Below are 72,089 nucleotides of genomic sequence, written 5' to 3'. Positions count from 1 at the left end.
CATTAAATGTGTAGATTGCTCTAGGTAGCATTGACATCTTCACAATATTTGTTCTTCCAATCCATGAGCATGGAATGTTTTTCCATTTCTTCGTGTCTTCCTCAATTTCTTTCATGAGTATTTTATCATTTTCTGAGTACAGATCCTTTGCCACTTTGGTTAGATTTATTCCTAGGTATCTTATGGTTTGGGGTGCAATTGTAAATGGGATCGACTCCTTAATTTCTCTTTCTTCTGTCTTGTTGGTGTATAGGAATGCCACTGATTTCTGTGCATTGATTTTATATCCTGCCACTTTACTGAATTCCTGTATGAGTTCTAGCAGTTTTGGGGTGAAGTCTTTTGGGTTTTCCACGTAAAGTATCATATAATCTGCAAAGAGTGAGAGTTTCACTTCTTCTTTGCTGATTTGGATGCCTTTTATTTCTTTTTGTTGCCTGATTGCTGTGGCTAGGACTTCTAATATTATGTTGAATAACAGTGGTGATAGTGGACATCCCTGCCATGTTCCTGACCTTAGGGGGAAAGCTCTCAGTTTTTCCCCATTGAGAATGATATTTGCTGTAGGTTTTTCATAGATGGCTTTTATGATATTGAGGTATGTACTCTCTATGCCTATACTCTGAAGAGTTTTGATCAAGAAAGGATGCTGTACTTTGTCAAAAGCTTTTTCTGCATCTATTGAGAGGATCATATGGTTCTTGTTCTTTCTTTTATTAATGTATTGTATCACATTGGTTGATTTGTGGATGTTGAGCAAACCTTGCAGCGCAGGGATAAATCCCACGTGGTTATGGTGAATAATCCTTTTAATGTACTGTACTGTACATTATACTGTACAAAATACTGGCTAGTATTTTGGTGAGAATTTTTGCATCCGTGTTCATCAGGGATATTGGTCTCTAATTCTCCTTTTTGATGGGGTCTTTATCTGGTTTGGGGGTCAAGGTAATGGTGGCCTCATAAAATGAGTTTGGAAGTTTTCCTTCCATTTCTATTTTTTGGGACAGTTTCAGAAGAATAGGTACTAATTCTTCTTTAAATGTTTGGTAGAATTCCCCTAGGAAGCCATCTGGCCCTAGGCTTTTGTTTATTGCGAGATTTTTGATTACTGCTTCAATTTCCTTAGTGGTTATAAGTCTGCTCAGGTTTTCTATTTCTTCTTGGTTCAATTTTGGTAGTTTAGACCTCTCTAGAAATGCATCCATTTCTTCCAGATTATCTAATTTGCTGGCACATAGTTGCTCATAATATGTTCTTATAATGGTTTGTATTTCTTTAGTGTTGGTTGTGATCTCTCCCATCTCATTCATGACTTTGTTGATTTGGGTCCTTTCCCTTTTCTTTTTGATAAGTCTGGCCAGCGGTTTATCAAACTTATTAATTCTTTCAAAAAACCAGCTCCTAGTTTCATTGATCTGTTCTACTGTTCTTTTGGTTTCTATTTCATTGATTTCTGCTCTGATCTTTATTATTTCTCTTCTCCTGCTGGGTTTAGGCTTTATTTGTTGTTCTTTCTCCAGCTCCTTTAGGCGTAGGGTTAGGTTGTGTCTTTGAGACCTTTCTTGTTTCTTGAGAAAGGCTTGTATTGCTATATACTTTCCTCTTAGGACTGCTTTTGCTGCATCCCACAGATTTTGAACAGTTGTGTTTTCATTTTCATTGGTTTCCAAGAATTTTTTTAATTCTTCTTTAATTTCCTGGTTGACCCATTCATTCTTTAGTAGGATGCTCTTTAGCCTCCATGTATTTGAGTTCTTTCCAACTTTCCTCTTGTGATTGAGTTCTAGTTTCAAAGCATTGTGGTCTGAAAATAGGCAGGGAATGATCCCACTCTTTTGGTACTGATTGAGACCTGATTTGTGACCTAGGATGTGATCTATTCTGGAGAATGTTCCATGAGCACTAGAGAAGAATGTGTATTCTGTTGCTTTGGGGTGGAATGTGCTGAATATATTTGTGAGGTCCATTTGGTCTGGTGTGTCATTTAAAGTCTTTATTTCCTTGTTGATCTTTTGCTTAGAGGATCTGTCCATTTCAGTGAGGGGGGTGTTAAAGTCCCCCACTATTATTGTATTGTTGTTGATGTGTTTCTTTGCTTTTGTTATTCATTGGCTTATATAATTGGCCGCTCCCATGTTAGGGGCATAGATATTTACAATTGTTAGATCTTTCGTTGGATAGACCCTTTAAGTAGGATATAGTGTCCTTCCTCATCTCTAATTATAGTCTTTGGTTTAAAATCTAATTTGTCTGGTATAAGGATTGCCACCCCAGGTTTCTTTTGGTGTCCATTAGCATGGTAAATGGTTTTCTAGCCCCTCACTTTCAATCTGGGGGTGTCTTTGGGTCTAAAATGAGTCTCTTGCAGACAGCATATCGATGGGTCTTGTTTTTTTATCCAATCTGATAGCCTGTGTCTTTTGATTGGGGCATTTAGCCCATTTACATTCAGGGTAACTATGAAAAGATATGAATTTAGTGCCTTTGTATTGCCTGTAAGGTGACTGTTACTGTATATTGTCGGTGTTCCTTTCTGGTCTATGTTGCTTTTAGGCTCTCTCTTTGCTTAGAAGACCCTTTTTAAGATTTCTTTTAGGGCTGGTTTCGTGTTTGCAAATTCCTTTAGTTTTTGTTTGTCCGGGAAACTTTTTCTCTCCTTCTGTTTTCAATGACAGCCTAGCTGGATATAGTATTCTTGGCTACATATTTTTCTCATTTAATGCTCTGAATATATCATGCCAGTCCTTTCTGGCCTGCCAGATCTCTGTGGATAGGTCTGTTGCCAATCTAATGTTTCTACCATTGTAGGTTACAGATCTCTTCTCCCGAGCTGCTTTCAGGATTTTCTCTTTGTCTCTGAGACTTGTAAGTTTTACTATTAGATGTCAGGGTGTTGACCTATTTTTATTGATCTTGAGGGGGGTTCTCTGTGCCTCCTGGATTTTGATGCCTGTGTCCTTCCCCAAATTAGGGAAGTTCTCTGCTATAATTTGTTCCAATATACCTTCTGCCCCTCTCTCTCTTTCTTCTCCTTCTGGGATCCCAATTAATCTATTTTGTTTCATCTTATGGTATCACTTATCTCCTGAATTCTGCCCTCATGATCAAGTAGTTACCTCTCTTTTCCTCAGCTTCTTTATTTTCCATCATTTGGTCTTCTATATCACTAATTCTCTCTTCTGCTTCATTTATCCTAGCAGTTAGAGCCTCCATTTTTGACTGCATTTCATTATTAGCCCTTTTGATTTCGACTTGGTTAGATTTTAGTTCTTTCATTTCTCCAGAAAGGTTTTCTCTAATATCTTCCATGCTTTTTTCAAGCCCAGCTAGTATCTTTAAAATCGTCATTCTGAACTCTATTTCTGACATCTTACTGATGTCCATATTGAATAGGTCCCTGGCAGTCAGTACTGCCTCTTGTTCTTTTTTTTGAGGTGATTTTTTCCGTCTTGTCATTTTGTCCAGAGGATAATAGATGAATGAGAGAACAAAATGCTTACAGGGTAACAATGACCCCAGAAAAATATACACTAAACAAATCAGAAGAGACCTGAAACCAGGGGAAAAGAAAGGGAAAGAAAGAAAAAAGAAAAAAGAAAAAAAAAAGCTAGAAAAAGGAAAAAAACAGAATATGATCAAATATGATCAGGCTGGTGCATAGATCAGTGGCACACACTAGATTTTGGGCGTGTTTGGTCTGTTCAAAGAAAGTGCCTCCCAAAATTTTAAAGAAAGAAAAACAGGGCGCCTGGGTGGCTCAGATGGTTGAGCGTCTGCCTTCGGCTCAGGTCATGATCCCGGGGTCCTGGGATTGAGTCCCACATCGGGCTCCCTGCTCAGCAGGGAGCCTGCTTCTCCCTCTGCCTCTCTCTCTCTGTCTCCTATGAATAAATAAATCTTTAAAAAAAAAAAAGAAAGAAAAACATATATGTACAAAAATAAGGGTAAATATGATGAAGGGATTAAATATAACTGTAAAGATGAAAATTATAAGAGATTTTATAATAGGAATTCATAATATAAGAAGTTGGTTGAAAAAAGAAAGAAAAGGATTTAAAAAAAAAAGGGAGATTATGTGATCAGGCAGGAGACTAGAACAAAGCCATACGTATACTAGCGATTTAGGGTATATTTTGGTCTGTTAGAAGAAACTGTATCCCAAAATTTTAAAGAGAGAACAACTTATATACATATATACCAAAAATAAGGTTAACTACTAGGAAGGGATAGAATATGACTCTAAAAATGAAAAATAAAAAGATTTTTTTTAAAGGGTGATAAGATGTTGGTTGAAAAAGGGAAAAAAAGAAATTCAAAAAAAAAAAGGTAAAAAAAAATTAACTTTGAAAGACTAAAGAATCATGGTAAAAAAGCCATGGATTCTATGTGCAGTATTCCCCTAGTGCTGGAGTTCTGCCATTCTCACTGATCAGTAAACTTGGTCTTGGCTGGCTGCTCTTGCTGATTTTCTGGGGGAGGGACATGTTGCCATGGTTCCCAAATGTCTTTGCCAGAGGCAGAATTGCCCTGCCCTTGCCCCTCCGGGCTAAGTAATCTGCTCAGGTTTGCTCTCGGGAGCTTTTGTTCCCTGCAAGCTTTCAGTACAGCTTTGGAGGATGAGAGTGAAAATGGCGGCCTCCAAATCTCTGCCCCGGAGGAGTGGAGAACTCGGGGCCCCACTCCTCAGTGCGCCCCCAGAGAAAAGCCGTCAGCCACTCCCGTCTCCCCATCTCCGGCCGCACTCCGTGCTCACCTGGCCTGTGACCGAGCGTTTCTATCTCTGGTACATGACCCCGTGTGGAGTCTCCAAACCCAGCAGACCCCTGCAGTGCGCTCCCATGCCGCTCCTCCTGGGGGAGGAAGGGGAGTCTCCCCGGATCTGCCACTTGTTGGGTCCCTGCTGGAGGAGCAGTGGCCCGACTGTGCCGTGGATCATGGTTTATGGCAACTCCGAGCTGAGAGCCTGTGCTTTGGCTCCATCTCTGCAGCCGGCTTCCCCGCTCCGATACCTGGGAGCTCTGCAGCACTCAGGCACCCCCCCCATCTTTCTGTGACCCTGAGGGTCCTGAGACCACACTGTCCCGCGAGGGTTCCACCCCCCGCTTAGCCACTGGAGCAATGTCCCTCAGCGGAGTCGACTTCTATGATTTTGTGCTCCACTGCTCTATCACTTGCCAGTAGCAGCTGATGTAGGCCTCCTCCCCGCGCAGTCTATCTTCCCAAATACCGCCTCAGATTCACTTCTCCACATGTCCTACCTTCCAGAAAGTAGTCGCTTTTCTGTTCAGAGAGTTGCTGCTATTCTTTTCTTCAATCTCCTGTTGAGTTTGTAGGTGTTCAGAATGGTTTGATCCTTATCCAGCTGAATTCCTGGGACCAGATGAAATTTAGGTCTCCTACTCCTCTGCCATCTTGCTCCTCCCTCTCATTGATCTTTATTTTAATTCTGGTAGGCATTTTATCCTCATTTTCTAAAAATCTAGTTCATGGGGAGGGGGTGGCAGAATGAGCAGAATAGCAGAAGGGAATTAAAAGGTACAAATTTCTAGTTATAAGATAAATAAGATAATATACAGCATAGGGAATGTAGTTAATAATATTGTAACAAGTTTGTGTGGTGACAGATCACCATGGTGCTCACTTCTTAATGTATATAAATGTTAAATCACTATGTTGTACACCTGAACTTAATCTAATATTGTATGTCAACTACACTTCAATAGAAATAATATTTTAATTATAATAAAGGGGTCAGACTGGGTTGGTACACCCCACACTTACAAAAATCTAATTCATATTCTCAGCAAGATCTAAAAGATACTGTCTTAGCTCAGGCTGCTAGAATAAAATACCACAGACTGAATGACTTAAAAAACAGACATTTGTTTCAGTTCTAGAGGCTGGGAAGTCCATGATCAAGGTGCCAATAGATTCGGATCCTGAAGAGAGCTCTTTCCTGGCTTGTGGGCTACCACCTTCTCATTACATCCTTATATGGTAGAGAGAAAAGCTCTGTGACCCTTCCTCCTCCTATAAAAGCACAAATCCCATCATGGGGGCTCTGATCTTATGACCTCATCTAAACTTAATTACCTCCCAAAGGCCCACCTCCTAATAAGATCACAGTGGGGGCTAGAGCTTCAACATACGAATTTTGGGAGGGACACAAACATTCAGTAAATAACAGATATCAAATCAACAAGTAGAAATATGCTACCTTAAAACAAGATCAATATAAAAATAAAGCGTTTAGGGAAATAACATTTTTCAGAAGTTGTCCTACACCTGATCGCTACATTTCCACAATTACAAAACTTACACACACCACACACATACAACACAAAGAATGGACACTACCAAAAATCAGATTATTGATTTGGACATATCAGTTGTCTTTGTTACTGAGAAATAGAAGTGAACTTAAAGATTATTTGGTTCAGAAACCTCACTTTAAAAAAGGAGTAAATTAGCAATGAGAGCTAAAGGCCTGTACCCAAGACGACTTCAACATATTATTTTGAACACATTTCTTAACCTCTTTAATTTTTAGTGTCTTTATCTGCAAAATTTCCTGGGATTGTTATGAGGATTAAACTAGTTAATGCATATGAAACACTTAGCACAATGCTTGGAATATTGTTAGTACATAATATATGTCTTTATTGCTACTATCATCATCATCATCATTATTATCATCATCATTAGTAGTAGACATGGTCTCCTGATGTCCAATTCAGTATTCTTTTCACATTATCACTGAACAATTTTAAGCATTTCTCTATAATACTGCAAAATAAGAGGGGGAAATCGGAGGGAGAGATGAACCATGAGAGACTATGGACCCTGAGAAACAAACTGAGGGTTCTAGAGGGGAGGGGGGTAGGGGGATGGGTTAGCCTGGTGATGGGTATTAAAGAGGGCATGTATTGAATGGAGCACTGGGTGTTATATGCAAACAATGAATCATGGAACACCACATCAAAAACTAATGATGTATGGTGACTAACATAACATCATAAAATCAAATTTAAAAAAATACCAATGTTTATATTGTTAGTGAAACTTTTTTTTAAATGAGCTCCTTTACTTGATCAAATCAGGAAGCTTTCACTCAGGAAAATCACTTAAGAAAAACACAGTTTATAGTTATATATATATAAGGATCAAACTAAATAATGTGTGTGAAAACATTTTGTAAACTGCTAAGTGCTATCCAAATAAGATATTGTATTGTCTTATTGGATTGGATCCACCATATACTGAGGAGGGCTGGAAAGAGACACATATCAGAAAATGACATAATAACTACCATGTCCTTTTTGTGGAATAAGGGATGGTGTGCGAGTCAGCATAATGGAGAAAGCCTGAAACCAAGAAGAGCAGAAGTGAGGCCAGCACTCCAGAGCTATACCCACCCCTAGGGTAGGCACCAGCCCCATGTGGTTACTTCAATTTAAATTAAAACAAAACTAGAAATTCAGTTCCTCAGTGACACTAGCCATGTCATCAGTGGTGAATAATCATGTGCACCTAGTGGTTCCCCTACTGGACAGAGGGGCATAGAACAATTCTATCACCACAGACAAGCCTATGGGATGGCACATTCTAGAGAAATGATGAGGGAAAGGAGATCTGAAATTTTTTCAAAATACAAAAAAGGATAAAAGAGGGGCACCTGGGTGGCTCAGATGGTTAAGCTTCTCCCTCTCCCTCTATTCTCCCCCTGCTTGTGCTCTCTTGCTCTCTCTGCCAAATAAATTTTTTTTTAAAAATCTCAAAAAAGAATAAAAGGCATTATTTGATACCATTGTGTATCATGATTTACAGCTTTATAGTTTTTACATAATTTACATATTTTACTTCAGAAAACTGTTTTGCATTACTGTCTTTTAACGAGAAAATATAGCTGTCACCTTGTTCTAATTAGTTCTCAGCACCTCTGTTATGTACTGTCTCTCCTGCAATAATCCATTTCTAGCCCCCAGGCTCAGTCTCCATTGCTCATCTAGCCAAAAATTTTCTTGAATTAAGTTAGGCTTTTGATTGATTGTTTCTCTGCTTTTACTCATTATGCTGTGTGCTAGTTCCCTCATTTCTCACTGGATCATTTAATACATTATCTCTCATTATGTAAGTTTTAATATAGAGTGTGGAATCACGTCAAATGCCTTGAAAAAGAGGGAATTAATATAAATTCTGAGTAAACCAACTATATAAAAAATATATTTGTAGCATTTAATATACTTTAACATTCCATATGCTGGAGGCTGATTTTCATTCCTACAATGCATCACACTTGAATGAATATAAAAGGAAATCAGAATATTTGTTTTCATTCTTTGGCATTTTATTTTCTGACTCTGACTTTCTTATGGACCAGAACCCAGAGAAGCAAGTCCCACTGAGGACCACGACCACTCCAAGGTGACCTCACTGGGAAGAAACAGAAAAAGACATACTCTGAATTCATTCTTTTCTCTCTCTTCAATCCCCTGTTAGTCTTCTCCTCACAGCCTTTGCATTTCTAAATAGTCCTCTGATTATGCTATTGAACTGGTTTGAGGACCATACTTAGAAAGCCCTGAATTCAGATAAACTGAAGAGCTTTTTAAAATCCCAACACTCAAGCAATGCCACACCTATTTTGTCAGAATCCCTGAAAATATTTTTTTTTACCGTTCTAAATGACACCAGCATGAAGATAAGTTGAAAACCACTGGTCTAGACTAAGAACAAAAGTAATTATTTGGGTATTTTAAATAGATCTAAAAAAATTCAAGCACAAGTCTATCCTTTGTTTTGGTTTAAATATCCATAATTTACTAACTTCAGAATAAAACGTGATATATATGTATGAGTGTGTGTGCACATGTATGTGTGTTTGTATATGTGGTGAATGTGTATATTTGTGTGCACATAAATTAGTTTTAATAGACCTCCTGAAGAGATTAGTTAACATTTTAAAAACTCTAATGAGGAATCTACATTCCAAAGGTATGGGCTTCAAATATCCCTGCCTGTATTTACACAATAGAGTACATCAATTAGCTTAAGGGATATTAGAAATAGTGTGTCTTGGTTAAAGGAATGGTGTTCAGTATATGTGGACTGGCCATAAATATTGTACAAGCAGCCCCATGCACATTTCTGTCAAGTCCAGCACCCCACAGAGTCTAGAATAGTGCTCTACGCTTACCACTCCACCAATCTCGTGTCCCCCAATTTAGGGAAGCTTTATCACCTGATCTGATTAGAGGATTGGCTGATCTTACTGTTAGAACACACATTGTCACAGCCGAGTCAGGAAAACCTTCTGTGTACCATTGAGGCAGATTACTGGTGAGAATGTCCAAAAGAGAGCTGAGACTATATTATTTTCTTAGAGTCTGTATTTTTTCAATTTTTTTTGAGACCTAACTGAAGTTCAATTAACCTCACATGTTTCAAGTGTACTATTTGAGCAGTTCTGACATATATATACCTTTATTAAAGCATCACCACAATCAAGATAACATTTCCATCCCTACCAAAAGTTTCCTTTTAATCCAGCCTTACTTCCATCCCGAACCCCCTTCAACTGATTTGCTTTCTGTCACTATAATTTGAACTTTCTATAATTGTAAATAAATAGAACCGCACAATATGTACTTATTTTGCCTATATTCTTTTATTTATCATAATGATTTTGAGGTTCATTGATATTTATGCATATTTCAATAATTTAGTCCTTTTGTCCTTTTATGGTGTTAAATAGTATTCCATTGTATGGCTATAACACAATTTGTCTATCCATTCACCTGCTAATGGACATTTGGGTAGTTTCTGGTTTGTAGCTATTATAAATAAAACTGCTATCGACAATCATACGCATAAAGGATTGGGCAGACAGGGTGCTTGGGGGACTCAGTTGGTTAAGTGTCTGCCTTCGGCTCAGGTCATGATCCCAGGGTCCTCCCTCTCCCCCCCCTCTCTCTCTGTCACTCATGAATAAATAAATAAAATCTTAAAAAATAAATAAATAAAGTATTGTGCACACATGTGTTTTCATTTCTCTTGGGTAAATATCTAGGAGTCATGTGTGGGTATATGTTTATATACCTTGGGGAATATCTGAGTCATATGTAAGTATATGTTTCACTTCATAAGAAACTACCAAACTGTTTCCAAAGTGATTATACCATTTTACATTCCCATCAGCAAAGTATAAAAATTCCAGTTTCAACCTCCTTCCCAACATCTGTAGGGCCCCTTTTATTCTATTTTAGCCATTCTATTGGTAATTCATTGTACTTTTAATTTGTATTTCCCTAATGACTAGTGATGTTGAGCATCTTTTTATACACTTATTGAGCACATATATTTTCCTTTGGGAAGTGCATGTTCAAATATTTTGCTCATTTTTACTGGGTTGTCTTATTGACTTGTGAGTATTCTTTATATAGTGTATATACAAGTATTTTGATAGATATGTTAAAAATCTCTCTCCCCATCTGTAGATTGCCTTTTCATTTTTGTATTTCAAAAAGCAAAAGTTCTCTTTTTTTAAATGAAGTCCAACTTACCATCTCTTTTATATATGTCATGCTTTAATGTTCCAACAAACCTCCCCCTACCCCAAAGTTACAAAGATATTCTATCTGCTTTCTTCTAAAAGTTTTATAGTTTTTGTTTTAATTTCAGACTTTGACATTTACATCTATAATCCATTTTGAGTTAATTTTTGTATATTAAGTGATGTAATCAAAACATTTACTTTTTTTCCAGACTGCCCTGGGTCAGTAACCCAGATTCTGGCATTTACTGTAGACCTTGGGCAAGTCAATATTTCTGGGGCTGTTTCATTACCAATAAAATATAGGATTGCTGAAAGGATTTAGGTTAATTTGTGTTTAATACTTGGCACATGTTAGGTACTGCTAACACTGCAGATATGTATCACATTAGAAAAGTAATTGCCCTGGGAGAACAGGAAAGATGACTGAAAGTGTGAAAGTTAAATTGTATATACATGGAAAGGAGAAAGAAGGCACTGGTTGCTGAAAATGTGCAAGATATTTGTAAGGCATTAAACATCAACTCTCCCCCCACTACCGCCACGTGTTGGGCTGGTGTGTAACTATACAAGACACACAGATTCTAATCTCTCCTAAGTTCAAAACCCACTTTAAGCCACCCCTTTGATGTGTGAAATTGAAATTTCTAGGGGCTGGGAAAAATGCTTGCTCTCATTATACAGAGAGCTCAAACTTCTGGTGTAAGAATCCAAACCGCATCATAAGAATCCTTTTTTGGTACAAATATTGCCTGAGGGTTATTACTTTGAAATAAATGCAATTTAATAAAGGTTTATGTAGCACCAAGACTATGGAATCTTAATAACTCCTGAAAAATGAAACTCATATATTCCCTCAATAAAATGTTCATTGTTCAAGCTCATAAGGGCTTCACTGAGAGTGATTCCATTTTCACTACACCAGGCCACAGCATGAGCTTCTTACCATTGTGGTTCCCAAATATCCCTTGAAATTTGCATAAAGGTTTTAACTGCGACCCTTGGAGGTGCTATCTTGGGTGCATTGTCTGCTCAAAATCACCATACACTCCCCATACCCAAAATTAAAATAAAGCCCTCTTTTTTATGACTACAGGGAGCTTCTCCACACTTCTTTCAGAGATCGGGCAACTTTAGTCCTCAGCAACCAGCATCAGTGGCTTCCAGTGGCCACCCATCTCCCAAACAAAAGTCAGAAGAAGTCTAAATGGTGAGACTGTGCTCTTAATGTTTTCTGAGGCCCTAAACAACCACAAGCAGAAAAAAGAGAGAAAAGGTCAAAATCAACAACATAACAAAATTTTCCTGTCACACTGATCACTACAAGGTAATGCATGATACAGAAGGAGAAGCCAAGTTTCTGTCAATGCCCTCCAGCCAAAGGTCACCAGGAACACACAGAGTTGGCTTTATTGCTCTTTGCAATAAGGAGATGAACAAACAGGGAACCGTGGGGCATCTCAGTAAAAGGATGTTGAAAAGCACTTCTTATTGGATTTAGTCTTGCGTTAGATGATTGGGTAAGGGGGCGCAGTTCAAGGAAGTAGGGCTCTTCTCTGCATTGGTTGTTGTCAAGAGTAGGGGGCAATTCTATGATTGGAATAAATCTCATCCATAAGATAAAAAGAATGAATCAAGGCAAAAGGTATAATTGGTAAAGAATCAACAGTCGAGGGGCACCTGGGTGGCTCAGTTGATTAAGCATTTGCCTTCAGTTCAGGTCATGATCCCAAAGTCGTGGGATCGAGTCCTGCATTGGGCTCCCTGCTCAGCAGGGGGTCTGCTTCTCCCTCTCCCAAATAAAATGTTGTTTATGTGAATGTGTTGTTCTGTGAAGCCGGTCATGTTCAACAGGACACCATGGTCTAACTGCAAATGTCAGGCCAGCTCTTAACAATGACAGGGCCCACCTGATAGCACAACATCAGTTCCTAGCTGTCATTTTGTCAGTTGTGTGGAAACACACACCAAGGAACATGACCTAGTCTAAAAGATGGTGGATGGCTTCCCTGAGGAACTGACATTTCAACTGAGAGTTTAAAAGATAAAAGGTCTTCTGTTGCCACAGCTCAGGGGTTCACTTTTTTCTATTTCTTTCCACTCAACAATGCTATTTTTTCCTGCAAGTGAATTATGCCTAGGGGCGCCTGGGTTGCTCAGTGGGTTAAGTGGCTGACTCTTGATTTTGGCACAGGTCACAATCTCATGGGTCTAGATGGAGCTCTGCCTCGGGTCCAATGCTCAGCATGGAGTCTGCTTGAGATTCTCTCCCTCTCCTTCCCCCTCTGCTCCTCCCCTCAACCTGCTCCTGCTCTCTCTCTGTCTAAAATAAATAAATAAAATCTTAAAAAAAAAATATGCCTAGACAGCATGAATCAAAGCTGGCTTCTCACATCACTCCCAACCTTCTCTAAAATGAGAGCATTCCCTAGCTGTGGAGTTTCTATGGTAGTTGGTGAGAAAATTAATAATAATAGTAGTAGGAGTAGTAATAATAATATGCCAGTTCAATTCAAAAGGAAAGTAAATGATAAATAATGCATACAAAAAATTAGACTAAAGATGTTTAAAGACATTATAAGATTATTGGACAGGAAGTAAAATGATCCAATGTTTCCTTTCAAAAGTGCATTTCTGATATAGAGTGGGATATTGAAAAATGGAAGACTTGGTCTTCAAAGTTAGTGAGCTGAATTTGATTAGTACCTGAAGCAAAAGTGAGGAAAAAAAAATTTGTATATATCCTTTTTTCTACCTCATTTCAAATCTTGATGGTATAAATAAGAAATAGAAGTTTATCCTGCTGCAAAACTCACCTGATCAGAGTCTTTAAGTCTCATGGAATTCCAGATCTTCAGAAGACTTTAGGAGTTTAGAAAGGTTAAAGCCTCGGGTCAACAGGCTGAATGCCCCACCTGCTATTAGACTGAACAATAGATGATTTTAAAAAGATCTTTTTATTATCTGGCAAAATAAAAGTATCCCTCTGAGAACTGGCTGTGCCTCTGCACTGGGAATAGGGTACTCCACTCTTAAATCTAGAACGACCACGAGGGAGTATCTGGGTGACGATGCATTGGGACTTTTCTTACTACTTATGGCTTGGGTATTTGAATTCCCAGTGGCATCTTTATTTTAAATATTTGGTTCTGAGGGTAAACCATAGTAGTAAAATACGGTAGTTGTGTTATTTTGTATTTTTCTGGCCATCGAGAGAGAATGCATTAGTAAACATCTCAAAGTCATTTTTGGTATTTTAGTTATAAGTTCAGGTTTAATTTCAACAAATTAATTCTGATCTCTGAGGGTCCCCTAATTAGTCAAAAATTGTGGGGCATACTTTTGCCTCACTCCCATGCAACAATGTGGTAGAATAAGTATTAATATGCCTGGTTTTTTTTGAAAAAGAAGAGTTAATAAGGAACTGTATTATTCTACATACGACGTTTAGTAAATCAAAGTGCTGCTGATGGCGAGAAGCCCAGCATACGAAATAGCACAGGAATCTCATCTCTGACCAAAGACAATCTTCAAAGTACATTAGCACAGGTTCAGAAATAGTGTGAATTCAGAGAGCCAAGCACAGAAGTCCGCAGAGCAGATCTCTTCTACAGATATGGAGATTGAACACTGTTGACTGCAAATCAATTTCACAGGCACTCATAAAAATGTCTGTGTAATTACAGGGTACCAAGCCCAATGCCCAGCATCTGAGAACTAGCCTGAGAAGGCAGGGGCTAATTACTGCCTAGGATATAAAAGGGCACAAAGCACCTGGGAATCTAATTCCAGTTCACTACAACATGCAGCAGTGGGTATCTAGAAGTTAAAACACTCTTAGATTTCACAGTTCTTTTTACTGATAAATATTTGCCAACATATCTTATATAATCAGACATATTTTAAGAGCTTGTAAGTTCTACTCATTTACAAGCAAGTTGCAAGAGCAGCCTGAGCAGCCGAGGGGCAGGAGAACTGCGCTGCAAGAGAGTCACATTGTCGGGACCCTCTGAACTGTTTTGCTTTCTTTTTTTCCACCGTTCTATTTTGAATATTAAAGGGGAATTTGCTCAATATTTCTGTTTTTGTAAATAATCATTTTTCTTTATGTTTTAAAAAAAGAAAAAAGGTATGGACGTTCATTTTGGCTGTTTTATTATGATGTATAGCTAATGATCTGTCAGGTACTATTAGCTGCTATCTGACGTACCACACATAAATAAACAGTGCAGCAGGCTCAAGACTCTCACCCATTTTGGAAAACAGAGGAACACGACGGTAACCTGCAAAAGGAATCATATCTAATTAGGACAATAAAAATAAACCAGCAGTGTTCTCGATAGTGCTACCAAGAATCTAGCTTTACTAAGCATATGTAAAAACTATAACTGCATAGTTATATTCATCTTGTATATTAATTTCCTAGAAAAAAGAAAATATCTGGTTTCTGTTCTGACTTCTTACTGCCTAACACTGAGCACACAGCTCACACTTCTCCTCCCTCAAAGTGCAGTGTGCTAAATTAGCCACCATCCTTCTGCTGCAGAAAGACTCTGTTTCTGAGGTACCGCTCAGATGGTGATAGAGAAGTAAACACATTGGGATAAGGTAATTGGAGGAATAGCATAAATCACCTCTGCAAGGTGACTGCAACATAAAGGCAGCTCTGAAAGAGTCAAGAAAGGATGATCTTGGGCTCCCAGGCTCTTCTTGGGCTGGCAGAATGAGTCACTGCTTTTCCCTTCTCTTTGATTCCCATGCTTTATTTCTTTGTGGTAGTCATGACTACTCTTAATTGAAACAAAAGAGTGATGATCCATGTAAAGAAATGCTCATCCATGCCAAGTTTGTCTAATTTATCTTCCTAGCGATCCCAAACCACAATCCCACCTTCCACATGAGAACACGTTTCTGTAATATACCACTGAGAGAAAATATGTGTCAATACATAAAATTTCCTTTACATCTGACTTTCATTTGGTGTATACATGTGTGTCTTTGGGAAATGTAAGTTCTAATTGTTAGCACAATCATCTTACTTTTTGGAATATTACCTTTGTTCATGCATAGAACTGGTAAAGTATATTGGCCAAGAAATTCATTTCCGGTTATTAAACCTTGATTTTCAACAACAAAACGTATCAGAGCCAATTCTGGCACCTGAATAATGAATGTGAATGTTTCATTCCATCTTGGACAAAAAGCTGAAATATAAAGGAAGATATCATCAAAGAATCATAGACACTATCTCTAGGGAGTAATGCATGGTATCTGTTCTCTGAAATTTTTCTTTTCAACACTTAGTAATATTAACAGCTTATGTTTTAGAGCACTTAAATTTTTCACGCATCCAATGAGAAAGGAATAATAATGACAGTAACAATAATTATTGGGTTTTTAGTATTGCTGGGCAATACGATAAGAACTTCAAGTAAATAATCTCATTTCATCCTTACAACAAACCCATTAGGGTTATTAGTATCCATATTTACAGATGAGAAAACTGAGCCAGAAAGATGTTACGTAACTTCCTCGGGGTTTCACACACACAGCCATTAAGTGGCAGGACAGGAATTCAAACAAATGGAGTCCGATTTCAGAGCAGAAACATTTCATCACTAGGCAATATGACTGCTGTGTTTAGGCATTGCCCTAACAAAAGAGTTAAATAACATCATTTTTCTATACCAGCTCCTATTATGGGAAGAGCTCCATAGACAGTTGTTGGCCTGAGAGCTAAGTACTCCAAAGCCAGCCTTTGATCCTTCTTTTGAGTAAGTGTTCATTTTAAAGTCCCAAGTAGATGAGTCATTTAGATCTCCAGCAAAATAATCATCCCAAACAACCATCTCTTGCCAAGTAAGAAATCCAAATTGTGTCACAATATGACCCAAATCATCCAATACTTAAGCATAATTTAATGGAATCAAGAAATTCACATCCAGATCAAATATACAGCCTATTTAGATTCAGAGAAAAATAATATGTATTGCTTTCATGTACAAAGGTAATGCTATGCTTGCTATGTCGATAGGTTTTGTTCTTTGAGTTACCTTTCCAGAAGTATGAAAGAATTTGTGACTAATTATATTTTCTGTTTTCTGTGGTGCATCTGTGGGCACAGGCACACATTTACCAGATAGTAATCCAGGATGCAATCTATGCCCATGAAAATATTAAACCAATTGACTCATGCTGGTATAATGAATGTATTGTCTTTCCTTAAGAAAAGAAATAATTCCATGGAGTGCAGGGGCAGATCTAAGAGTCAGTTCTTTTTTTATTTTTTAATCTTTTTATTAACATATAATGTATTATTTGTTTCAGGGGTACAGGTCTGTGATTCATCAGTCTTACACAATTCACAGTGCTCACCATAGCACATACCCTCCCCAATGTCCATCACGAGCCACCCCATCCCTCCCACCCCCCACCACTCCAGCAACCCTCAGTTTGTTTCCTGAGATTAAGAGTCTCTTATGGTTTGTCTCCCTCTCTGGTTTCATTTTGTTTCATTTTTCCCTCCCTTCCCTATGATCCTCTGTCTTGTTCCTCACTTTCTTATATCAGTGTCAATTCTTTATAGACTCTTTAAAATGTGCACAAAATTCTTATACTGATTTATCTTCCTCCTCTAACCCTACTTCATTATAAACTCTCTCTCACACACACATACACATATAGATCATATGTATTATATGCAAAAGCCCTTTTAGGAAAGAAAGAAAAGAAAGAAAGAAAGAAAGAAGGAAGAAAAAAAGAAAGAAAGAAAGAAAGAAAGAAAGAGAAAGAAGAAAGAAAGAAAGAAGAAAGAAAGAAAGAAAGAAGAAAGAAAGAAAGAAAGAAAGAAAGAAAGAAAGAAAGAAAGAAAGAAAGAAAGAAAGAAAGAAAAAGAAAGAAAGAAAGAGGGGCACCTGGGTGGCTCAGTCGTTAAGCGTCTGCCTTCGGCTCAGGTCATGATCCCAGGGTCTTGGGATCGAGCCCCGCATCGGGCTCTCTGCTCGGCCGCGAGCCTGCTTCTGCCTCTCCCACTCCCCCTGCTTGTGTTCCCTCTCTAGCTGTCTCTCTCTCTCTCTCTCTGTCAAATAAATAAAATAAAATCTTTAAAAAAAAAAAAAAGAAAAAGAAAGAAGAAAGAAAGAAAGAAGGAAGAAAGGAAAGAAAGAAAAAAAGGAAGGAAGGAAGAAAGAAAGAAAGGGAGAAAGGAAGAAAGGAAGGAAAGAAGGAAGAAGGAAAGGAGGAAGGAAGGAAGAGAAAGAGAAAGGAAGGAAGAAAGAAGAAAGGAGGGAGGGAGGAAGGAAGGAAGGAAGGAAAGAAAGGGGGAGAGGGAGGGAAGGAGGGAAGGAAGGAAACCAGGATAACAATTTGATAGTTACAAGCATAGTTTTCTCGGGCGTGACCAAAACTGAAGAATTACTTCTACACCTTATCCAAATGTGATCTTTTTTCCTTCCAGACTCTCATTTCTCTTATTATACCGCAATTACTCTAGGAGCTAAGCCATCCTAGAATCCCTCTTGTCCAGCTATCTAGACTTTTATTCCTGCTAGTCTTCCTCATATACGTCCTCCACCCCTTTTCTGATGCCATGGGCCTTCTTTGACTGGAATTCCCCATCCTCTAGCCATGAAATCATATCCTGACTCTATTTTGTATTTTCATTTCTCTCGCATACACTTCTTCCTATCAAATCTGCAGAAACAATCGCCCTAAAACTCAAGTATGTTAGTGCTATATCCCTGTTCAAGAGTTTTAATTTTGTTCATTTTCTACAGAAAAGAAATTACCTAACATCTTATCATGGCTTTCACAATTTTCCATGGCCGTACCCAACATAACTTTCTCATTTTATCTTTAAGGACCCTGTATTCCATCCATATTAAATTTCTGTATTTTTCCCTAGCATATTTGAATTTAGTCTTCTCCAGGTGTTAAGGCTCATATTATTCCTTTTGCCTTCAATGCCTTCATCCTCAATCTCTGTAAAAAATTCTATTCATTCTCCAAGAACCATCTCCAAATTTGCCTGTTCCACTACAATTCTCATATTTTCCTTAAAACACTAATGACTTTATCATAATTGTTTTATTGTATCTCATCTCTCATGCCAAACTGAGAACTATCTAAAATAGAGTTGATCGGGACATACATAGTAATATGTTTAATAAACAGAGATTTTAAGTTTCTTTGATACTTATCACCAGGATTCTAATAAAACAGGCTCAGTATTGTTAGATAAAGCAAATTTAATTTCTGTAGGAATATTTCCATAAAACCCAGGGATATAATCTAAATTCTAATGGGAGCTAGAATCATATTATGAGAGGTGCATTGAATAAACAAATGTTCCGTGCCTTTTGTTATGAAGATTCAAGTAAGGGGATGAAGAGAACAAGAGATGGGGTACTATACGCTTCCTGACATAAGCAATTACCATTTCGTGACACCACCATCGTAGTATGCCTTCAACTCTAAGGCATGCCAAATAGTGCAGTGAGTCTTCACCAATATCCCTTCCCATAGATAACCTAGGATGAAGTAGCCAAAACTTCCCACATCTTCTTTCCATACCTTTTGCACTAGGGGGACACTGGAGGAGTATTTGGGGTGTCACTACAAGGGGCAGATGGTGGATATTATTGGAGATCATCACCCAAGGAGAAAAGGACTAATACAACTGCACCTGTTTTTTCCATTGGTGCCATTTAACCTGGCACATATTTCCAGACTCAAAAATGAAGCCCACTCTACTTTGGGAATATCCACCCAAAGAAGATTTTAGACTCAAGAATCAGTTCCTAGGTCTCCTCCAAGGTGACCCTGACTAAAGGTCAATCCCAGGAATCTACACTTTAATATCCTTAATGATTTCACCCTCAACGAAGATGTGACGCTGTCAGTAGTGTATTATATAAAATATCACGGGATGCTGGAACTGAAAATCTTACCCAAGTCATTTCTTCCATTCCTACATTTCCCTTCTGGCAAAAATGACTGAATTATGAATCCAAATATTGTATGAGTAGGTTTCTATGGCATCCTTAGCCAGAGCCAAAAGCCACAGACCTTTGATCTAAAATAATTCAAACAGTGAAATAAAAATGGGTAACATACTATATCAGAATAATCATACGTTCTTTATTTTACACAAAGGTTAGAAGCTAAGTAGATTTGCAGCCATCAAAATGTCCCTTTAATTCAGCAATATGGGAAGAAACATGAAAAGGAGGTCAAAGGGAAAAAAAATAGTAATTTTTCAGGTCAGATAAATTTTTGTATCTGTAATCTGAAAATATATCTAAACAATACATTGAATCACTATCAAATTGTTTTCACTGCATATAACCCTTTGGTCAGCTAAAACCTAATTCAAAGCCCTTGCCTTAGGAATAATAAAGATGTCTCAAAACTCTATCACTAGATAAATTTTAAGCTTTCAAACAAGAAGCCTAGTAGAAGTTCAATAAAAATATATTGGGAGCTCACCATTTCTTTTAATTACACGAGTCTGCCGTTTCACATGATCATTTGGAACACCAAAAATTTCTAGAACCACTAGTGTGTCAGCTTTGTTAGATGATGAATGGTTACTGGGAGGTAACTGGATACCACTGATGAGCTGCACAAAAATATTTGAATGCAAAAATTTAAAAGGATATCAAACTGCATAATCACATAATTTCAAAATAAAATATTTATTCCAAAAAAATGATAGACTCTCAGTTCCCACAAAAAAATTAAAAGTGGAATATAACACAAATTTTAAAATTTAATTCTTATCCTCAAGTGTCAGTAAGTGAATACTAGGAATATGTCTATATTATTCCACTTTACTAATATATAGTTATAGTAAAATTCACATTGTCTGGGATTTATAGTTCAACATTTTTTTAATTTTTAAAGTCTTTGTTATGGTTGTTATAAGGCACTGCTTAAAAGTATTGTTAGAATCATAGTCTACTGTAATTCAGCTTGAATTACTCTGAAAACATGAACTATCTTGAAATTCATACTGTATGTAAACAGCCAAAAATTAGAAACAATATTAATACTACTTCTGAAATGTAAGAAAAAGCACTGCATAATTTCCTATGACAGTATTTTTTTCATAGTATAATTTATGTTTGGATAATTTATGATAAAATTTTATATTATCTATTATTGTCAGTATTATCATAAGTAATTTGAGTCTGACAAAATCAATGATTTCATATGTATATTAGGGACTGGGTATCAGAAGAACACTTAAAGTAATTAACAATAGTTTCATTTAACCTTGTATTAGTCAAACTAGCTGTTGAAGCAAAGTTTTGTCTTACTTTAGGGAACAAAGTCCAAACAAAAAACACTATTTCAAAGTGCACTAATTTGTAAAATGTACTAATATAAAAATTCAGGCATAATTTCAATTTCTGAACATTATAATAAAAAGGAACAAATAAATAATTGTTTGAAAAAAAAGAAAGGAGGAAGGAAAGAAGAAAGGAAGAGAAAAAAAAGAAAAAGAAACAGAAGAAGTGCCAATGTATAATTTTTCCTTTCCTACATCCACACATTATAACATTAGCTGGAAACCAGAGTGACTATGTAAATATTTAACAACAACTATGGAATGGGCATTGATCAATCAGCCTAATTAGACATCAGGGAAGTTGGAACATTGGCCATAATCAATAAGTACACTGATACCAGAGCCTCCCAGCTGAGTATCTCCTCCGCAGGTAACAGATCCTTACCAATATGGAGAAGGTTCGGCTTTGGTGCACCTTGTGTCAAAAAATATATAAAATAAAAAATAATAATAATTGAATATCAGAACTGAAAAAGAATTTAGAGTCTATTATTCAAATACTTTTTACACTCTGAGTCACAGAGCCTTTCCAGGTGCCACCACGGAAATAGATGTCAAAAAGAAAACCCTTGATGGTCAACTAGAGTACCTCTGCTTTCATCTATTGGCCTTATGCATAAGATTTTGAATTTAGAAAATGGTTGTATCGTATTTATAAGTTTGAGAATGATTGACCTAATCCAAAACTCTCCATTTGCAGATGACAGAGATTAAACCAGAAATGTTGAAATGTCTTCATCAAGGACATAAAGCTAATGGTAAAACTAGGTCTCTTGATTCCCAAGTCATGCCTTCCACAACTTGTACAAGTTGTAATCAAAGCTCTCCAGGATGATCAAAGCAAGAGAGAAGGACCCACATGGCTATGGCAGAAGTTTGCCAGGAAAATCATTAATCCTGCCTGTTTTATTACCTACATCCCTATATGCCACTTACATCCCTATATGAGACCCTTCAGAAACAAACAGGTGGCATCTGTAAACATCTGTGCATACTAGCTATCTCCCATCTTTGCTTTCTCAATGAAAGAACACATCTGTTCTCCTTACTATTTCTAACTTGCAAAAGAAATCATTCAACTAACTTACATATATTGAGCATACACTTTGTGTCAGGCACTGTGGATAAGACTTGAACAAAACACAGTCTTTATCCTTCCAGGGCCTTCAGACAAGTGGGGGAGAAACACAAGTCCAAGTAAATAAACAATTACAGACATACCTCATGTTATCGAGATTTGTTTTACTCTATTTTGCAGATATTGCATTTTTTACAAACTGAAGGTTTGTGGCAATTCTGCATTGAGCAAGTCTATGGGCACCATTTTCCTAACAGCAATTGCCCACTTCATGTTTCTCTGTCACATTTTTGTAATTCTCATAATATTTCGAAATTTTTCACTAATATTATATTTATTATGGGGATCTGTGATCATTGATCTTTGATGTTACTGTTGTGATTGTTTGGAGGTGCCACCAACCATGCCCATATAAGACAGCACACTAATACATGTGTGTGTTCTGACTGCAGATGGGGTGGAGACAGCAAGAGAACTACAGTCAGAATTGGAGCCCCAAGATGTGACTGAATTATTCCAATCTCATGGTCAAACTTGAACAAATGAGGAGTTGGTGGATGAGCAAAGAAAGTGATTTCTTGAGCTGGGATCTACTCCTGGTGAAGATGCTGTGATGATTGTCAAAATGACAACAAAGGATTTAGAAGACTACACCAACATAGTTGACAAATGGTACCACAGCCACCCTGACTTTGAGCAACCACCACCCTGATCAGTCAGCAGCTGTCCACATCCAGGCAAGACCTTCCACCAGCCAAAAGATTGTGACTCGCTCAAAGCTCGGATGATGGTTAGCACTTTTTAGTGACAAAGTATTTTTAATTAAGGTAGGTACATTGTTTTTTTAGACATAATACATTGCACATTTAATAGACTATAGTATAAACATAACTTTCATATACTCTGGGAAACCAAAAAGTTCATTTGGCTTGCTTTATTGTGATATTCACTCTATTGTGGTGGTCTGGAACCAAACCTGCAATATCGCTGATGTATACCTGTATAATACATATTATGGCATCGGGTGTTATGGAAAAACAAAACTACAAAAAGAAGCCTAACTAATTTAGTGTAGGAAAAAAAAAAAAAACTTCTGAAAAGAAGTGACCCTTGAGTCTTGAAAAATGAGTCTGAATGCAACAGGCAGGTGAAGGATGGAAGAATGACCCAGTCAAATGAAAAAGCATATGTAATACGTGGAGGTGTCATATGGTTACAGAATAAGGTGCAAGACTAGAAGTGGCGAGAGATGGGCCTAGAGAATTAGGCTAAGCCCTGACTGAGAAAGCAAGCAGGACACCCAAAGAAACATTAAGTAGGCACAATGAGATTAGCACTGGGGCACAATGTCTCTGGGCAATTTGTGGAAGATGAATCAGAACTGAGACAGGCTATGTGAAAAACCCTTAGGAGGCCAAAGGAATAAATGTGATGACAGGTAACAAATTCCTTAAAAAAGGGGGAGGGAGGTCAATGGCAAATGGCATCAGACCAAGGGATTGGATAAGGATGACATTTCTAATCAATAAAATTTAGAGATGGGACATTGGAAGTGACAGATGTGGAAGAGAAGAATGCTTCCCAATTTTCTAGCCTGAATTAATTGACACAATGAATTCAGTGGAGATCACTGACATTTAAAGAAAATAAGATTGGACTAGGAAGGGATGTTCAGCCTTTAATATATTAAGCTTGACAGAACAAGGATTAAACAGGTAAGGATGTTAAGTAGGATATTTAAAATATGTCTTTACATTCCAGAAATGAAGGCAGATTGAAGATTTGAGCACTGTTGGTAGTTGAAACCATCAACGTATATAAAAGGACACAAGGAGAATATTTAGTTTGAGATAAGGATTAAGAAAAAGCCTTAGCCTAACAGACACATGAAAAAATGCTCTACATCACTTGGCATCCGGGAAATACATACAAATCAAAACCACAAGATATCACCTCACACTGGTCAGAATGGCTAAGATTAGCAAGTCAGGAAACGAGATGTTGGCGAGGATGTGGAAAATGGGGAAACCTCTTGCACTTTTGGTGGGAGTGCAAGCTGATGCAGCCACTCTGGAAAGCAATATGGAGGTTCCTAAAAAAGTTAAAAATAGAACTACCTTATGATCCAGAAATTGCACTACTAGGTATTTATCCAAAGGATACAAAAATAGTGATTCAAAGAGACACATGCAACCCAATGTTTATAGCAGCAATGGCCACAATAGCCAAACTATGGAAAGAGCCCAGATGTCCACCGACAGATGAATGGACAAAGAAGTGGTATATATATATGTGTATATATATACACATATATATATATGTATATGCTTACTTTGAGTAGTATTCCATTGTATATATCCATATATACAATGGAATACTACTCATCCATCAAAAAGAATGAACTCTTGCCATTTGCAGCAACATGTATGGACTAGAGGGTACTATGATAAGCAAAATAAGTCAAAGAAAGACAAATACCATATGATTTCACTCATGTGGAATTTAAGGAGCAAAACAGATGAACAAAGGGGAAGGGAAGAAAAAATAAGATTAAAAACAGAGAGGGTGGCAAACTAGAAGAGACTCAACTCTGGGAAACAAACTGGGGGTTGCTGGAGACTAGGTGAGTGGGGGGATGGGGTACCTGGGTGACAGGCAGTAAGGAGGGCATGTGATGTAATGAGCACTGGGTGTTATATGCAACTGACGAATCACTAAATTTTACCCCTGAAACTAATAATATGCTATATGTTAACTAAATTGAATTTAAATTAAAAAATTTAAAAAAAAAAAAGCCTTAACAACATAAATACTTCAGAGGCAGGTAGAGTAAAGGAGCCCACAAATTTGAGAAAGAAAGAATCACTTGGGAAGAAGAGAAAAAAAGAGAGAGAGAGAGGGAGAGAGGAAAGCCCCAGATGCACAGCAAGGAGATTTGTGAGGAGTAGGAGGGGACCATACAAAGTGGCTGATTCATCCCTTTTTCTCACTAGAACAGCTACTACAATGACTAGACTAGGTGTTTAGAATAATGTAGCCTTTTGCATTTTTTCATTCACGCAAAAAAACAACAGGCAGACACTGGTACAAATGTGGAAAATGTTGAAATACCACCCACCTTACAGGGGCTGAAGAGATCAACAGAAATTTAAAGGCCCTAAAGGAAGTCAATGGAACTTAAAATATTAATGTATACTTTCTAGCTTATATCATAACCAAAAAGTAAAAGAAAAAGTTATTAATCTTTTAAATTTTTGTATTAAAAAAATACAAAAAAAAAAAAGGGTGCCTGGGTGGCTCAGTTGGTTAAGCGGCTGCCTTCGGCTCAGGTCAGGGTCCCAGGATCCTGAGATCGAGTCCCACATTGGGTTCTCTGCTCATCGAGGAGTCTGCTTTTCCCTCTGTGCTCTCCCTCTCTCTCTCTCTCTCAAATAAATAAATAAAATCTTAAAAAAAATAAAAAATAAAAAAATGCCAAAGTTATGATAATATTTGCAAAGTAAGCTTAATGGAGAATATTTTGCTGGATCCTAGAAAGAGTGCCAACTAATTGATTTGGGGCAGCATCCAGTGCTGGAGGCAATTTCTACTATATGCCCCTACTTTTCTACCCTACATGCCCCTACTTTTAGAGTCACAGAATCCAGGGCGTGTGGGTAGCTCAGTCAGTTAAGCACCCACTCTTGATTTTGGCTCAGGTCACGATCTCAGGTTTGTGGGATCAAGACCCACGTCAGACTCTGTGTTCAGCATGGAGTCTGCTTATCCCTCTCTCCCACCCCCTTGCTTACATTCTCTAACTCTCTTAAAGAAATAAAATCTTTAAAAAAAAATTTAGAGTCACAAAATCCCTAACAACCAAGGAAAAAGTCAGCTACATATTTCACTGGTACTGTTTCTCTCAGGGGCTGAGATCATTTCTTTCTCATTCAACTTTGCTCTACTCTCTTTCCACATTAATCTCTGAAAGACAGCAACATCTCTTAAATCTCCATTCTAAGCCAGGACAAAAAGGCTAGGGCCGGAAGTGGATGAAAGTGGTCCCCCAAGTCCTGTGACATCAGGACAGTAGAGGAAGGAGCCGACAGAGGAAGGTTTATGAAGGGCATTCAGTCTGGGTTAGAGCGTCTCCTGCACTCTGACCGCCAGGACGCCAGAGCAGGGAAGCTCCCACCAGCCAGCACAGCCAGCAACACTCCCCTCAATAGAACAGCAAACGCAAAAATCCTCACCAGGGACAGCAATACAAGTACCAAAATTCCAGAACAGAATCTGAAATGGTTCATACGGTTCTAGGAGCAACCAGCTAAACCAAGAGAGGGACCAAAGAGCCCTACCCACCCAATTTGTTACAAACCATAGGTTTGTAGATACAATCTAAAATAGAATTGCTGGGGTGCCTGGGTGGCTCAGTTGGTTAAGCGTCTGCCTTCGGCTCAGGTCATGATCCCAGGGTCCTGGGACCGAGCCCCATATTGGGCTTCCTGCTCAGCGAGAAGCCTGCTTGTCCCTCTCCCACTCTCCCTGATGGTGTTCCTTCTCTTGCTGTCTCTCTCTCTGTCAAATAAATAAATGAATGAATGAATAAATAAATAAATAAATAAATAAATAAATAAATAAATAAATAAAATATTTTTTAAAATAGAATTGCTTATAACTAAGTGGAGAGAAAAAAGCTAAGGGCTTTTTAGAAGATTCAGGGACATTTAAAAAAAAGGAAATAAATAGAGCACTTAAGTTATAGAAAAATAAGAAAGTTTCCAGAAAGTCTATACTTTTTGGAAACAATAAATTTTAGACAACTACTTTTGCTCCCAATAAAATCACACAGAATCTAAGAAGACGGGTTGGGGGGTGGGGAAGGACGCTGGATAGGATACAGACAGAAATAAAAACGAAGCAGCATGAGGTAAATAAAAATTGGAGGGGAGAAACTGATAATGCAGGAGAAAAATTCATATCTACATTAGAATTGGTAAAGAATAAAATCAAATATGGAAGAAAACCAAAGGCAGAAAAAAAGAGACAGTGATAGAGTTGACAGGAATTAGTAAACATGCAGGCAGATACTCAAGAAAAGCATACGGATAACTTTTGGTTTCCAAATACTAATCAAAGAATATTCAGAAAAGGGGTTAAAAATCTGGAACTGTGAAAGTCTAATGCTGGAGATTAATGACAAAGCAAAGAGCTCCTAAAATTTCCTAGCAAAATTCTATAAAGTTAAGGAGGGACAGAGTCGCATATCTACAAGGTAACTAGTGGGCTGAACTCAGACTTCTCTATCACAATATTAAATGCCTAAAGACAATGGGATAATATAGACTTTGGAGAGGAGAAGCTTTCAGCCTCAATATTTCTATTCACAAGCAGGTAATCATTCATGCGAAAAGTCAACAAAAAGTTTTTCAGATATGGAGCGATATGAAAAAGATGAACAGAAATTTTTTTTTAAAGATTTTATTTATCTGACAGATAGAGAGACAGCGAGAGAGGGAACACAAGCAGGGGGAGTGGGAGAGGGAGAAGCATGCTTCCCGCCCAGCAGGGAGCCCGATGCGGGGTTCGATCCCAGGACCCTGGGATCATGACCTGAGCCGAAGGCAGACGCTTAACGACTGAGCCACCCAGGCGCCCCAAGATGAACAGAAATTTAAAGGACATTAAAGGAAATCAATGGAACTCAAAATATTAATGCAGACTCTCTAGCTTCTATAGTAACCTCCCCCAAAAAGAAAAAGTTATTCATCTTACCCTTATCGTAAGAGTAACTGGATCAATGTCTTTTGGTGTTTCATTTGGATTAAACTCTGTTTTAATATCCCTTAGGAAATGTGGTTTCAAAATATATCCAGAACAACCATTATCCAAAAATTTCCCATTTTGAAGATCCATAGGCAGACCAGGGGTCTGGAAATTTAAGGCCACTGTGAGAAAAAAGTATTTTGTTATTGTCAGGAAAGAGAGGGTACATCTAAAGAAACACAGCTCAAAGATTTACTGAAACCGAATCATGGATTTTATATGTCCAAACATTTTAAGAGTGAGCATCATTAGCCAAATAATTCCTGATTTTTAAACATGTCTTCCTGTTATGTGTATATTAATGTATGAACGTGGGTTTTAATTTTTAAATTATTTTATACCTTTGGTTTAAACATCAGACTGATACACAGTATAGATTACAGAATAGCAATGTGTAGGTGAGATGACATTCAGGAGATATGAGAATAGAGAAAATCAGTACACTTAATGCCAGAAGGAAAGACACTGAGTATATTTTAAATTTTCAGGCCCAAAGAGATACTGTTATCACTTGAAGAGGAAGTGGGAAACAAGCAGAGCAATAATTGGTGTTAAAATATAGAAGTTCCTCCATGGAGGTTGGTAAAAAGCCACTGTATGCAGTACCATCCTCCACTTCCCCTAATACCCCCTCACCCACCTATCCTAACCCTACTCTCCCCCTCCCTCCACAAACCGATGGGCATTGCCAAGCCAGGAGCAGAGGCGTTCACACCTGGGACCCTCTGACTGGTTAGTGCCTGTGCTGTAACAGTGAATCAATTTGGAATAGGGAGGGTCTGGTAAAGACAAGTAACGGAGCCACGTAATCTCATTCACTTTTCAATACTGTGAATGCAGAAGCTGGTGTAAAGTATAAAAGGCAGAGGTCCCTTGATTTAAAGAAGCCCTTAGCAAATCTTTCAAGCAAAGGATTTGATATTCACTGTCCTCTTACATCCATTTTGATGTCTTTTTTCCCTTCCTACCCTTCCAATGCCAACTCTCCATGAATTGAACTTCCATGCCCCTAACCCTCACTTAGAGTTACCCTCTCTGACCCATTTAGGAATAACTTCAGCTCTTGAAACTAATGATTCGTCATTATTGCCTGACCCTAAAACACCCAGGGCCAAAAAAATCTACTTGGGAAGCTCTTTTCATAAATCTTTCATTAATTCACAAAATGAACTTATTTTATCTTATTTTTACAGAAACTCAATATTCTATATAACATACCCATTTGACAACCTATATTCCAAAATTCTTGAGGATTAAAATTAGAGGAGTCTGTTCTTGTTGCTTTGGGATAAATTCTGGTAATGAACTTGCTGGTGTGAAGAATAAATTCGTGGCCTAAAAAAATATATATGAGAACATCGTGAAAGATTTCAAATAAATAATTAACTACTATGCTTCTATATATTATATAATTCTACAATTGTTTCAGTACTTTTGATACGTATGTCTTAGCAAAAATATTTGTAATTCATGGAAATCAAAATAAATCCATGCCTTTGTTTGACAGTGTAATTCACTGTTATTGAGAAGTTAATAATTTTTTATTATACAATTTTATGTATATTAATCATTCACTTGAGGAAAAAATGATTAAATAATATATTTGTTTTTCACATCCAAATTAATCTCACTTTGACATAAGAATATATAAAATTTTCAAATAAAATGCATCCATGTTTTAAAAAAAAGTTGTATCTTTCTCCATTTTGTCTTTTTTTTTACTTTGGTTTTTGCATTAGGGCAGAATCACATGTAAGTCATATAAAGATATATAATGCCATCCAAATTAATCCAGTTGAATAACCAACAGATTCTCAGGGTTGAAAGGGATGTTAAAGTTATTCAGTTCAGCTCCCAACCCTAACCACCACAGCATCTTCCCTCAAAATTCCTTCAATCTCTGTTTGCCTCTCTCCATTGAAAGAGAACTTGCTATCTCCCAGTATAGCAGTCCCCCCTTATCTGTGGTTTTGCTTCCGGTGGTCTCAGTTACCTACAGTCAACCAGAGTCTGAAGCAGATGATCCTACTCCTGACAAATCATCAGAAGTTTGCTAATACCCTACAATCATTCATCTCATCTCATCTCATCACGTAGACATTTTACCATCTCACATAATCACAAGAAGGGTGAATGAAGTACAATAAGATATTTTGAGAGAGATCACATTCACATAACTTTTATTACAGTATATTGTTACCATTGTTCTATTTCATTATTAGTTATTGTTGTCAATCTCTGTGCCTAACTTATAAATTAAATTTATCATAGATGGAAGCCTGCTTCTCCCTCTCCCACTCCCCCTGCTTGTGTTCCCTCTCTCACTGTGTCTCTCTCTGTCAAATAAATAAGTAAAATCTTAAAACAAAACAAAACAAAAAAACATAGTATATGTAGGGTTCGGTGCTCTATAGTGTCAGGCATCCACTGGGGGTCTTGGAATGTGTCTCCCATGGATAAGGGGACTACTGTAGTTCTGATTATTTTCAAATGTTTTCCTTACTGAGATAAGGTCTATACTTATAATACACACACACACACACAGTCCATTTGTTTCTCTATTTTTTATGTTTTTACTTATCTATTTTTATAAGTTTCTATTTATATATGTTCTATCTAAATCACTTGAGATTCAAAACGAATATGTACTAATTTGTACCCTTTACCATTGGACATCCTTCAAATTTTTGGACATAGATTTCGTGTTTCTCCAAGGCTTTTATTCTTTCACTAAGCAGATCCTGTTCCCACAACTACTCCTGCTAATACGATGATCAGTATCGGGAGAAATGGTTACTGCCTGGGGCCCACTACATTTGCTGGTCAAACTGGAATTGAATTGATGCCACCCTCATTCCACATACTATTCTTTAGGAAGCATTGTCAAGTAGAAAAATTATAATTACTGAAGTTAATAATTATAATCAACTTCATCAGCTCTCAATTTTAGAAGTTATACACTCCTTGAGAGAAAGAGCTACTCGCGTATAAAGGCACCATGTTGTCCAACTATCATGATCCCTTATCCAGCCCTAAGCAAGATATTTATCTTTTGGTAAGAAGTGTACTCTTCTGGATCTTAATTTTCCTATCTACAAAGTGATAAACACAAATGATCACGAAAGACCCTTAACATAATATGATCTAGTTACTTCTGAAATTGACCTTTAGAAATTAAACATGTTATGTTATTATAAATGCAATTTGTGTTCATCTTAGATAAATGAGAAAATCAAAAAAATAAGAAATAAAACTAATATAATCTCATCTTAATTAATAACCAGTAACCCTTGGTATATATCTTTCCACTCTGTTGTCATAGGTATATTCTTATTTTTTAATTGAATCATATTGTTTGTTCCCTTATATAAACTTCCTTTTTTTAACTTAAAAATAACATAAAAAATCATTCCATTTCAATACTATTCACCTACTACATTATTTTTAAATGACTGAAAAGTATCCATGCATATAAAAAGTTGTTTGTTTCTTATTTTCCTGCATTATAAGATTAGTAACATTTAAGTTTTTAATAATAATGGACATTCTGGGTGCCTGGGTGGTTCAGTCGGTTAAGCATCTGCCTTCAGCTCAGGTCATGATCCTGGGACCGAGTCCTGCGTCAGGCTCCCTGCTCCACAGGGAGTCTGCTTCTCCCTCCCCCCACTCGTTCTCTCTCTCTCTCCCTCTCTCTCTCCCAAATAAATAAATAAAATCTTTTTAAAAAATTAAAAAAAATAATGATGGACATTATCTTAGAGTACACCTTTGCCCACATCATTAATTATTTATCATTGGATTTGGCTGCAAGAAAAATGCCCTATACTCTTTCCAAAGAAATGGTGGTGCTACATTTTATGACTCTATTCAGAACTGCTCAGTGCTTTTTCAAATTTTGAGCAGGTGTCTAATACAATGAGAGTGAGAGAATTATAACAACTTCTGTTGTGGCCAGAGGGCTTGTCCCCTTGAGAAACAACAAAAACTATCCAATAATTTGAAAGAATAGAGACTAGCAAAGTAGATCATTCAAGTTCAAACTCAGCCGACAATACTCACAGTAAGAAATATATCTTATATCACACCCAACACACAATACACACATATAATTGTTTCATAAAATAATACTCTTATTGCATCTCCATTATTCTATTCTATTCCATTCTATTCTACTCTATTATTTTAATGGTGGTGGTTCAGATTTACTGAATTGATTTTTGATCATCATCTACAGCTTAAAAAACAAACAAAAAGGGCCTAAAATATCCAGAGTCAGTTTGAAGAGATGAGCTGCAGTATGCCTCAAAACCCTTGGGTGCCAGTGGCCAGCCCAAAGCGGTTAACCAACAGATATATCAGAATCCGCATTTCCAAACAGCCAACAGCTGGTTTGAGTCAGTTGCAGGTGCTGATTTGCCTGCCATGGTGTTTCTATACAGGACGGTAGATTGCATTTTTTAAGAAGGATTTGGAGAGTCACTTGACTGCTGAGTTAATTGCCCATCCTTTTTTCCCCCCCCTTCTTAAGTTCAGGTTTTCCCCGATCATATAAGTCTGAGAATAGGGTAGAGTCGGCTTCCCATTCTCTTTCCAAGGCCTTGTTGCATCTTTGGCTCTAGCAAACAGAATAATCCACCTCGGGTTCAGAATCAGAAGACGGTGAAAAGATGCGGAGACCAATGGTACCACTGCAGATGTGCAGGGACAGTGCATACTCTGTACAGCCATCTGGCAGCCTGGCGCGGATGCCATGTCCTCCTCCTCCCTCACCTTGGACACACAGCCTCCAGGTCTATTTAATTGTCTACCTCAGGTGCCTACTGAGTCCACAGTTCACCATGGCTCCCTCTACCATGAGCCCTCATCATCTCCTCCCTCTAGGGAGTCTCGCCTTTACACTGCTATCAAAGGCATCCTTCAGAAACACAGAGGGGATGGTGTGACTCCTGAGATTTCAATCCTGTTCACCTTTGATTCTAGGACAAAGTTCACATTTCTTGTGATTTGGCTCTGCCTACCTCTGCAGCCTTATCACTCATCGCTCTCCTCTACAAACAGTTCACCAGGGCCCCACCCACAAAACTGTCCACACTGGACATTCTCAATCAAAATTTCATGACTTAAAGAAGTCAATTAAACAAGTTCTGTGAAATCACTTATTGTGATTTGAGGCATATAGCCTTTTTTTAATTACATTAAATATGTTGAAAATTTATGAGAATATAGTTTTAGAAATGTCACTGACCAATCTTGACACCCTTGCAGTGAATTAAAGTTGTTTAAATACTTCATCTGTTTGAAACATAAGAATTTACCTTTCAACTTTGAAAGTTTTCGGGCTTCTGACTCCCCAATAGAATTACTCTCATTAAATTGCTGATATAGTCTTGAATGCTGAAAGCTTATGAACTTCTCGGCTTTGGTATAAATGACAAGATCAGATAGGGCCATAGCCACTTTTACCTATGTGGTATAAAAATAAAATGCAAAAATTTCATATTTTTGCAATAAATCATTTGAAAAATTCCTTTTCCAATAAAGAAAATATGCTTTCAGATCAATTATATGAGTCTTTTCATAATATTATCTCCTCAAAAACCGTTTGGAATGCATCAATGTGATTATTTTGTATTCAATGTGATTAAATAGTATTTAATGTTAACATGAGACAGCATACATTTAAAATCCCAACTAATGTAGGAAGTATTGAAGATGACAATTATTACTATTTCCTTTTTCCCAAAGATCTGTTTATTCTTGTGAATTTTGCAACTTGAGGATATTTAGTCATGAGCAAGTATATGTCCAATATGATCTAACATTTGGGAATAACTTCTGCTGTATGGTACACATTTATTCTTTTACATGCCAGCAACTAGACCTTCTACACCTCTGCTATCCCCTTCCCAACTTTGTTTTGGGAAAACATTCAATCCATGGGCTTAAGTATTGATAATGTGGCTCAGACCTGGCTAATCAGAGCTTTGCAGTTCCCTAGCAATAGCATTTGACTCTGGGCTGTGCCCATAACTTGATTATAGCCAATGCCCAAAAACATTCGCTTTGTCATGTGAGAGATAAGTAGGTCTTCCATTGGATTGAGCCTGAAAGCATCTGAAGCTAAAGCTTTGGAGAAGTCTTGCACCAATGTAGAGAAAGTGGATCCAAAGTTAGAGAAAGAAAGTTCTGTGGACTTTGCTTGAGATATTATACCACGTAATTCCTGAAATCTGAACCCCTTTCCCTGAACTTTTCATTGATGTGGGCCAATTAACTAATTCACATTTTACTTAAACCAGCTGAATTAGTTTAATGTCACTTGCAACCCAAGATACCTTCTTTTGTCATGCTAATTTGTATACTTATAATCTATATATTATAATGGTGATTTTCTTGTCTCTGACAGTATGGTCTCCTTGAGGGCAGAAATATTATGTTGTTTGTATTTTGTACATTGCACAATGCCTAGTACATAAAAATGCATAAAATTGGACCATTAAGAAAACATTAAAAACAGCCAGGAGCACCTGGGTGGCTCAGTTGATTAGGTGTCTGACTTGATTTCAGCTCAGGCCATGATCTCATGGGTCATGAGATCAAGTGCCTGTCAGGCTCCACGCTCAGTTGGGAGTCTGCTGGAGAGTCTCTCCCTCTCTCTCCCTCTGCCCCTTCCCCCACTCTTGCCCTACTCTCTCTTTCTCTCAAATAAAGAAATAAATTTAAAAAAATAAAAACAACACATATAACTTTAAAATATTCTTTTCCCATGTTAATTTTTTCTAAACAAGTTTTAAATGAAAGACTAGAATTTTTAGAAGGAGAAAAAGATTTTTTCCCTCAAAAAAAAAAAGTTTAATTCTCTACCAGTAAGAAAATAAAACTTTTCAATCACTTGTAAGATTTTCACAAAGTATCATCTCACCCTCCTTCTCCTGAAAAGTGGTAATCCAGCTGCATTAATTGCCCCTGCTTCCTTCTGTGAATCATCTTCTAAAATAGCCAATGCTTTTGATTCTTTGATTTCATCGTCCACATCTTGATCTATCTCTTCATATTCTTCTACCTGACCATGCTTATCAGAACCTTTTCTTTCACGGGTTTCCCTTAAGGATCCTATTTTCTTGTTTCTAACTAATATTTTGAATTTTAATGCCTACAGAAACGATTTGAAAGAGAGATACAATTACACATTTACAGGGAAGTTTGCATTTGAACAGTCATTGAAAAGTCTTTCACCATGTTTTCAGTTAGCCCACAGTAGTAAAATATGTAAGAACTCCATCTTTTTCCATACTCCTATAATACCTTAATAGAAACCAGTGATATTATAGTATTGACCAAAATTTACCCCAAAATAAGCCTGTTATATGATTGGGACTTACTATGGCTCCATTTGTTTTACTTTCCAAAAATTTCTACTATTTTAAAAAATTGACATACATGAAAATAATATGTGTATATATACATATGTATACACACATATTGTATATATGTATAATTTATATATATTTATTTATAATACATTTTCTATATTTTTATATATATATTAAAATGCTTGAAATGCTATAAAAGAATGTTACAACTTCTGGTAGTAAATGCTTCAGATCATTACTTTGTTATCCAACATTAAAAAATATTAAATGAAATCAGGTATTCAAAAATATCTATTGTAATGTTTGACACCTAGAATAGACTAAATTTAAGTTAAAGATTTGCAAATCTTCTTCATATTTCAACTGTATTGGCCACAAGCATCATCAACTCAATATTTCCTGTCCATCAAAACAAGGATCATGGCAAAATTGACCATCAGAGTCACTCATTCTAAATCCAAAGACTTCCAGTTCCTTTCTTTCCCTTATTTATCCCTGCCCTTTTCAACTATTAATTAATTTATCAACGTACTTTTTTTTTTTTCTAAGGAGGCTCCACACCGAATGTGGGGCTTGAACTCAGGACCCTGGGATCAAGAGTTACATGCTCTACTGACTGAGCCAGCCAGGCACCCCTATCAATGTACCTATTAAATGCCTGTTATGTTTAATATATAATGCTGCTGAAATCTGGACTATGAAATAAAGTTCTTTTCTTCAAGGAGCTTGATTTGTCCATTCCCTTTACTATTCTCAGGTATCCACTCGAATTATTCCATCACATTAGACCTTCTTTCTATTACTATGGCCCTTATATTACTCTCTAATATGGAGCTTACCAAAGTGCACTATGCAACCACATTCATCAAAAGCATCACCTGGGCTCAGTCAATTAAGCATCCGACTCTGATTTGGCTCAGGTCATGATCTCAGGGTCATGGAATTATGCCCTGCATTGGACTCCACACTGAGTAAGGAGTCTGCTTAAGATTCTCTCTCTACCTCTCCCTCTCCCCCTGCTCTCTCTCTCTCTCTTAAATAGATAAATAAATCTTAAAAAAAAAAAAAGAATCACCTGGAGTGCTTGTTAAAGGAACAGATTCCTGGGATCTACTTCAAAATTAAAGAATCAGAATCTTGCGTTGTAGGGCTGGAATTATGCCACTTTAACAAGTCTCTAGGCAATTCTTTTGTACCCCAGTGACCAAGTGAGGAATGAGAAAGGACTCTATCTCCAATTCCTCATTTAGTCATTGAAAAGCATTCCTTTACTTTAGTACAGAAGCAAAAACGTTAATGAAAACTACATATCTGGATGCAGAAAGTTGATTTATAAATAGGAGGAGGAATCCTATTCCTAGAAAACTATACATTGTTATAATTTCCTGAATTAGACCATTAGATTAAACCTTAGATTACATCTTTGATTAGATTAAATATTTGATGGTATGTTTCCAGCACATTTCACAAGGTCTTTAATCTCTTTTCTGTCATAATTGAGCACATTTAGTTGTGAGCATTCTCATGGGGTGAAAGAGTCAGTTTTTCCATCTGTTCAATTGTTTTTGTTCATTTCAATACTATCATGATTCTTATACTTCTCATCACCAGTGTCACAACTTTCGTCTTTAAATTTTCCACTCATCTAAATAAAATATGGAAAAATATAAAGGAAAATATTCAAATATTACAAAAACACTGCTCTAAATACCAAAATGATGACACGTCAAAATGAAACTATTGATTGTTAGACAATCATGCAAAAAAAAAAAAAGTTCGCTCATCTATCACCTGATGAAATTTGGGGTGAGGAGACTAGGCTGGCAGAAGAAACTAAGAAAGACTGGCCAGAGAGGAAAGAGGAAAACCTAAAAAATATGGTATTACAGAAGAAAGTGTTCCAAGGAAAGGAAGGAGGCTTCCCAGTATTGAATGTTGTGAAGGAAAGAAGTCAGATGGTGACTGAAATAGGTCTGTTAGAATTTACTGGTAGAAAAGTCTCTGATGACAATGAGACACTTACTGAGGTGCAGGTGGAAGAAGAAGCTCATTAGGTTGTGAGGAGATGAGAAAGTGGAAATTTGGGTTGAAACAGAGAATAATAAAGAGATAGCTGAAGAGAAATCGAAATCATGAGGCTAGTGTGGGAGTGCTTTTTTAAACCAAGTATTTTAGTATGCTCAGTTGAAGATGGAAAGGATCCCGTAAGAGACACGGAAACTGAAAAGAGCAGATTTAAAAAAAAAAAAAAAAAAGGGAAGGGAAGGGAAGGGGCACCTAGGTGGCACAGTCAGTTAAGCATCTGACTCTTGGTCTCGGCTCAGGTGGTGATCTCAGGGCTGTGAGATTGAGCCTTGCATGGGGCTCCACACTCAGTGCAGTCTGCTTAGATTCTTTCTCCCTCTGCCCCTCCCCCAATCTCTTTCTCCCTCTCTCCCTCTCAAGTAAATAAATAAATTTTTTTTTAAACGGGGGTGGGGCAAGCCACCCAGATGCTAAGGAATTGGACACAGACTCTATTAATAACCTAGATCTTTGCATCTTTCTTCGTCTTTGCCTATAAAACATACCAAATTCCTGTGGCCTAATATTAACTGACTTGAAATTTTGGACTCATGGGGTATGGCACACAATAAAAATGTGAGTTTTTACCTATATCCCTATATATTCTCTTTATCAACATACATTTACCTAGATGCTCACGGGAACATTTCCCAGGCAACACATTGCAAAGATACACCTCTATGCATCATCAAAACTAAGCATTTTCATTGATCTCTCACCCAGTTTTATTGATCAATATAATAGTGGCATGCTTTTTCTTTTTTTATAAACCTGAGCTTCTCAGACAAAAGGTTACCTTTGGTGAAGGTAGTTTGTCTGGAAAATCATCAAGCATATCAGAAAGCAAGGCATCTCCAAAAACAGACTGCAAAATGTCTGCCATCACTTCTTGTTGGGAAGGTGAGCAGTGGTTTTCTAAAGAGAGCACCACTGGGTAGTCAGATGTCTAAAAAATTAACCATTGCTACGGTTATTGATCAGAATGCCTCAACGATTTTAATGCAATTAATAGAAACAGTTCATCTATTTTAAAACTTACATTTAATGTTCTGTACTTTTGCAAAATAAGTATTCTTTAAACTGAAATTACTTTTGATTTTGACATAACAGGGAACATTAAATCTGTATGAAAAGGAAGATTATTACTATTTATACTAGAAATATAGGAAACAACTGAAGCATCCAACAGTAGGTATTTGTTTAAATAAATTATGCTACATCCATTTAAAGGAATGATATAAGTCTGGTAAGAAGGAGGTAAAGCTATATATACTGCTATAGAAAGTTATCTATGATATCGTCTTAGGAGGAAAAAACCAAGTTGCTAAAGAGTAAAATTCTACATTTTAATGGTTTAAGCATATATATATTTGCTTACCATATATATTTATTTATTTAGAATTTTTAAATGTGAAGGAAACTTTAACACAGAGAAGTTAGAGGAGATGTTAATTTTCTACTTTTTTAGTCAAAGTCTATAATCAAAACTCATGGCTTTATAATTAGAAACAAAGATAAAGATAATAATAAAGAGAATCTATTAAGTAAAGATGGCTTTACAAAGATATTTTCTGCCGTTTGTCACACAAAATAGAGAAACCACATTCATTTTGGAGTCTCGTTTAAAATTATTTTCTTTATTTTGTTTCCTATATACTTACCAGGACACAAATTTACCAACTTGTAAACAAGCCAAGGACTTGCAAGGCCTGTTGCATTATCATAGACCTTTGAATAGGAGATACAATATTCTTCCTTTTTAATGTATGAGTATATTGGTTTCTTGTGGCTGCTGTAGCAATTGACCACAAACTTGGTGGCTTGAAGCAACAGAAATTTATTCTTTCATAATTCTAGGGGCCAACCTATAAAAGCAGTTTCACTGGCTAAAATCAAGGGAGCAGCAGGCTCTAAGGGAGATCTATTCCTTCCCTCTTACAGCTTCTGGTGGTTGCCAACCTTTGTTGGCTTGTGGCCGTGTCACTCCAATCTCTACCCCTTATCTTTCGGTTGTCTCCTCTTTGTGGCATTTGGGCCCACCCAGTAATCCTGGATAATCACCTTATCTCAAGGTCCTTGATTTCATCCATCTGCAAAGACTCTTTTTCCAAATAAAGTAACATTTACAGGTTCCAAGAAGTAGAACCTTTGTGGGCCCTTATTCAGCCTACTACAATAACCTCATACATACTCACATACATAAAAATGCCCTAGTCTAATATCAAGAGAACATTGTAAAATTTTTTCCCAAATATAAAAAATGATTTTGAAAATAGGCAAAGTGATGGCCTCCAGACAGATTTCTCAATTAGACCCTGACACTCATTGGGGAAAGTTCATCTTTTTTGAGGGGGGAGGAGGAGTCTTCTGTGGTCTTTGGCTCCACCTTCAGGGAAGGTCCTCTTGTCTTATCTTGGGCCACATTTGAAGTATGTATTGAGAAGTTTGCTTTCCTTAATACCAGGCTACCTTTGCAGCTCACTTCTTGACCAAGGGTTGTTTTAAGGCTCACCTAAGTATCACACTTGTGTTTTATTTTGCCATGTTGTGTCATGCTATGTTTTGGCAATGTAATTCCCTTAAAATGTTAGACTCCTTATATATACCCACAGTTCTTTCCTAGTCATAATTATCGTCTATTTTATTTTATTGCTCTCTCTTCCCCAAATTAATGGTGACTATCTTGAGTAGAAAATTTAACCTTCGTAGAGAAGAACACAGACAGCAACCTCTGTGTCCTCAGCTGCAGCAACTTCTTGCTAGACACGTCTCCAAAGGCAAGGGAAACAAAGGCAAAAATGAGCTATGGGGACTTCATCAAGATAAAAAGCTTCTGCACAGCAAAAGAAACAGTCAAAACACCAGAAGACCACTGACAGAATGGGAGAAGATATTTGCAAATGACATATCAGATAAAGGGCTAGTATCCAAAATCTATAAAGAACTTATCAAACTGAACACCCAAAGAACAAATAATCCAATCAAGAAATGGGCAGAAGACATGAACAGATGTTTCTCCAAAGAAGACATCCAAATGGCCAACAGACACATGAAAAAATGTTCAACATCACTCGGCATCAGGGAAATACAAATCAAAACCACAACAAGATACCACCTCACACCAGTCAGAATGGCTAAAATTAACCACTCAGGAAACACAGATGTTGGTGAGGATGTGGAGAAAAGGACACCCTCTTACACTGTTGATGGGAATGTAAGCTGGTGCAGCCACTCTGGAAAACAGTATGGTCGTTCCTCAAAAGGTTGAAAATAAAGCTATCCTTTGACCCAGCAATTGCACTTTTGGGTATTTACCCCAAAGGTACAAATGTAGTGATCCAAAAGAGCACCTGCACCCCAATGTTTATAGCCAAACTATGATAAGAGCCCAGATGTCCATCAACAGATGAATGGATAAAGAAGATGTGGTATCTATATACAATAGAATACTACTCAGCCATCAAAAAAATGAAATCTTGCCATTTGTGATGACGTGGGTAGAACTAGAGGGTATTATGCTAAGTGAAATAAGTCAGTCAGAGAAAGACAACTATCATATGATCTTGCTGATATGTGGAATTTAAGAAACAAAACAGGATAATAGGGGAAGAGAGGAAAAAAATAAAACAAGATGAAATCAGAGAGGGAAACAAACCATAAGAAACTCTTAAGCACAGGACACAAACTGAGGGTTGTTGGAGGGGACAGGGGTGGGGGGATGGGGAACTGGGTGATAGACATTAAGGAGGGCACATGATGTAATGAACACTGGGTATTATATAAGACTGAGGAATCACTGACTTCTACCTCTGAAACGAATAACACATTATATGTTAATTGAATTTAAATAAAAAATAAATAAATAAGAATATACACAGATATTATTCCACTTACATAAAGTATAAAAACAGGAAAACTTAATGTGTGGTATTAGAAGTCAAGACAGTTGCCAGCTCTTGTTTGGGGGTTAATGACTAGGAAAGGCACGAGAAAGGTCTCTGGCTATTGGTTATGTATGTTCAATTTGTAGAAAGGTATCAACCTGTATGATGTTGATTTATACACTTGTACATAAATATAATACAGATTATATTTCAATAAAAATTTTGTAAAAAATGAAAGGTGGGAATGAAAAATAAATATATGATAAAATAAAATAATGTAACATAATCTTTCAAAAAAAAAAAGAAAGAAAATTCAATCTTTGATCTAACCTTTGCTACAAAACTGAGTCACCCTGTTCAGCTGAGAAGTCTCATTGAGTCTTTGTTGTTCAAAACCTTTTTTTCATTCCATCTCTTTCTCTTTGAGTCTTAGAAGCTGTAAGGGTTTCCATACTTTCAAGGCCTTTGAATTTTTAGATTGCCTCTATTCCCTCAGTTACCCACCCTGAAGGATGGGAGAGGGCTTGCTATGCAAGTATTTGGGAAGGAACAGGGAGTTTAAGGGCTTTGAGCTGTGTCTGAAAAAGAGTAAGGAGGCCAGAATGGCCCTGTGAACAATGGAGACACAAGTAGGAGTCAGAGGTAACAGAAAACAGGTTAAACGTGTATTTCAGTTCATATTTTGAGTGGGATTGAAGGTTTTGAGAAGGGGAATGACATGATTTGGCTTACCAAAAAGTCACTCTGGCTGAAACATTGAGATGAAACTGCAGGGGAAAGGGAAAGAAGGGGTTAATTGCAATAATCCAAGTGAGAGGTGCTGGTAGTTGCCCAGGACAGTGACAGTGAGAGTGGGGAGAAGGGGTTAAATTCAGTATATATTTTGAAAGTAGACCCACAAGGATATACTAAAGAACTTATTGAAGGGTTGGAGAGAAATGAGGTGAGAAGGGTTAAAGTTGATAATGATTTAGGCTTGAACACAGGAGTTACCAGTAACTGAGATGGGGAAGACCATGAGAAGAGCAGACCCGGGAGGAAGAGGAATATCTGGAACTCAGTTCTAAGCATGTTAAGTTAAATATGCCAGTTAAATATGCAAGAGGAGAGCGGTGCCTTTGTGGCTCAGTCGTTAAGTGTCTGCCTTTGGCTCAGGTCATGATCTCAGGGTCCTGGGATCAAGCCCCGCATCGGGCTCCCTGCTCAGCGGGAAGCCTGCTTCTCCCTCTCCCACTCCCCCTCTTGTGTTCCCTCTCTCACTATATCTCTCTCTGTCAAATAAATAAATAAAATCTTAAAAAAAATATATGCAAGAGGAGATATCCAGGACATACTTGTCTATGTTGGTATAGAGTTCAAGGGAGAGATATAAATTTAGAAATCATTAGAAATTAGATGTTTAAGAGAATCAATGCCGGGGCGCCTGGGTGGCTCAGTCGTTAAGCGTCTGCCTTCAGCTCAGGTCATGATCCCAGGGTCCTGGGATCGAGCCCCACATCGGGCTCCCTGCTCAGCGGGAAGCCTGCTTCTCCCTCTCCCACTCCCCCTGCTTGTGTTCCCTCTCTCGCTGTGTCTCTCTGTCAAATAAATAAATAAAATCTTTAAAAAAAAAAAAAAAAAGAGAATCAATGCCATGTATTAATGTTTTATACTAAAATAGAAATTTTTCATGTTTTATATGTATATTTTGTAAATTTTTAGTATTTTATACTCATGTAATAAAGGAGTCGATTTAAATTTGTGATTTTTAAGTTATGTTTATATTTACAGATAATGTATTGACCTACTTAGGAGAACTTCAAGTTTATCAAATTTGTAAGTTTAATTTATTAGATATACATTGTTTAAGTACTCAGTAAGATTTTATTAAATCTCTTCAATGGCACTGCAATTGAAGTACTTAAGAAAGAAATCAAATATACTAACTTTACAAAAACAATTTAAAATGTCTGAAGGTGGTTAATTAGCCAAGTTCGTAAATAGAACCAAGTATTATTTTAAGCAGAGTGTTAAAACCCACTCAACTTATAGACTAGGATTTGTAGGCTGAATTTAGGAGCTCTCAAAAGAACTAGATCTTTGAATCTGTAACCTTAATAAATCCAACAATAATTTTTTAAAATACAAAGTAAACTTCTAAACATTCTTTGCTGTATGAATTGCTACCATCATAGTCACAAAAACTGTCAACAATCTATATAATACATTGTTGACATATTTTATTGTGCATTTTGAAAGTAAAGTACTTGAATGTTGGTAAAATATTTACTATTATATAGACCAGTATTTCTCAAATTTTTTTTGGCCATAACTCACAGTAAGAAATATATTTTACATTGTAACACAATACACACACACACACACACTATATATATATATATATATATACACACACATATAATTAAACAAAAAGTTCCCTGAAACATTAATCCCACTACTTGAGATTAACTTTGATAAATCTACCTTTAACTACATACTACATAGATCATAACACACCATTTGAAATATCACTGATCTAAACTAAGGTTGAGCATTATAGGATTTTGAAGCAAGTAAATTATATTGTGCTTAGATAACTATAATTTAACAATGATACGCACGTACTATGAATGCATATTTCTGTATCGATTGGATAACAGTTTTGAACAGAAGCTTGCTGGTGAGTGTATAACCATGGTATACAACAGGTTCATTTCGTGATCCATCCCAGCAGTCAATTTCCAGACAGCGACATCCTTTCACAAGGGCACTAGCAAAATTGAAACAAAATAAATTGTCATTTCTGGATCACTAAAAATGTATGCTATAGTATCAAAATATCCCAAAAACTATTTGTCATTTTGCAACAAATGTATAACAGAATCCATAAAAAAGACAAGTAGTTGCGTTGAACTGAACACACTTTTCTTCTTTTCTGTGAGCACAGCCCAACATGGAAGTAACATGTGCCATCCACAGTTTCAGCACCACCAAGATGGTGCAATGTGGAGTTCTGGGGACTGTGAATCCTGCAATTTCTCCCTAGTCCTTATGCTCTCATTTCTACAAGGGCAGGAACTAAAATTTCAGTCTCATAAAAAAATGTTTTCTAGATATAGTTCATGATCAATAAACATTTATTGTGTTTTTATTAGAAAAAAATGGGAATTCTAGGGATGTAAGAAAACAAGTGGCAGGCAGACAGAAGTGATCTCCTAAAATACAATCTTGGAAGAGAAACTGAATGAAAAGAGGGCTGACTTGAGACATCAGGATTTTAGAATTGACAGCCATGTATCAGGGAGTAGATAGAAGAAGCCCGCTGCTGTACTCAAAGATCTTTTTCCCAGAGAAAACCAAGTTAACATTTGTTTTCCAGGAAGTATATTGAGTTATCCCACTGTGTCTAAGCCAGTGGTTTTCAGTCAGGACAATTTTGACCCCTAGGAGACATTTGGCGATGTCTGCAGACACTTTGGGTTGCCACACCTGGGAATGGGAAGGAAATTTGTAACTGGAATCTAATTCATAGAAGCCAGTGTTCCTGCTAAACATTCTACCATGCACAGGACCAGACCCCCACAGCAAGGAACGATCTGACCTCAAATGTGAAGATTTGAAAAACCCTACCCTAAACCATAACAGGAAAAGGGAGTGTGGTCCCAACACCAAGTACTTGATAGAAAATCAGTAGGTCTCCCAAACAGAAACAAAGGGCCATATGAGAAAATAGACCTTTTAGATCTAATACTCCTTGGGGGATCAAATTTAGTCAACTTTCTAAGGATATGACTCAAGCAATAGTCAGGGACATGTGTTAACTGAGCAAAGATAAAGCAATTACGACCCCCAAATCCAGGTGCTGAATTCAGAAAATAAAGAGATCTTATGCTCCTTTGGGAATAATATGGATGAAAGATGGAGGGAACCCGAGGAGGTAGAGCATTAGAGGGGAAGGATATCTCGTCTATCTTGGAGGCTGCACCAAAACAGTGCAAAATATAAAATTAAATAATTAATAAATTTTTTTGAGTTTTTTGGAGGTTTGTTTTTTAAGACCATTTTTGTTTTACTTTTTAAGTGCACACGGCTTTATTCAGGTATATAGTGATGCACTATAATGTAAAATTTCAGAGTTTTGTTAGTCTGCTTCTCCTTGTGTTGGAGAAATGACCTAGTGTGCTCTTCTAAGAAAATTTTGTTTACCCATTGATATTTCCATGGGTGAATTAGGTGATAATCTAATTTACGTACAAGTCCTGAACTGGGCTATATTTGTAGAATTCAAAATGAATGTATTTCTCTTCTCATCTTGTGGATTTATTTACATATTTAGATTTTAAATTGGAGAAGAAGCAATATCTATTTGTAAACTTTATTAATTGCCATTAAAAATGTTTGCATCACTCTCCTCTTAGTTGATTGTCAAAGTAAATTATCTTGCCTTTTTTTTTTTATCACTACAAAATATCAGTCCTCTGGGCTGTTACCAGAGAATAATATTGAACGTTCCTCTGGGAAAACAAAAAAAAACTGCCCAAAACCAAATTGTGAAAGAAAACTTTCCATGAAGGACAACCTAAATAATACTGGTTCTTGCTACTTCTCTAGATAGCTTTAATTTTATCCTTAGATCAAGCCAACCTTTACCGAACTGTTTATTTCCACTACATGGTTTGGTCCCTGGCAAAAATGATTTGAGTGGATTTCACTGTGTCAAGCCAACTCCTTTTATTCAGAGACACATAAAAGAAAGTTGTGTCTCCCCCAGTGGTGTTAGGGAAGCCACTTTCTACTATTTCACACTGAATCCCCTTTTTGGAAATGAATAATAAAAATGTCTCTGTCACTCAGTAAAAAAAAAAAAAATTCCACTTAAATAAGTTTAAGGGGCTTTTCATGGATTAAAATATTTAATGCTATAAGGCAGTTAATATTAGTCTTCCTCTTTTAGAGATGAGGACATTGAGAATCAAAGAGGTTGGAGCTGGGGCGCCTGGGTGGCTCAGTCCTTAAGCATCTGCCTTCAGCTCAGGTCATGATCCCAGGGTCCTGGGGTCGAGCCCCACGTCAGGCTCCATGCTCAGCGGGAAGCCTGCTTCTCCCTCTCCCACTCCCCCTACTTGTGTTCCCTCTCTCGCTGTGTCTCTCTCTGGCAAATAAATAAATAACCTTAAAAAAAAAAAAACAGGTTGTAGCTGACACATAATTAACAAAGGACGGAAAGAGAGGAAAGATCAGCACCAGAAACTTAGCGTTAATCGATCAACGTTACATAATACCACCTCTCCTATGTAGAGAAATTTTGAAAAACTTGCATTCTAAGAGTGTATCTTCCACAAGTGGGTGGAAGAAATACAATTAAATTTAAATACAATTAAATTAAATTAAAATTTAAATGTTTAGTTGGGCGGAACATTTTCTTCATTCAAAAGCAAATTTTCTGCATTTCTAAGTCAACTTGACTAAAATGCATTTTTTCCTTTTTTAAAAAATTAAAGTAATTAAGTATGAATAGAAATATCTGTAATGAAAGTATAGCTATGAATTGGGTTATCCTTATGGAATTCTAAATGGATACATTTCTGAGCTCATGGATTCATGTGTTTACCTAAGATTTTAAATTGGTGAAGCCATGTTCATTTGTAAGTTTAATATTATCATGGAATTATGAGATATCTTTTCCACCCATGATATCCTTAATTAATGTCAACCAATCACATAGCTTTGAATATCATCTGTGTATTGATGACTTCCAATTCTATTTTTCTAGTCTAGATATTTCTTCTAAGTCCCAGACACATATACTTACCTGACTGACCTAGCCCTTTGACAATGAATTGGTATCTCAACTAAATGTGGGAACTGTTACACTCTTGCTTTTGCCTCACAACCTAGAATGGTCTCAGGCAGGCTTCACTATCTCTGTCAATAGTATCATTGTACGCTAAGTTATCAGGCCAAAAATCTTGATAGTATTCTCTTTCCCTTATACCTCCCTTCAGGTCACCTGGTAAGCCTTCTTGGCTCCACCTCCTTAAAATATTTCAAATTCAACCACTGATCTCAACAGCTGCCTCATGAATTCATCATCTACATAACCATCATCAGCTGCATTGCTACAATATCTTCTTTAGTCATCTTCTACCTCCACTCCTACACCATCAGTCTTTCCTGCACAGTAGAAAGTAAATCGAATTATGACATTTTAAGGAAAACCTCTCCAATGCTTCCCAGTGCAACTGGAATAAAATCCAGTCTCCTTTCCATGGCCTCTAAGACCCTCATAAACTGACCCTGTCTACTTCCTCAAACTCATCTCCCTTCATTCTCCATTCATTTGTTTCCAGCCAAACTTGCTTTCTCTCATTTGAATATGCCTAAGCATTTATTATTTCTTCTACTTAGTGTGCCCTTCCTACCAAATATTTCCGAGGTTTCCTCTTTATCATCACTCAGACCAAACTATGTGACCCCTTGAGAAGCCTTTCTTGACACTTTAACTAAAGTAACACCCTCCACCCCACCTTTACTTTCTCTCATGTTACCCTAGTTTACTTTCTCCATGTGACTAATCTGTCCTTGAAAATATCAATCTGTTTACCTGCTTATGATGTCTATTCTCATGAACACATGAGCTCTGAAAATCCTGTTCACCAATGGATTCTCAGATGACTGCCTAAGCTGAAGCCTGGTATTGACAGTGTGATACATTGTAGAGTGCAAACTTCGAGGTGTGGCATAGATTGCTTAATCTATGTAAATCATTTGACATATAAATCTCTATATTTATCTATCTAATCTATAAATGCCAAAGTATATAATTTATCCTTTTATGTGTTGCCTTTACTTGTAGATGGTGTCTTGATGTCTGGGAAATAATTTTAACTATATTTTTTAAAAATCTAAGATGTTGGGCGCCTGGGTGGCTCAGTTGGTTAAGCGACTGCCTTCGGCTCAGGTCATGATCCTGGAGTCCCTGGATCGAGTCCCGCATCGGGCTCCCTGCTCGGCAGGGAACCTGCTTCTGCCTCTGACCCTCCCCCCTCTCATGTGCTCTCTCTCTCTCTCTCATTCTCTCTGTCTCAAATAAATAAATAAAATCTTTAAAAAAAAAAAAATAAAAATAAAAAAAAAAATAAAAATCTAAGATGTTTTGGGGCGCCTGGATGGCTTAGCCGTTAAGCGTCTGCCTTCGGCTCAGGTCATGATCTCAGGGTCCTGGGACCCAGCCCCACATTGGGCTCCCTGCTCAGCAGGAAGCCTGCTTCTCCCTCTCCCACTCCCCCTGCTTGTGTTCCCTCTCTCACTGTGTCTCTCTCTGTCAAATAAATAAATAAAATCTTTAAAAAATCTAAGATGTTTTGGCGATATAAGATAAGAACATTCTTCTTCATATAGTTTCCTATAGGAGGTATCCAAATTATTCAGGAAACCTCAGAGGGGCAATAATCAGGGAAAGAAGGTCAATAGGCAGAATTTGAAGGAAAGTGTATGATACTAAAATATAGAATAATTATATAGCCATCGAAGGTTGGCTCTCCAAGTTATTCACAAATCAAAATTTCTTTTTCCTATGTTTTTGCACAACATCCATAGTCTTCTTTTACTGTGAATTACCACTTATTGGAACTTCCAAGTGCTGTAAAATGTAATGGATATAAAAATCAAAATAAATACCTTACATATCCCCAAAGGTCACTTGGTCCCAGTAACTGGTCAGATACCAAGTATGTATTATGTGAACTTGAAATAAAATAATCATTTAATGGATGATTCATATCTTGATAAACTTTTCCACAATCAGTTTTAAGTATTTGACATTCAGGTGAACCCATGTATCTTATAAAACCTTCAAATGACATCTGGTGTGCTCTCTTAACTATAAAAAATAAATTAAAGGGATGCAGAAATATCATTAACTGTATAAAAATTACATCTCATTTTAAAATTTATTCTATAGTAGAGCGTGTTTCTAAAATATTCATTTAGAATTAATATTGATACTATTTCTAATTTTTTTGTGGAAACAATTTTTTTCTAATGAATACCCCTAGTTCTTCTATATCAACATTCAAGTAGAGAGTATATTATTTAATTCATCTCTGATTTTTTAACGTCTTAAAAATACGTATAAGAGGGGTGCCTGGGTGGCTCAGTCATTGGGCATCTGCCTTCGGCTCAGGTCATGATCCCATGGTCCTGGGATCAAGCCTCGCATTGGGCTCCCTGCTTGGCAGGAAGCCTGCTTCTCCCTCTCCCACTCCCCCTGCTTGTGTTCCCTCTCTCACTGTGTCTCTCTCTGTCAAATAAATAAATAAAATCTTTAAAAAAAAATACATATAGGAAAATACATATGTCATAGGTCAATGAATTTCCATAAGCTAAACATCTAGATAAGCAGCACCCACCTCAAAGAACAAAACATTGCAGCACCCCAGAAGCCTGCCTTCTGCTAACTTTTCAGTTTCTCCCTCCTAACTCAAGTGTATCAGTGGTCTGGCTTCTAATCACCTAGATTAGTTTTCTCTGTTTTTTGTGCTTTATAGGAATGAATTCACACACTACGTATTTTTTTGTGGCTGATTTATTTTGCTCAACATTGTTTCTATGATTTATTCATAGCTGCATATAGTTAGACATTGTTTATTCCCATTGTTGGATAGTATTCCATTGTGTGAGTACACCACAATTATTTATCAATTCTATTCTTGAGGAGCAGTTAGATCATTTCCAGTTGGAGGCTCTTACAGAGAATGCGGCTATAAACAACCAGTACATGTCTTTTGGTGCAAATATGTATACATTTCTGTTGGGTACATGTTTATGAATGGAATTGCTGGATCATTTGCATATTAGCATCTTTAGTAAACTATCGCTGAACTTTTATACTATTGACATAACATTACCAAAATTATGTATTTAAGCAAAACACTGACTCTGGAATCAGATAGTTTTAGTTAAGTCTATTTACTTGTTACACATTAAGCATGTTAGTTAACTTCTCCCTATCTTTGGGATGATGGTAATCATAGCTCCTATCCTTATATATTAGTTACATAAATTAGCTCTATCAATGCTAGTTGTTATTATTATTTTGTTATTCATAATTCAGTTTGTCTCAAAATAACAGCTGGTGTGAATATTCACTTTAAACTAGAGAGTGATCCTTGACAAAGAATTTTATTTCTGGGAATTTATACTATAGAAATAGAGACTCAGACAAAGATTGATATGCAAGAATGCTCGCTCACACTAGCGTTATTTATAAAAGCAAAATAAATGGGGGAGAAAACAAATTAAGGCTCAAAATATGATATAGTACTAAGCAGCAATTAAAGATAATGTATCAGAAAAAATATATAGTGACAAAAGTAAATGTTTATTACTTCATAAAAGTGAAAAAGCCAGCATTCAAAATGCTATTACAATTTTGGCTTAAAAAAATGAAAGCTAGAAAAGAATACATAAAATGTTTATAGGCAGGCAAACTCGCTGTTTGAAAGACATGAAAATTTAGGAGTATGGGAGCATATGGGCAAATGCATCATATATTGTAATAGTAAAGATTTGCATGAATTTATTCTTTTTTCTGGAGCAGTGATTGCTTTATAGCCCTTTTGAACTACTGAATAATTAAGTTAATATCTTTGATAATGGAATAGAAAACAAACAAACTCATTTTGTGCCCTTAAAAGCTACAAGATTGAGATGAGAGTTAATGTCATGGATATTTAAAAACCTCTTTTGGTGCACATCACGTACCAAAGTGGGATGAGATTGAGGAGCCAGCAGCATTTGGGACTATCCAATCATAATTCTAATTGGCCTTAATAAGTGATCAATAAGCATGTAAATGAAACACAAGGTCTTGGTGTGTGTGAAAGTATCTGAGCCCGAGGGAGGCTCAAATGATATAATGGATGAACAGTGTAGTATTATAGTTAAAATGCAAACACAGTTCCAAGATGTCACTGCCAACCATTTCATTATCCTTTTTTCTTTTTTGATTTACCCCTGCAGGTAACGGTGCCAAAGTAAATTTTTTTTTTTTGAATACTCACTACTACATCACTGCTACTCAAAGAGCTTATCTGTGGACTGGTTGTTTCCAGTCAGCAGTTGCATAAAGAGCTTGAGCCAAAACATAAATCAGTTCACTACTTCTTTAGAGAAAATTTTTGCTGTTAAAAAAAGAAGTAGTCAGCTGAACTTATCAGGCATGCTTAGTGGTGTAGTTGTTTTACATCCTGGTGCAAGCTCTTTATCTTGTTGCAAACCTGCAAAAATTTTAATAGTGATCACACCAAACTCTTACTAGTACTGCATTCAGTCTTACCACTGCAACTCTCCAAAATCTTTTCATGACAGTGAGTCATGGAGCCCAAATCCTAATTATGACCTGCAAGACAAACATGACTTGATTCCTGCTTATCTCCCAAATTCATCTTTCCCTCATTCTCCAAGTTCCAGCCACACTGTTCTCTTATTTCTTGAATTCTCCAACTCATGTCCAATACTTTTCTTCCCTTGACCTCAGAAACTTCTCCCATTTTGTCACATGACTAGTTCTTTCTTATCAATTTGGTGTCAGCTTAAAGGTCACATCCTCAGAATGGACCACCCTAAACACCCAACCAGAGCTAGTCTTCCTGGGTTGTTTACTCTCTATCACTCACAGTACAGAGCATTCTGTGGAATCATCCTTTTATATATTTATTCATTGTCAGTCTCCTTCACACCCCCATCATTAACATAAGACCTACTTTGCCTTATTCTTCATAAGGCAGTATCCTCAGTCCCAAGAAGCAGACTTGGTTGCCACAAATAAATATTGGAATAAGTTATGAATATGTGACTCAATGAAGAAATGTTTGATTTTGTTAGAACCCATATTATCATAAACATTGGTACATAAACCAACTTTCAAAGGCAGAACTTGAACTTTCATACTTCCCTTGTTAAATAAATATTCTGAGCTATTTTATTAATTTGTGTAGGGCTAAACACTGCTTTAATGGTACTTTTACAGAATTATGTGAATATTTTATTATATTATGTCTATTTTCATTTAAAGATACGCATAAGTGGAAAAAATGTGAAATGTTTTGCCCATTAAAAAGTGGGACAAAGATCAAAAATTATATGACACATGATTAGCTTAAATGGTCATTTAATTCAAACTAGAGGACTAAGGGTGCCTGGGTGGCTCAGAAGGGCTTCAGCTCAGGTCATGATCTCGGGTCCTGGGATTGAGCCCCTGTCAGGCTCCCCACTCAGTGAAGAGTCTGCTTCTCCCTCTCCCTCTACCCCTGCCTCCACTCATGCTCTCCCTCTCTCTCTCTTTCAAATAAATAAAATCTTTTAAAAAATAAAATAAAATAAACCAGATGACTATATTCAAAAATGAAGGAAAATTTTTTTTCATGTTTATGAAACTTTATAGACAATTATGTATATAAACAATGAAGAAAGTAGTGATTTTGTAATATTTTACTTTTTTCCTAGAATAGTTTTCACTTAGCTATTTAATACTTCCATATATTTTCAGTAGTATAATGTATAAATGTAGAAGACTATTACTTGGTTTTTAACTTATTAAGGAAAATGAAGACTCTTTCATCACAGTACACGTAACAGAATCTCATCTTGCTTTCCATGCCTAAGCTGGTCTCTGAACACTTAAGAGATATACCAAAGCAGTTTAAAAAAAAAAAAAAAAAAAAAGGAAGCTTGACAATGAAGTAGGAAAGAATGTAACTGTTTTCACAGTGCAGTTTTCTAAAAAGTATATATACAGTCTATAAAATATAGAAATAAAATTGCCAATATTTTATGTTATCCAGAAGAAATCTGACCCATCCCAAAATTTTAACTTGATAACTGTAATTCATAAAAAAATACTGTGCATTTAGATATTTGAGAAAACTTTGAAATGTAAGCATACCTTCTTCAATAGGCTCATACTTTTGAATGATCTCAAAAGCAATATTTGTAGTCATGTCAAGTGCATACTGTTCTTGTATCAAAAATTGAAGCAGGTTTTTTTCAAAAAGAAATCTCTGGTTTCCAGAATATGTGTTGAAAATCTCAATAATTTCTTCTCTGTGTGCAATAATTCGATAAATTGATCTAAATTCTTCTATGGTGATTCTTCCTTGCTTCAGCCTGTCATTATCCTACTAAAAAAAAAATGACTGGTGGGCTCACATTGTGAATATAAAAAATACACAAAATAAATAGTTTATAGAGTATTTGTGTAATATATATAACAACTAATACTTGAAAGAAGATGAATCTTACATTGGATTCTTATCTCAAATAAAATATATAGAACTGCATGAAATGATGCTGAAGTTGGAAAAACTTAAGTGGAAAATACCACTTAAAACCCAGTGGCCAAAGATGTCCATCGACAGATGAATGGATAAAGAAGATGTGGTATATATATACAATGGAATATTATGCAGCCATCAAAAGGAATGATATCTTGCCATTTGCAATGACATGGATGAAACTGGAGGGTATTATGTTGAGCGAAATAAGTCAATCAGAGAAAGACATGTATCATATGACCTCACTGATATGAGGAATTCTTAATCGCAGGAAACAAACTGAGGGTTGCTGGAGTGGGGGGTGGGGTGGCAGGGATGGGGTGACTGGGTGATAGACACTGGGGAGGGTATGTGCTCTGGTAAGCGCTGTGAATTGTGCAAGGCTATTGAATCTCAGATCTGTACCTCTGAAACAAATAATGCAATATATGTTAAGAAAAAAAAAGAAGAAGAAGAAGAAGGTAGCAGGAGGGGAAGAATGAAGGGGGGGAAATCGGAGGGGTAGACGAACCATGAGAGATGATGGACTCTGAAAAACAAACTGAGGGTTCTAGAGGGGAGGGGGTGGGAGGATGGGTTAGCCTGGTGATGGGTATTGAGGAGGGCACATTCTGCATGGAGCACTGGGTGTTATGCACAAACAATGAATCATGGAACACTACATCTAAAACTAATGATGTAATGTATGGGGATTGACATAAGAATAAAAAAATAAAAAATAAAAAAATTTAAAAAATTTAAAAAATAAATAAATAAATAAATAAATACTCAGACCAGAAGGAAAAAAAAAAAAAAAACCCAGTGGCCATAGTGGGCATGGAAAAATGTGTGGGAGTTGATGAGGATTCTAAGTTGTCTTTCAATTATATGTTTCATTTTTCTCTTCCACTCTCCTTCAGTACCTTCTTACAGCCATGTGAGATGGTTTGTAATCCCATGCCACTGATACACATAAACATCAGAGTAAATCTGAGACATTCAAGGTCACTGTAAACTTCAGAAGTTGCAGGGGTGGTAATAGCACTACAGTAACCACAGTAGCTATGGAACATCTTGAGGAAGTGAAATGTACATTATCATTGAAGGATTGGGGGCAGCGACAAACAAGGTGGGTTCTGATAAGAAAGAGTGGATTCACCTGGCTTTTCTGGAAAATTCATGTTTGAACTTTATGAGATGGAAACAAGAAAGTGGGCTGTGTCCAGTTATTAAAAGCATCAGAAATAGTGTGAGGTTCTGTGTAGGAAAATGACTAGCAGAAGTAAAAGTGTAGAATGACCAGTTGGGTGTGACCAATTGGAAGTGACAGAGAACTGCAGGATGGAACATAAATTAAACTCTCTGAGCTTCATATTCTTCATCTGAAAAATGGGATTTTTCACTACCTATGTCATCAAGTTGCTGTGAGGACTGCAAATATACAATAAATGGTTGTTCTAGATATCAATGTATTGCTATGTCTTATCAAGTTCTGCTTCCCTCACATCATCCAGCCTAGTGTCTCATCTTTTGCACTTTTGCTCATAAAATGAACCCCTACAGTACAACAGCAAAAGTTCAGTGGTAGACCAGACAGTCTGATATGAGGGATCTAAGAAGCAGTCTGAGCTGGGAATTGAATATGAAGAGTATCAGGTTAGTTCACAAAGGAATGTGAATCCATGTGTATGGGGCAACATGAGGAAGAAGGGGATGAAGCCCCAAATGGGAATGAGATGAAGATAAGCTTGGGAGAAAAGCTGGGCTCTGTTCTTGGCAAATTGGGCCCAGAGCTCATTCAACAATAATAGCACCTTAAAATTATATAATCTTAAAGTAATTCATGTTATCAATTATCTTAGTAGACTAACAAGATTCAACTTACTATTTTTAAATTCTGGATTAAAGTCAATGTCATAGAATTAAATTTATTTTATTTTAGCCCCATCCCACTCATAATTAGTTATAAGATCTTTAACAAGCCCCTAAAAATCAAGTGTCCCTGTAATTCCCGCAAATTTCGTTATATAAAATTGTATAAATTAAAAATTACGGTCCTATTAAGTAGCAGTATAAAATAAAATACATTATCCACTAAGTGATGAAAGTTTTATTACTTTCAAGCAAGGTTTAAACTTGGCCATCTGACTTGTTCTGTTTTGTTTTTCCCAAAAGATCAAAGTTGTCATCTGATACTAGAAAGAATTAGAGATGTAAAGTTCAAACAAAATTCCACAAATCCAAATAACTGCTATTTGATCCAACCCAAAGGAGTTAACAGTCAAACACTAATTAAATTACCAAAAAATAAAAACCACACAGAATAGATGAAAATTGTATTACTGAAGATGGGAAATTTTAATTTTAGTAGAAAGAGAAAAGGAAAAGGAAAGCAAGGGAAGTCAGTAATGATGGAGCCTGGGTAACAAAATCAGCAGCAGGGGAAGCAGGAAAAAGGAAAGCGATAAGCAAGAAGGATTCAAATCTGAGGACTGACACACATAATAGCATCAAAACTGATAGATTACCAATGTATAAATTTAATATCTCCCCTGTAGGAGGAAACTGGGGCTCAGAAATCTTAGGTCAATTGTCCCCAGTCCCACAGGCATGGTAGACCAGGATTTGAACTAACTCCAAAACCACACAGAGGAACAGCAGGAAGAAAGACATGTCAATACACCATCATGCATATCGACAGTATATAAGTAGAAATAAATTGTGTAAAATACAAATCTGATCCTTTCAACCACCTGTTAAATTGCTCAGTATTTCCTTTTTGTCTTCAAGACAAAACCCAAACTGTATCGTGTTGGCATCCAAGGTCCTTTAAGATGTCATTGATGGTGTCTGCTCTAATCCTTTTCTTTCTTGCACCTCACACTTTTGGTGCTCTGAATTAGTTACAGTACAAATACCAAACTCTCTTGCTATTGCATAGGCTGTTTCTTCTGTCTGGAATACCCTTCTTTCACTTCCTAACCTACTAATTTTTACTAATTCTTGGAAAAGTATCCTCCTCTAGAAGTCTTCCCAAATGTTCCTTTCTGTCTCCCCCAGGCCATATCAGATAGCCCACCTCTGTTTTTTTTTTATAAGACTCTGAATCTTCTTCTATCATAGAATTTATTACACTGGAATGAAAGCCTTTTTTTTTTTTCTAAATCCCTTCTAGAATTGCCTTGGACAGGAAGTTTGCCATTTGCTTCTTGTACTCTTAGTACTTGAAAGAATAAAAGAATGCCTGACTGAAGGTATTAAGAACATGATCTAACACCTAAACAATTTTACGATTCTGGTGAAATACGTGCATTTAACTGGATAAAGAGTTAACATATCCCTAAACCTAGGAAGAATAGGAAAATATATTTTTAAATACATATTACCAAAAATATGCAAAATCTTGGGCCCCACTTCAGGGAATACTACAGCTTTTAGAAATATTACATATTAATAATTTATAAATACAGCATAAAATAAGAGTAATGAAGCCATTTTTCTCTTGTTTAAAAAAAATTCATTAAGTGGTTAGTCTCTACAAGGCATTACAAAAAGACCTTTACCAAACAACCCATTCAATGTTTATGTATAATTTAAAAGTATATGTCTTACCTTAAGACCATGAACACCATGAAGGTAGATATTTTATTCTTTTTATTCCCAATGCCTAGTACTGGACCTAGCCTAGCATAGGACATTAGTGACTGTATGTTTGAATGAATGGTTGAAAACATGAAGATAAAAGAACATATTAAAATGATTCTATTGATATTCTGATAGTATGCTTTCAGAAAACAAAATTAAAGCTTTTCATGTTACCATTTTCCCTTGCTCAGTTTGCTAGTAAAAAGATGAAGTGTCACTTAAAATAATGACCTCACAAGAAATTTGATCTATTGAAACACAGAATTCCCTTTTAAATTAAGATGAGGTGTTTCAATTTGTCTCCAAAATTACACTAAAAACAGAGTATTCAAAATATATCACAGGAAATGATATGATTTGCCACCTTTTTCCCCAAACTCTGACATACTAATTTACACTGCTTAACAACTCTGTCTTCTCTCTGTCTTCCCTTTCTTCCTAACTAAATATATGAATCAGAAATGAAATAGAGTAGTAAGGATGTAAAGGCAACACCTTATCAGTGCCCCCTGGGAGCTCATATTCTAGAAAAGGAAAGCTGACATGAAAGTGTTAAAATGGACACTTTATACACAACAGAAAAAGAACGTTGGGCAATTCCTCTTGGAGACAAAAGGTCTTCATAGAAGAGGTGATCCTGGAGCTGAACTTTCATTGAGAAAGAAGATGGTTGCCCGAAAGTGAAGAGGAAAAGAGTTATTCTAATTGTTGGGATCAGAGCAAATAAAACACATGACAGTACAAAACAGGAATGTGATTAGAGAGGATGTTAGTGAAGCTGCAGTGAGAGATAAAGGTGAAGTCAAAATTGCATCCTAGAGGCCCCTTGGATGCCACACTGAGGCTCTCAGACTTCATTCTCAACCAGTGACTGACTGATGAGCTTTAATGAGGGAAATCATGTAGATTTTGTTTTAGAAAGATCATTCTGACAGCTATATACAAGGTAAGATTAAAAGCAAGGAACCAGTTTATAGGGCTATTCTAACTTTAATGGACATATAAGTCACTGAGGGACTTGTTAAAATGCAGTCAGCTTCAATATGTCTGATTCTGTGTTTCTAACAAGTTCCCAGGGGATGCAAGAGATGCTAGTCTGAAGAGCACACTTTGAGTAGCAAGCAGTTGGAGACCAATTGACTTTGTGTAGGAATAAAATAGCCCTTAAAAGATTTGAAAATTTGATGTAGAGATAAAGTAAGAGAAAGAGTCTGGGACTCTCTCGGGTTTCTGGCTTGGATAACTGAGAGAATAGTGCTGCCATCTTCAAGAAAAAGGAAGACAGTTTTGAAAGGAAAGATGGTTTATCTTAAATATAATAAACATGAAGTATCTTCACCCAAACCAAGAGAGCCAGGAGACAATTAGTTGGGATGGGAAATGAGGATTGGTGTATTATAGGAGAAAACACAAGGATTTTGCAGGCAGACAGACCCAGACATGAGTTTCCACAGTAATATGACATAAACAAATTAAATCAACATTCTTATCCTCTATATCTCTATGTGTAAAAAGAGACTAATAACAATTTCCTTGGATGTACATTGAAATAATGTATGTAAAAACCTAACACAAGGCCTAGAATATGGCAGGTGATGAACAAATAGTAGCATGTACATAGCTTTGTTGTTCAAGATAGAAAACTTGTGCTTTGTTCCCATTAACTTGGTAATGAAAGTCATTGAAAGGCAATAAGGTGGTGAACCAGGAACCTCCAGAACTCACCTCCTCCCATGGACATACCAAAGCTACAACTACATATGTGACAATTCCCTCTGCAAGAAATCCAAAAACTATTTGAGTGAACTAACTTCCCTTCATATTGGACAAAGGAGAAAAAATTCTGTATCAAAATAGGCAGGAGAGGCTGAGACACAATCTGTCCACAAACCTCACCCACAACATGGTGACATATAATTGGAAGAGAACCCACAACTCTCTGCTTCTCCCTGAGGAGTGAGGGGTTTGGACCCAACTTCTAGTGCCCCATCTTTTAAGACTTCCACTTGAGAGATAGGCTCCCAAAACACCTAGCTCCTAAAGCCAACTGGGGTTTGTGTCCACAAGATCCACAAAGCTATAGTAAACCATTCTTAACAGTTCACAAGAACTCATGATGGCTATCCCCCTAGGGCTCAGCACGGAGGCAGCAGACTAACACAGAGTTTTTTTTTTCCCTGAAAGAGGCCTATTTGGTTATCTTAAAAGCTACAGCCTGAGAGTCATGCTTCTGATCCAACACAGGTGGAAAGGCAGACTACAATCTTCCCTAGAGACCAGGGAGGCCAGAAGGTACCATCTTCATGTTTCTCTCTGTCTCCCTCCAGATCACGAGTATCTCCCTGAAACAAGCATGTGCACACATCTGGCACTCCAGCTTTTGCAGCTGCCACTCAAAGGATGACAGCCTGGATCTGACAGCCAGTAGGGTTTGTGCTCACAGGTTCAGCAGAACTGTGGCAAACAAAGCAAAAACCCTTGGCTAGTTGTCCCACTGGAGCTTGGTGCAGAGGGAGTTATAGAGACACTCATTTCCAGTCTTTCCCTGAAAAAGGTTTATTTGTATACTTTAAAAGCTGCTACCTGGGGGATCGGGCTTCTAATCAGCCCACATCTAGGTGCTGACTGGGATCCTCCCCTTTGGAACACTGATAGGTCTCGGCATTCCCTCAATGACAGGGAGACACTAAGAATAAAGTAGGCTGCTTGGACAAAGTTTGAGAAACAAACAAAAGCTAAGGCTGAGCTGAACAGTAAGTTTCATCTTCTAAATGAGGCCACTCCTTCAAGACTGGTAGAGGTGGCTGTTCTATCTAATGCACAGAAACCAACACAGAGAGTAAAAGAAAATGAAGAAACAGAGGGATACATTCCAAACAAAAGAACAAAATAAACAGAAACAGACCTAAATGAAACAGAGATAAGAGATTTACCAGATAAAGAATTCAAATAATGGTTATAAACAATATGAAAATTACTCAAAAAATTAAAAATAGAACTAACTACCATATCATACAACAATTCCACTTCCTGATATTTATTCAAAGGAAACAAAATCACTATTTTGAAAAGATCTCTGTACCTCCATGTTTATTACAGCATTATTTACAATAGCCAAGAGATGGAAGCCACCTAAGTGTCTATCAACAGATGAATAAAGAAAATATGAATAAGATATTACTCTGCCATAGAAAAGAAGGAAATTCTATAATTTGTGATTTCATGGATAAACCTTGAGGCCATTATGTCAAATGAAATAAGTCAGAGAAAGACCAATACTAAATGATCTCACTTATAAGTGGAATCTAAAAAAACTGAACTCATAGAAACAGAGAACAGACTGATGATTACCAGAGGCAGGGCTGATGGGGTGGAAGAAATGGGTGAAGGTGGTCAAAAGGTACAAACTTCCAATTATAAGATAAACAAGTACTAGGGATGAAATGTACATGATGACTGTAGCTAACACTGATACAGCGTATATAATAATAAGTTCTGGGGATGTAACACACAGTTTGGTAACTAAATTAGCAATACCGTATTGCATATTTGAAAGTTGCTACAAGAGTCATCTTAAAAGTCCTAATCACAGGGCGCCTGGGTGGCTCAGTTGGTTAAGCAACTGCCTTCGGCTCAGGTCATGATCCTGAAGTCCCAGGATCGAGTCCCACATCGGGCTCCCTGTTCAGCAGGGGTCTGCTTCCCCCTCTGCCCTCTTCCCTCTCGTGCTCTCTGTCTCTCATTCTCTCTCTCTCAAATAAATAAATAAAATCTTTAAAAAAAAAAGTTCTAATCACAGAAAAAGAAATTTGTACCTATGTGAGCTGATGGATATTTACTAAATTTATTGTGGTAATCATTTTTCAATATACACATATGTCAAATCATCATGTTGTACACCTGAAACTAATACAATGTTGGATGTCAATTATATCACAATAAAACTGGAGAAAAAAGAAAAGTTAATAAAATTGTTCAGAATAGTATATAAAGTAAAAATAAATAAGAACTCAACTTTAAGAGAAGAGCAAAAGAAAAAATGATGGCAGGACAGATGAAAAAGGAATGATCAGAAATTTAAAAGAAAACTAGGAGAGAGTGATGTCATAGAAGTCAGAATGGGGAGTAGTTTAAGAAAAGAGGGATAAATAAAATGCACAGAGAGCCTAACCATTGTATTTACCATTTTAAAAAATTGACGTTTTCAAGGTAGGTGTAAAGGCAAAATTTATTGCAATGAATCATCGAAGAAGTGGAGAAAGAAATGTAAAGGATTCTTTCAGTTTATCTGCTAAAGGAGAGAATGTAGTGTTTAGAAAAGGATATGGAGCTATTTGTTTTTGAGATAAAAAATAAGCTTAGACTGTGGAGGACCAACTAAGGTAGGAAATCATAAACCAAACAAAAATATAAGTGGCTGAGTTGACCCAAGTTTCACATTTGTAAGGCAGAGGCAGCAGAGATATACGTTCCCTCCTCTCTCTACCTTTTAACTCTCAAACCACTCTACATTGCTGCCAGATTTATCCTAAAATTTTCACAATCTCCCTACTCAAAAATTTTCAGTGGCTACCCATTGCCTATAACAGTAAATCCAAATTCCATAGCCTACCACTCAGGATTTTTGTCATCTGGCCATGCCTAGCATTTGCAGCCATTTCTCACCACTCCCTTCATGCATCCTACATGCAAGTCATACTTCATTACCTTTTACTCCCCGAGCACTTCTCACACTGTACTCTACACGTACTGCTTATTATTCTTCAAGGGCCAACAAGAATGCTTCCTCTACAGTGGCATCTTTTATAGAAGCCCACGTTTGAGTCTCTGTCTCCTCAGATTCCCTGTATGTATTACCTATGAAATTTATTATAATCTACATATAAAATAGTAATTTCTGCATTTCTTCTCCTTCTAATGAGAGAAAGAGAGCACTTTATTAATTTTTTACAATCCATAGTTTCTAACAGAGTGCCATGCACATACTATAGATTTAATAATGGCTGTTAACTGCTTAGAGAATTTGAAAACTTAAGGTAAGCCCAATTATAACATGAATTCTTAAAATTAAGAAAGATGCTATTTCATACTCAACCAACAATCAAGAAGGTAGTCTCAGGCTAGCAATGTGTATTGAAATGACACATGGTATTTCCTATAAAATATCTTGCACACTACAAATTAAAGACAATGATTTAAAGTAATAAAGATTTTTTAATAAAGGGATTAAAAAATCTTAGGGAACTGCTCTTCAAGTCATGACTCAATAATTAATTTTGTAAAATGAAATTTAGAATATTTTTCCAAGGTCATAAACGTACATCTTCTTTACTTAAATTTCATGGTAAATATTTACCCAATAAGGAAATAAATTCACATCATAATTTATGCCAGCTTCTTAAGAAATCAATAAACATAAAGCAATTTTCTATATTTTTTGAACAATTATGATTGTTATAGCTTCAACTAATATTTGTTGAGTGTTTACTCTTTGCCAAGCCTACTATTAGACACATTCACAAATAATATTTAATACTCAGCACAATCCTGCAAGATAACTGTATCAGTATCCCCATTCTGCAGATTACGATGTTTGCTCAGAGCAACTTCTGGGTTGCCAAGTCCTACACAGTTAAGATCTAGTGGAGTAAAGAGTCTCCATGCCCATTGAGCTTGCCAATAACAATAGCCCTGAAACTCTAGAAGATTTTGGTCATCAAAATAAGATTCATCATGATTCATTTTATTTACTCTGGCTACAAGCTGTACCCATGAAGTGTAGAAAGACAGACAACAAAAGTTGGAACAAAACAGTCCAGTGTTTAAGAAGCCTAATTTTTAACTATCCAGAAAATTTAGTAGGCCAATACACCTTCCCTAGCATTCTATTTAATTAACATTTTAATGCATATATGGCAATTTAGCCTAAGACAGCAAAGTATTATTTATTAAAGGGCCTAGGGGAATTATTTTAATAGATAAAGATTGCTTATCCAGATCATCAGCCCTGTTTATATACAATGTATACTTTAAATTATTTGAGGTCATTTGAAAGGGGCTTTGAAGAATTCTAAGCAACCTTTGCCCCTCTAATTTTTATAATTCACATCGTTTTCATAGCCACTCCAAAAAGGTTTTGCTAAACAAAATAGACCTTCATTCCTGCCATGTCCAAATAATCATCAGTTTCAATTAATGAGCTATTGCCTTACTTGTTATAACTGCTGCACATTCGACATAATACTTTTAAATATGGCATGCATTTTACTCAAGTGCATTTCAGACACATATCTTTATTTTGCAGATAATTCAAAGCAACCTGATAATCACTGAATAAGATTTATCATATTTCACATTTGATGGAGATTTAATACATTACCTCTACATTGTATTACATGTGAATTTTATTAAACTAGAAAGTACATAGTTGTTTCTCCCTTTGAGTGACACTACTGGGGGAAAATTCTACATGTAAAGATCTTTCACAAAAACTTACGTTCTTCAGGTATGGTATTAGACATGAGTTGATTAAAATCCTGATAGCTTATGGCAGCATATACTGCTTGCATTCATAAATACAACTTGAAACTCGTCTTTTACTGCAATCTCTTAAGAAGTACAGCTTTTTTTTTAACCTCCTCTTTGTGATTTGTAAACACGGGGGCTAAATCTTATTGAGAGAAGTACTTGATGGGGGGCTGCTCTCCATGGTCTCCCATGTCTCTGCAAGTTTCTGAGCAGAGGCACCAACACTTTCTTCAGAACTAGCTGTTGAAAGATGTTTGCATAACGAGAGATAGTATCTCCTTCCATAGGAAAGAGCAGGTTTACTGTGCATGATAATAATGATAACGACACCTTCCTGGGCAAAGATCAGGCAGGCTTACTGCCCATGATAAAGGATTGGGTTTCCTTAAGCTTGAGGTCCTTCTCTGGTAACTCAATCCGCTGCATGTGCATGTGTCAATTGGCCCTCTTCACATCACGCTTTAGGAACTGAGGCTGGGAGAAATGGCACCAAAATGCTGATGCTCTTTCAGTTGCTATTTTTGTGAGTAACAAGTTATCTTCCCTGAACCAGAAACATGCCTCTGCCATCATCCATGAAATTATATCAGGCTAATTGGTTAGCTTGCAAGTAGATAACACAAGCTTCACAGTTTGCAATAATGGTAACATTTCAACATAGGTTGTTATCTGGGTAGTCTCTTTCAAAAAACACTATCAGCTTCAGGATTTCTATCTTCCTAACTATCTAGATTGGCCAATCTAGTATTCTTGCCTGATTCGCCAAGAAATTTGCCATCTTCCTAAGGCAAACTCAGCTGAATGCTTGACTTCTTCTCTTGTACTTACCATCTTTCCCTCTGTCCTCTAGTGAAAGAATTGAGTCAGGTTCCCTCCCTAGTGGTTCTTCTTCAAACAAAAAGAATTTGGGGCATGATTTTCTACTTTGATGTGAGCTAAATGCCATTTTTCTCAATATTACTTATTCCTTCTATAAATTATTAAGATCCAATCCATTTACCATTTCATCATTTATATGATTTTGATCTAATCATATGAGCAATCCTAATCTTATGTGAACATTCCTATATTCAGCTTATAGTGCTAAATTAATAATCTGGTATTATTTCAAATTTTATTAATAGCTCATTTTACTGCCTACCTAAATTCTCTCCTTCTTGATTATAAACATATTTAGCATAATTAATTGCTTTAATTCTTAAGAGACTGATTTTTCATATGTATTTTCTGCAGAAAGCATCCAAGTAGCTATTGACATTTCCCAATATTGAATCAAGCCCTTCCTAGGATGGGGTAGACAAGGAGCGGATATCATCTCACCTTGAAAACAGATTTCACATGAATATAATTGCACGGAATATCTAATTTTTCAAGTAATCTGTAAGTTTTTTCTACGTTAATTTTTCCACCTTTAAATTCATCCCGAATCTTTGACAAAAACCATGTATGAAGCACAAAAAAAGAAGTTAAGGAAATTCTCACAGAAAATCATTAAGTACTTAAAATGCCTAAAGAAGTATTTTATTTCTATTCAGTTTAATGTTTTTATTTTTATTTTTAAGGGATAGTCTATTTTGTGCTCAAGTGACAAGATAATTCTATGATAAATATTTAAAACAAAACTAGGTAGGTACTATTCTGTAGTAAAGGTATGAAAGGGCATATATAACACAATAAAAAGTACAGGTAAAGAATAAAAATAAACATTTGAGAAATCAAGTTATTATTGGGGAAATATAGTCTGTTTCTTGAAGACTTGGGGAACAGCTGGGCTTCAAGATCTCCCTGTCACTTGACCTGTTGCTCAGCTTCACTTCCCTTGTCTGAAAAGTGAGCAAATTAATACTTAGGAAGGTGGGGGCATTAAATGAGTTCTTAACATATTATTGAACACAGTTTCTGTTACTGAGTGTTTAATACATAGTTACCATGCCTGATATTAGTTAACATTAGTTAACTGTCCAGCTACACACACACACACAAACACATACACACAAACACACACACGCAAAAAAAAAAAAAAAAGCAACACTTTTAAGTACCATCAAAAAGAGTTAAAAATGCCATGCTGAGTGTGTATATTTGGTATGAATGAAGAAACTAAAACAACTTTACTTATCATATACAAATAAACTACAAAAATTAGCACACTTCAATTTGAAAAACTAAGGTTGAGAATTAATATGACATTTATAAAATCATGAAACGTTCAAAAATCCACTCAATTTCAGATTGTTAAAGCTAACGAAAGCCCTTAAATGTAATGGCTATGACTTAATATGGCAAAACTCATGTTCTTATAAGAAAAAGACAGGAAGCTAGGGAAATTCAGAAAAGCTTAGGATGGATGGAAGGAAGCAGTTTATACTTAAATGAGAGAGGCTTAACTTCATGACCCTTCAAAAAGAATGAGAGGAGAATCAAGTAAAGGGGATAAATCAAGAGAAAGAAGAGAAAAGAGGAAGAGAAAGGACTTCTGAGTGGATATTTGTTCTCCATATTTTCATGACCTGTTGTTCCGTTTCTCCTCGCTTAGAAGTCTCTCCCCATTACGTGTTGTCACAGGTTCCACATATAGTTAACTCTGCCCTTTTGCAGTAAAGGAATTTCTTGATATTCATCAGCTGTTGCCTCTGCCCCTTTTCTAGGGAGAAAGCAGAAAACACAGAGTGGTTTGTGCCCTTGTTTTTTGGAGATAGCTTAAATCCCACAGAAACCATATGCAAGGTGTGCACCCTGCACTTCACTGCCCTTGAAAATTTCTGTCTTCTTGTTATGTTTTGACATCTTCAAACCCTCAATGTTTATAAATGCAGCATCCTCTGCTCTATGGCATTTTTCTATCAACTGCCTTCCTATCTTGTTTTTATTTTTACTATTTTGTTGACCCCCCTGAAACTTCTCAGCATAATGTGCTTCCAGTGGGTTTGGGGTAACTCTTCTGAGGGACTGAGGATTAATCAATGCCACTGTGGTCCCCGAAGGTGCAAAGGGCTGCCAAACACTCTCTAGAAACTCTGGGCTCTCTAGAAACACTTCTCTAGATCCCTGGCAACATAGAGATCCCTGGCAAGACCGAGACACACCACTTTTGAAGAAGGCTGTTCAGGAGGTTAAGTTCTTAAAATCTTCAAAATATGTACAGCTGGTTGGCTGGGTCCCACGCTGTCAGGTGACTGTCATGTTTTTCTTTGGGTCTGAACACCCATTGTGATATCATCAGCAGTTCCGCACTTCATAGAGAAAGCTCCTTTATGACTTCATCAGGAGACTCAGAGCTTGCCAAACAACCTGTTTTCATGGTTAGACATAGTAATCTTAAGCTTGAATGTTTAACACCTTGATGGGAAAGGTGTCTCATGGAATGTTTTCTCATCCTTTGAACACTCTTTATTTCAGAAGCTTTGCTTCTGCTGCAACCAAACATGTCACGTAGCGTTCTGAGTAGGAAAGAGAAAGAAAGAGTAATTCGCAGACTGTTAATACAGGCTCCTCCAGGGGAATTTGTTAATGCCTTTGATGATCTCTGTCTGCTTATCCGTGATGAAAAACTTATGCACCATCAAGGTGAGTGTGCAGGCCACCAACACTGCCAAAAATATTCTGTGCCACTCTGCATCGATGGAAATCCAGTACTCCTGTCTCACCACAATGTAGTGGGTGACTACCGATTTTTTGACTATCAAAGCAAACTTTCTTTCAAATTCGACCTGCTTCAAAACCAGTTAAAAGACATCCAAAGTCATGGAATCATTCGGAATGAGACAGAATACCTAAGAAATGTTGTTCTGTGTGCCTTAAAACTGTATGTGAATGATCACTATCCAACAGGAAATTGCAACGTGCTGAGAAAAAGTGTGAAAAATAAGGAGTTCTTGATTGCTTGCATTGAGGATCACAGCTATGAAACAAGAGATTGCTGGAATGGCCTTTGGAAATCAAAGTGGATTTTCCAAATAAATCCATTTCTAACCCAAGTAACAGGAAGAATTTTTGTGCAAGCTCACTTCTTCAGGGCTGTCAACCTTCATATTGAAATCTCCAAGGACCTGAAAGAAAGCTTGGAAGTAGTTAACCAAGCTCAACTGGCTTTAAATTTTGCAAGGCTTGTGGAAGAGCAAGAGAATATATTTCAAGCTGCAGTCTTAGAAGAACTACAGGAGTTATCAAACGAAGCCCTGAGAAAAATTCTACGAAGAGATCTTCCAGTGACCCGCACTCTTATTGACTGGCAAAGGATACTCTCTGACTTGAATCTGGTGATGTATCCTAAATTAGGATATGTCATTTATTCAAGAAGTGTGTTATGCAACTGGATAATATAAAGGATTGCTCCTGGTAATGGTCTCCACCTGATTTCTTTGTGTTTCTGGGAGTGGTGTTGGTATTTTCCTAAAGTCGAGAAGCCACTAGAGATGCTTATCACTTGACAAGTGCAAGTTTAAGTTAGGGAAAAGTATAACAAATAATTTGACTCAGGGAATATTAACCAATAAGGCAAGAAGAACCTAAAACAGCTCCATAGAATGTAGCACCCAGAAGTATTATAAAGGTGGCCAGGGTTAAGGCTCTGTGTGCGTGTGTGTGTGTAGGAATGACCTTTGACTTTCTTTGTAACTAGAGAAGGTATGCAAATGAAAGTCACTCTGCAAGTGATACTTTACATAATTCATTTCAGTCCTACACCAACCGGAGAGAGGGGATTTCAGTAAGTAACATTAGTGTTAGATATTCCATGAAACCAACAAATACCAAAACCTACCTCAGATGAAGAACTATTAGTAAACATGGATCCACTGCCCCCGTGGCCGCCCCTGCCCTGCAAGAAGTGGGATTACTCAAATCCCTGGGCTTTTCTGATAGCTAACATGGTCTTTGAAAAGTCAACTTGAAAAGCCTGACCTCTCAAGCTTATAGAGTCAAACTCTTGTGAAGTCATCACTATAAGCATTTATAAGTGCTTATTTCATGCCAGACCCTGTGCTAAATGATTTGCACACAATTTTTCATGATTGGGCTGGCGCTGGTAGTAACTCCATTTTATGTGAGAAGAATCTAAGATTTCAAGTTTTCTAATTCATCCAGGCACAGAGTAAGTGACAAGGGTGTCTGACTCTGCTTTTAACCTCTAGAGGATGACCACTCTCCATGGAGGCTTGTTTCATTAAGAGTTGTGAGTTCTACAATGATTTAGGCAAGCACTTCACATAAAGGATGCTTCCATAGGAACTGGAACTGGTGAACTGCTGTGTTTTAGCCAAGACAAATTACCTATTCAGTCACCCTATCACTATTCTCAGCAAGGTTACTGACCACTTGCCTCTGGTCTCAAAGAAGCCAAAATCTAAAGCTCTGCAATAAGATTGCAGAAGTGCAGTAGAAAGGCCCCATCCCCTAATTCTGACTGGCAAAATACTCATTCTACTTAAGAAACATTGGAGCAGACAAGATTAGAATTCCTAAAAGACCTTTCTACCTCAACTGGTGGTTCTTAGAGAATCTCAGGAGAATAACCTAGAGTGTATCTCTAAAAATACAACTTCCTAGTACCCATCCTCAGATTCTGATTTAGTAGGTTAGGAAATCTACATTTTAAACAATTACCAGAGATGACTCTGTTGCAAGGGATCCCAGGACCACATTTTAAGAAATATGGGTCCATCATAAAGTGACACATTTTATGCTTTCTCTTTACTTAAATAAAATCACTTCTTATAAAACTATTGCCAGATGAAGGTCATGTCTACTACTTCACTGGATTCACTACACACAGATCAAGGACATGCCTTCATCTGTTATGTTCAAAAGTTAAGGGAAACCTTTCTAAAGAAAAATAGCAAGGACAGTTGCTCTCATTGTACTGAAATATAAAATTTGAATTGATATTATGGTTATATATGTAGGTGATGATTTGCCAGAATGTTCCAAAATAGGACCCAATGGTTTATGGAACAATCACAGAAGCATTTAGCTCCCACTGAAACATGGGGTTTTTAAAATAATATTTATTGGTATGTCTGGATATAAAAAGACACATGTACAAATCATAGAAAATGCTTGAGGTATAAAGCATTTTGGCATCTTTCTTGATTCAATTTTATGGAATTGTTTTAAATATTAAGAATTTACAACATATATAAATTTTTATCCTATTCTTTTTACATAACTCCTATATCATAAATATGGCCCCATGTCATTAAAATTCCTTGAGCACATAATTTTAATTATTTACATGATATTCATACTGTTCATGTACCATAACAAGACAACTATTTCTCTATTCATACATAATTTAAGTTTTAGCATTTTATTTCTGTTATTAATTGGGCTATAGTGAATATTTCTATGCAAAAAGCTTTGCCCACATTGTGGATTATTTCCCTTAAGATAAATTCCATAAAATTGCATATTGAAAAGATACGAACATATTAATGATTTTAATACATATTGCCAAATTGCTTTCCAGAAAATTTTAACAATTTATAATCCTATCAGTAGCATAAGAAAGTATCTAGCTCACCACAGTAATCTTGGCAATATCGAATATCAAATGTTTTCTTTGATAGGCAGCAAACCTTAAAAGAATACAAAACAAATTAAAAAGGTGCTCACTAACTTATGCTATATTATACCAAAAACTTTCCCACATTGATTTTATTTGGTAGTTATTTTCTTTGTATGGGGCTGGCATAGCCAGAAAAATCTACAACTACTCCTCTCTGTACCTTTATCACAGAAACAGACATACACACAGACACACACACACCCTATACTTAAACCTACTCTAGCAAGATACGTATATACGCACATGCCCAGGCATATACACACATACACAAAAAAATGCTTCAGATCCTGAGGACTCGGTGCATCATTTTTTAATATTCCAGTGTTTTCTCCTCCCCATCCCACTCCCAACTGGAATGTAAGCTCCATAAGAATGGGAACCTTGTCTATCTCAAGGATCTAGCCTATTACAGTCTGTTATTTGGTAGGTACTCAATGAATGAATGAATGAACAAATGAATAAGGATAACAAAGACATGAAACATGGTAGGTATAGTTGGCCTTAAGATTTTGTAAATCATCAATACCTGCTGTCCCTTTAGGAACTGTGTATTCCTTTGCAGACTTCCCCAGGCTAATGTTGTGACCCTTCCTTCTAAGGCAATGGATTGCATTCTGAAGCTACCATTGGCTCCTACAGCTCTGATGAAAACTTTTGCTCTTTTCCCACTCCAAACGGACGGAGATTTCTTCTCCAACAAGTTTAAGAAAATCAAGTTCTTCAAAAATCATGTATTTCTTTCAATTTCACATGATTGTCAAAGATTTGTGTGCCCTTCCTCTTGGGGGTCTGGTCTGGAGGGCTACCTAATGAATATATCAGCTACATCACGTTTTACTCAAGCAGAGATTCAGGAGGGGCATGGATCCTTCAACTCCACCCTTACCCCCCACTGTCCCACCCCGGTCAGACTGAGTCCCTGCTGTTCTGGGACATGTCCTAGCCACAGGCTTGCCTTGAGGCTAAAGCAGGCTTCATCTTTCTTTTTTTGTTGGAACTTTGATCACAGTATACAAAACCCAACTACTCCTTTCTACTTATCATTCAGATCTTCAATAATCAAATAGAGTTCCTACTGGGCTCTGCATATTTATGAAGGTCCCATAGTTGATTAGATTTTAGTGAATCAATATAAAGAGTACTTTCAGGTCATTGCCACTCAACCAATTTTTGATTTATCTCACCTTCTCCTCAATCTCCGCATCATGACACATCTCAGATTCTGACTTTTTTACTTGGATCATTTCAGCAGCTTCTTAGGATATAGTACTATTGTTAAAGAATGGGTTCCCAGTCTACTGCTTCCTATATTCTAGTGAAACCTATCTCAACTCCACATCAGTCACTGATCTCCCTCCTGATAAGCAGTCAACTTAGTCTTTTCTATTGACCACTGTAGCCTTCTTCTTGATATGTTTTTGAATTTCTCTACTCTATTTAAGTTCTACTTCTTCATCATTCCTTCATTTAGTAAATGACTCTGTCCCTTTACTAAGAAGACACATGCTTTCAAAAATAGCTTCTACAGCTTCCTTTCTCTACATTTAAAAATATATTTATTTTCTTCCCCTTCCAAATAGTCTCCAAAGAAGTATATGTTCCTTTCTAAGACTAACTTTTCCTCCTGTGGACTTGATCCTAAATCCTTGAGATCTTTTGTCATCCAGGTTTTTGATTCTTCAGTTACCTTTTGGTCCTTAGTTCCTTACTCTCCCCATCCCACCATGGCTCCTCTCCTCCACCAGTAAGCATACTCAGTTCCAACTAGCCTAAAAATTTTTCCCTATAAATTTCTCAGGTCCTTTCACCATGAAACTTCTCAAAAGATTATCCTATTCTTAATTTTTTTTCTGCATCCTTACCACATAAGAAATGGATTTAATTAAGAGACTGTTATGTTATAGGCATTCTACCAGCAATTTCGTTTGTCTCATTGATTTCTTATAAG

The 72,089-nt window shown here is 36.7% G+C and overlaps 2 protein-coding genes across 2 annotated transcripts; one reads left to right on the top strand and one right to left on the bottom strand.

Annotated features, from left to right (window-relative positions):
- Positions 1-14,752: 14,752 nt before the first annotated feature.
- On the bottom strand, positions 14,753-65,025 carry PLCZ1 (phospholipase C zeta 1). Its single transcript, XM_021690703.1, is given in 13 exon segments — positions 14,753-14,838; positions 15,610-15,759; positions 20,042-20,174; positions 27,739-27,911; positions 29,008-29,124; positions 33,105-33,256; positions 34,707-34,779; positions 34,858-34,942; positions 38,023-38,172; positions 43,715-43,859; positions 48,770-48,971; positions 53,037-53,268; positions 64,897-65,025. Coding segments are annotated over 12 exon segments (1,521 nt in total). The 5' UTR covers positions 53,092-53,268; positions 64,897-65,025.
- A 1,828-nt stretch (positions 65,026-66,853) lies between these two features.
- On the top strand, positions 66,854-67,918 carry CAPZA3 (capping actin protein of muscle Z-line subunit alpha 3). The gene has a single exon (XM_021690630.1). The coding sequence runs from the start codon at positions 67,002-67,004 to the stop codon at positions 67,899-67,901; it is 900 nt and encodes a 299-aa protein (XP_021546305.1). The 5' UTR covers positions 66,854-67,001; the 3' UTR covers positions 67,902-67,918.
- Positions 67,919-72,089: the final 4,171 nt, after the last annotated feature.

This window comes from Neomonachus schauinslandi, chromosome 5 (genome assembly GCF_002201575.2).
Source record: "Neomonachus schauinslandi chromosome 5, ASM220157v2, whole genome shotgun sequence".
In the NCBI taxonomy this organism is placed as follows: domain Eukaryota; kingdom Metazoa; phylum Chordata; class Mammalia; order Carnivora; family Phocidae; genus Neomonachus; species Neomonachus schauinslandi.
The sequence above is the reverse complement of the archived record's forward strand: the minus strand, read 5'-3'. Positions and strand labels throughout refer to the sequence as shown.

What these genes read in the sequence shown, in the direction of transcription:
- CAPZA3 (XM_021690630.1), top strand. Translation starts at nt 67,002, where the DNA reads ATGTCACGTAGCGTTCTGAGTAGGAAAGAGAAAGAAAGAGTAATTCGC.